The sequence below is a fragment of the Mauremys reevesii genome, unplaced genomic scaffold (assembly GCF_016161935.1).
Source record: "Mauremys reevesii isolate NIE-2019 unplaced genomic scaffold, ASM1616193v1 Contig1, whole genome shotgun sequence".
Classification (NCBI taxonomy): Eukaryota; Metazoa; Chordata; order Testudines; family Geoemydidae; genus Mauremys; species Mauremys reevesii.
In genome coordinates this window covers 834,199-900,416 of record NW_024100715.1, presented here as the reverse complement: position 1 = coordinate 900,416, position 66,218 = coordinate 834,199, and the positions used below count along the sequence as shown (strand labels likewise).

General features: G+C 52.4%; 2 protein-coding genes across 2 annotated transcripts; both read left to right on the top strand.

Annotated features, from left to right (window-relative positions):
- Positions 1 to 5,537: 5,537 nt before the first annotated feature.
- On the top strand, positions 5,538 to 35,792 carry LOC120392501 (zinc finger protein RFP-like). Its single transcript, XM_039517301.1, has 8 exons — positions 5,538 to 5,576; positions 12,313 to 12,737; positions 18,179 to 18,274; positions 20,061 to 20,291; positions 21,934 to 21,956; positions 25,520 to 25,635; positions 27,277 to 27,309; positions 35,143 to 35,792. The coding sequence occupies exons 1-8, from the start codon at positions 5,558 to 5,560 to the stop codon at positions 35,667 to 35,669; spliced, it is 1,470 nt and encodes a 489-aa protein (XP_039373235.1). The 5' UTR covers positions 5,538 to 5,557; the 3' UTR covers positions 35,670 to 35,792.
- A 10,964-nt stretch (positions 35,793 to 46,756) lies between these two features.
- LOC120392500 (zinc finger protein RFP-like) lies at positions 46,757 to 63,472 on the top strand. Its single transcript, XM_039517300.1, has 7 exons — positions 46,757 to 47,195; positions 50,074 to 50,169; positions 51,934 to 52,164; positions 54,711 to 54,733; positions 57,599 to 57,714; positions 58,828 to 58,860; positions 62,656 to 63,472. The coding sequence occupies exons 1-7, from the start codon at positions 46,791 to 46,793 to the stop codon at positions 63,174 to 63,176; spliced, it is 1,425 nt and encodes a 474-aa protein (XP_039373234.1). The 5' UTR covers positions 46,757 to 46,790; the 3' UTR covers positions 63,177 to 63,472.
- Positions 63,473 to 66,218: the final 2,746 nt, after the last annotated feature.

Sequence of the window (66,218 nt, the reverse complement as noted above, 5' to 3'; positions counted from 1 at the left end):
CTCCACTCGGCCCACGGTGAATAACGGGTTGAACAAGCCCTCTCATGGAGCAACATGGGAGGGCAGGGGAGTAACTTCTGTCATCTCCATGGGGAACTCCAGGCTCCCTCTCTCTGGACAGACCCTCATCCTGCCGTTCCCCTGCACGCACGGCAGCTCCCAGCTGAACTGGGAAATGGCCTCCCCAAAGCAACCGCTTGGCTACTCAGCCGGCACCCCCCAGCACCCCAGTGCTCCCCTGCCCCAGTATAATTCCCTTTCCCCCTCATACAGAGAGAGGCAGAATCAGATCGAGAGGGAGGGAGAGAACATAAGAACATAAGAACGGCCGTACTGGGTCAGACCAAAGGTCCATCTAGCCCAGTATCCTGTCTACCGACAGTGGCCAATGCCAGGTGCCCCAGAGGGAGTGAACTTAACAGGCAATGATCAAGTGATCTCTCTCCTGCCATCCATCTCCACCCTCTGACGAACAGAGGCTAGGGACACCATTCCTTACCCAGCGTGGCTAATAGCTATGAATGGACTTAACCTCCATGAATTTATCCAGTTCTCTTTTAAACGCTGTTATAGTCCTAGCCTTCACAACCTCCTCAGGCAAGGAGTTCCACAGGTTGACTGTGCGCTGCATGAAGAAGAACTTCCTTTTATTTCTTTTAAACCTGCTACCCATTAATTTCATTTGGTGACCCCTAGTTCTTGTATTATGGGAATAAGTAAATAACTTTTCCTTATCCACTTTCTCAACATCACTCATGATTTTATAGACCTCTATCATATCCCCCCTTAGTCTCTTCTTTTCCAGGCTGAAGAGTCCTAGCCTCTTTAATCTCTCCTCATCTGGGACCCTCTCCAAAACCCTAATCATTTTAGTTGCCCTTTTCTGAACCTTTTCTAGTGCTAGAATATCTTTTTTGAGGTGAGGAGACCACATCTGTACCCAGTATTCGAGATGTGGGCGTACCATGGATTTAAATAAGGGCAATAATATATTCTCAGTCTTACTCTCTATCCCCTTTTTAATGATTCCTAACATCCTGTTTGCTTTTTTGACCGCCTCTGCACACTGCGTGGACATCTTTAGAGAACTATCCACGATGACTCCAAGATCTTTTTCCTGACTCGTTGTAGCTAAATTAGCCCCCATCATATTGTATGTACAGTTGGGGTTATTTTTTCCAATGTGCAGCCTCTTTAATCTCTCCTCATATGGGACCCATTCCAAACCCCTAATCATTTTAGTTGCCCTTTTCTGAACCTTTTCTAGTGCCAGTATAGAGGGGCAGCGAGCAGCTAAGCGAGCCCACAAGGGCATCAAATCCACATAGGGCTGCAGGGGTTGGCTCCCTCTGAGAGATGGAAAGAGCAAAATCTGTGGCTTGGCCAGAGCACACGTGGAGATGCTACAGAAACCAGCCCTTGGGGACATGGGGTGCGATGGACACCATCTGCTTAGGAACTGGGCCGCAGGGAACCAAGAGACCTCAGGGGACCCAGGTGATGAGGGTGGTCGGCATGAGAGACACGGGGCCTCAGAGTAGCCCGGCCTCAGGAAATCAGGTGCCAGGGAAAGCCGGTGTCTGGAAACCAAGGCCATGGAGAGTCCAGGCTTTAGGCAAATGGGGCCACAGGGAAACCAGACCTTACAGACCCTGGGCCACCAGGAAAGTCAGCACCTAGAGGATGCTGCTCAGGCAGTGGGTTGATGGGTCATGTTTCCTGCCCTTTCTCCCCGCCCAGCTCCGCAGCGATGCCCAGGGCGGGCGGACGGGCGGCTGCGTGCTGGGGATGGGGCAGACGCCAGCTGCAGGGGGCAGATACCAGGAGAGGGTTGCCAAAAATACAGGACAGAGCTCAGCTGTTCCCTGTCTTGACTTGAGCCTCTGGGTAGGGGGGCCACTCCCTCCATCTCCTCTGTCCTTCCTAGGGGGTCTCTCTCTCCAGCTCTGGGTGCTGCAGCCACCCCAGGGTCTCCGGCGCTGGCTGGGCAGCCGCTGCGGCTCCTTTTCAGGTTCTGTGTGGGCGCCGAGTCGGAGGCTGCGGTTGCTGGTCTCCGCCCGCTGCGGAGCTGGGCATGGCCGGGGGTCGGGGCTGAAAGGAGGGGTGTGGACCAGAGGAAGGCAGCAGCTGGAGAAAGCTTTGCTGCAACGGGGCCTCACTCCAGATTTCCATGGGAAGGGGGCGGCTTTTGGAGGGGCGGCCGCTGGGCCTTGCGACCCTGTGCGCCGGCCTGCATTGCCAGCCTGTGGCACTTTGCAAAATAAACCGCTGGAGGCGCAATTCTGGACTTCAGGTGCCGGAGGGAGATGCTGGGCCGCTCTGCCAGCACTTGGCTACCCCCTGCGCCCAGATTGAAATATGGGATAAAAGTCATCCTGTATTGATTAGTACGAGACAGTCCTTTATGAGGTGGGACTGACGGCCACCCTGCACCGGGGCACAGCTGCCCCTGCTGGTGGAGCTGCCAAGCGCCTCTCGGCTGGGTCGCTCACCCCACCACAGCGCCTCAGAGCCTGGCTGGGGAGGGTGACAGGGCAAGGCCCCAGCTCCCTGCCGTGGGGAGAGGGAGAGGCCCGCAGGGAGGCACTGACTGACGGGCTGGTGCTGCGTCCTGGGCCTCAGTGCTGGATTAACGCCCAGGCTCCAGGGCCCGTGCCCAGAGGCCTGGCCAATTTGGGGTCCCCAGAAGCACCAGAAGCTGTGTAGAAGTGTGGAGGGGGGTCAGAACTATGGTCCTGCCCCCTGCTCCTCCTCTGCCCCCAGAGGCCCTGTTGCCTTGCCAGAAGCTGGAGCCGGCCATGGTAAGAGCCACCCAGCGAGCCCTGGACTCTCACCCACCCTGGGCAGCAAAAGCCCCCACCCCACCCCCAGTTTCCAGCCCACAGTAGATCTATGTGAACCCCAATGTGCCTCTCTGTTTCCCTTTTACAGGTGCAGGGTCTTGGACTTGCTAACAGGGGCTGTCACCTGAGGAAGCAGCTCCTGGGTCCCACCCCCCTCACACGTGTGGTGTAAGAAAGAAGAGTAGAGACAAAAGTAACATTTGAAACAGGGACGTTTTGTATGAAGGGTGGATGACAAGACAGGGGCAAGGAGAAAACCGTAGCAAATGCAAACACTCAGCGACCGGGAGACTGCAACAAAGGAGCTTAAAGCTCAGGCCCAATATACCCCTCCCTTGGCAGCAAGAACAAAACAGATCCAATCCCCTCTATGGCCTCCTGCTAATCCCAGGTCATCTCTGGGCAGGGCACATGGTAGCGAGCGGTGGGTCCAGGGCATTCTCCCCTCGGCCGAACGCTGCCCTTTGGGGAGAAACGCTGGATCTCGGCTGTGGGATGGTGACAAGCGGCTGGGACCGGAACTGCGGATGGACCAAAGGACCCTGGGTGGCAGATAAATTGTTGGGGTCACAGGATCCTTCCCAGCTCTCGATCCGGAGACTGAGGCAAAAGCCCAACCGCACACGACTGCCCCCGGACGGGCAGCGCCGTGACGACAGGGCACAGGTCCTTATAAGGCGCGAGTGGCGGGAAAGCGCTGAGGGGACGGCAGTTACAAGCCAGTTCCAACCGGTTTGAACCAGCCGTTTGCGCCACAGCTCAGGCGCCTTCATTTTCCCACCTCTGGGGAAAAAATGGACATTTGTCTCCATTTCAAAAAGTCCCAAAGTCCATATTGATGAGGGGGGAGCCACATGAAAAAACCTGATCCTAAACATTTTAAATAATTTATTATATAAAATCACATAAAATCACCAACATGCTGGGCTCGCCAGGCTGGCCTCCTTTTACTGAGCTAGGTGGACTCCCTTCCCCTGAGTGAGCCCTTGTTTACAAGGGAGGGTGTGTGTCGGGTTGGATCACAGAAACCCCCTTGGGAGCTGCCACCCAATGTGCCAACACTACCTCTACCCCTGCTTTCCCTGCCAGCTCGGGGCCCCAGCACCCCGTCTTGCTGAGCCAGACACACTCGTCTGCTCCAACGCAGACCCAGGGTCTGAATTACCTGCTCCAAAGCTGCAGATTTACCTGAAAGCAGCTCACAGAAGTGTTCCTGTCTTTAACACCCAGATGCCCAACTCCCAGTGGGGTCTAAACCCAAATAAATCTCTTTTACCCTGTATAAAGCTCATGCAGGGTAAACTCATAAATTGTTCACCCTCTATAACACTGATAGAGAGATATGCATAGTTGTTTGCTCCTCCAGGTATTAATACAGACTCTGGGTTAATTAATAAAGTAAAAAGTGATTTGATTAAATACAGAAAGGAGGATTTAAGTGGTTCCAAGTAGTAACAGACAGAACAAAGTGAATCACCAAGCAAAATAAAACAAAACACTCAAATCTATGTCTAATCAAACTGAATAGAGAGAAGATCCTCACCAGTTCCAGAATGTTCCTTTTACAGACTAGTCTCCTTTTAGCCTGGGTCCAGCAATCACTCACACCCCCTGCACACTGTCCTTTGTTCCAGTTTCTTTCAAGTATCCTGGGGGCTGGAGAGGCTCCCTCTTTAGCCAGCTGAAGACAAAATGGAGGGGTCTCCCACAGGCTTAAATAGACTTTCTCTTGTGGGCGGAGACCCCCGCCTAACTCCTATGCAAAGTCCAGCTCCAAGATGGAGTTCTGGAGTCACCTGGGCAAGTCACATGTCCATGCAGGACTCACAGTTTTTACAGGTAGTAGCCATTGTTCACATGCTCCTTTGAACGGCCTCAGGCAGACTTCTCATGTGGATTGGAGCCTTCCAAGATCCATTGTCCTTTAAGTGTTTCTTGATCAGGTGCTTAATCTGCACATTCCTTTCTTCAGGAATTGACCAAATGCTCGACTAAGGGTATGGCTACACTGGCGATTTGCAGCGCTGGAAAGCCTCCACCAGCGCTGCAATTAGTAAGTGGCCACACCTGCAGGGCACTTCCAGCGCTGCAACTCCCTGGCTGCAGCGCTGGCCGTACACCTCACTCAGCATGGGGAATAAGGATTCCAGCGCTGGTGCTGCAGCGCTGTTCATCAAGTGTGGCCACACACCAGCGCTGTTATTGGCCTCCAGGGTATAAGGATGTATCCCAGAATGCTTTTATAAATTACTCCCTTTGTTTTGTTATGCAGCCTCTCTTTGTTTTGTTGTGAACGAGCTCCGTGCGGAGCTCCGTTGCCGTTGCAGTTGCCGCTTATCTAAAAAACAAACAGAGCTCCTGTTTGCTGTGATCATCTGTACCTGGCTGTAAACAATCAAATGAGATTGCAGGCAGGGAGGGAATGAAACAGCAGGGAGTCGTGTTGGCTGCAGGCTGTTTGCAATTAAGAGTTAAGACTAAGGGGTTGGAAACATGTTCTGATTTTTCAAGTCAGGAAGCTAAACACACAGTGTTAGCTCCAAAAATCCACTCTCTCTCTCCCCCCGCTCCCTGTCACACTAGACCCCACTCCACCCCCCTCTTTTGAAAAGCACGTTGTGGCCACTTGAATGCTGGGATAGCTGCCCATAACGCATCACTCCCAGCAGCGCTGCTAATATAGCCACACACCAGCACTGCTCCTACACAGCTGGATGACCAGCGCTGCAAACCGTAAGTGTAGCCATACCCTAAGGTTATTCAGAAACCAAGCCAGTACCCAGCCAACATTCGTAACATTCATAACTTCAAATATAAAAATGACACATGCATACAAATAGTATTAATACATTCAGTAGATCAGAACCTTTACAGAGATATGCTACATGGCATATTTACCATAAAACACATTCTAAGCATATTTCCATGAAGCCTTATGGGAGGTACCATCACAGGGTGGGTTTCACCTCAGGGACTCCCCATACTGCAGAGGGGAGGCTGGTGCAGGGAGGCTGAGCTCACCAGGCCATGTTCTCTATGGGGTACCCTGGAGCAAGCGGCCGGCTAGGGACAGTGGGGCACGAAACAGGGGAGTGCGGGGCCAGCTGAGAACAATAGGGCCGGGCTGGCTAGGGTGATGATACGCCCCATTTTGGCCAGGACAGGCCCCTTTTCCAGCTCTGTCTCGGCCATCCCTACTTCTTCGCCAAACCTGGGTGTTTGTCCTGGCTGCAAAGCAGAGCAGAGCGAGGCGGCTGCTGCCTGGCGTCAACTGAAGGCAGCAATGCCCCTGCCCAACAGCATGAAAGTGAGGAAATTTGCTGCTAGTGGGAGGTGCCAGCTTCAGAGCTCGGGGGGCGGATCAGCCTCAGCCACAGTGATTTCCCTACACCCCCCCTGAATTTTCCCAACACCCCCCCCCCCAGTTTTGTGAGCTAGTTACATACCAATTTAGTGACTGTTTGGAAATCTGAATTTAAACTAAAACATTAATACACACTTTAAAAGCTTATACAGTGTATGATAAAATGTGTATCTGAAAAAGTATAATAGATTTGAAAAGTATGAACATAGACTAGCTTCCTTGCTTCCTTATACAGCTGTTTTTTATGATGTCAGTGCATTCATTTCGGTGATGTTGGCCAACCTAATAATTTCAAATGATGATTTGTAAGCAAAGTCTCAATGAGCTCTCCCTGACAGCTAGTGATGAGCTGGGGGCTAAGGCTTCAGGGCCAGATTATATTTACATTCACACCTAATCTACCTAGGTATCCAGCAAACAGAGTTGTGTTGTCCAAGTGATAGATTTTGGCTGGGGTTGGGTTACAAACCACTTGAATGTGGGGGGAAGAGGGGATGAAATGTTGTTCTTATTGTATGAGTAAAGGGCAGTAGAACTGTACTTAGCCTGTGATGATTTGAAGGCATCAAGAGAGAGGGTGGGGACCTGTCCCTCTCCACTGTTTAAAGACAGAGCTGATTAGGCTCCATAGAGAGTCTTTTGTTCTGTTAAGTGACCGCTGCAGCTGAAATCACTGACAATCAGGTCTAAGTGCTTAGTCCTGTTGTGGGGACAGTGTTCCTGTGGGTACAGTGTTTTTGTGTAAGAGACAGCCCAGACTGCACTAGCAGCAAGGTTCCCACACTGAGAGCTCAGCTGAAATCACTGAGAGCTGGTGGAACCTCAAGAGACCAACTCGGAGAGGTCACAGTGGTAGGTGACAGCAGAAGGTGACTGTGCAGGGCCATTGGCAAGAGTGGTGGAGTGAACGGTGGCACAACAAACAGCCGTGGCCAGAGCAATCTGTGCCTTTTTGTCCCCCACCTGGAAGGTGTACTCACGTGAAAGCACCTCTGAACTCTGTCTCCACTGACCAAGGACAACACCGGTGAGTGGAGTGCGGTGGAGGGAAAAGTGAGGGGCATGTTAAATAAACATTTGTTTGTTGGACTATATTTTAGTCACTTTGCTCCAGAATGCTAGATTTGTGACTGGGAATGGAAACTTATATAAATATGTTTCCCAGTAGGCCAACATTTTTAAAATGTAGTATTTGCCAAGGTTGTTATCTCACATTGTTGCTATCTTGGGAGGTCATTATGTTGGGGAGTTTCTGTGCTAAACATTTTTATTATAATTAATTTTTACATAAGAATGTTCATACTGGGTCAGACCCATGGTCCATATAGCCCAGTACCCTGTCTTACAACAGTGGTCAAGGCCAGGTGCTTCAGAGGGAATGAACAGAACAGGGAATCATCAAGTGATCCATCCCCTGTCGCCCACTCCCAGCTTCTGGCAAACAGGCTAGGGACACTCAGAGCATGGCGTTGCATCCCTCTCATCCTAGCTAATAGCCACAGATGGACCTGTTCTCCAGGAATTTATCTAGTTCTTTTTAAAATCCTGTTATAGTTTAGGTCTTCACAGCATCCCCTGGCAAAGAGTTCCCTGGGTTGACTTTATATTGTGTGAAGAAATACTTCCTTTTGTTTTTTTAAAATCTGCTGCCTATTAATTTCATTGGGTGACTGCTAGTTCTTGTGTTATGTGAAGGATTAAATAAAATTTCCTTATTCACTTTCTTCGCACCAGTCAAGATTTTGTAGACCTCTCTCATATCCCCATTAGTCATCTCTTTTCTAAGCTGCAAATTCCCAGTCACTTTAATCTCTCCTCCTGTTTCATAACCCTCATCATTTTAGTTGCCCATCTCTGTACCTTTTCCAATTCCAATATATATTTTTTAGGATGGGTGACCAGATCTACACACACTATTCAAGGTGTGCACATACCATGGATTTATATAGAGGCAATATGATATTTTCTGTCTTATTATCTATCCCTTTCTTAATGATTCCCAACATTGTTTGCTTTTGTGACTGTTGCTGCACATGGAGTGGATGTTTTCAGAGAACTATCCACAATGACTCCAAGATCTCTTCCTTGAGTGTTAACAGCTAATTCAGATGCCATCATTTTGTATGTATAGTTGAGATTGCTTTCCAATGTGCATTACTTTGCATTTATCAACATTGAATTTAATTTGCCATATTGTTGCTCAGTCACGCAGTTTTGTGAGATCCCTTTGTAGCTCTTCGCAGTCTGCCTGGGACTTAACTATCTTGAATAGTTTTGTATCATCTGCAAATTTTGCCACCTCACTGTTTACCCATTTTTCCAGATGAATATGTTGAATAGGACTGGTCCCAGTACTGACCCCTCAAGGATACCACTTTTATCTCTCTCCATTGTGAAAACTGATAATTTATTCCTACCCTTTGTTTCCCATCTTTTAACCAGTTACTGATCCATGAGAGGCTCTTCCCTCTTACACGATGATGGCTTACTTTTCAAAAGTCAATTTAAATTAATTACATTTTTTTTAAATTATATATTTTTTTAGAAATCTAGATCTGTTATGTGTTTTGATGTAACTTGCATTTTCCTTATGTTAAGCTTGTATTATCCTAACAAAACATTTACTTTACTCACTTTCTTCACATCAGTCAAGATTTTAGAATATCCCCCCTTAGTTGACTCTTTTCTAAGCTGAAAATTCCCAGTCATTTTAATTTCTTCTCCTGTTTCATATCCCTAATAATTTTAGTTGCCCATCTTTGTTATTTCCAGTATGTCTTTTTTGGGATGGGGTAACCAGATTTGCACACAGTATTCAAGGTGTACATGTGCCATGGATTTATATAGAGGCAATATGATATTTTAATGTGTTAGTCTCTAAGGTGTGTTAGGCCTGAATAAAGATGTAGCACAAAACCAGTTATGCCAACCTGACCGAAGTCAGGCTAACAAGGGCTTCTGGGTAATCCTGGAGTGAAAAATACTTAGAAGTAGCATGTCTCACAAAGCCCTGGGAAAAAGTGAGATAAGTGAGGGGTTGCATTCCTGGCATAGTACCAGCTGTGCTGGGTTAGGAACAGTGTTTGAAGAACTGATAAGAAACCCCAGCCTCCCAGCGTCCTTATTCACTCCCTGGTTTTAGTCTTCGGTTTGTTTTTAACTCCCCTACATTCCTAACTTTTGGTGCTTGTTAAGATATTATTAACAATTTAATGCTGTAGACATAGAAGATTAGGCATGTGTGTATATTAAAGGTGTCTAATTTCTAGTTGTTAGAAAAAGGGGGTGGGTTGTTCAAGTGAATGATCTATGACGTAATAAAACTGTCTATATAGGCTGATACTAAGAAGTAAAGTGCAGTTGGTTCTCTCTGGAGACGAGCTGCTCTCTATTGATGCGTGCACTTGTCAATAAAGAGCTTTTGATCGGACCTTGCTGGTGTTGCCTGTCTCTCTGCGGTCAGACAACGAACTTCGCTGTCGGGGTTCGAGTCCCTGACAGGTGCCACAAGTGCTCCTGTTCTTTTTAAAAAAGCAAACAGAATGCTGGGAATCACTGACTGCCCCTGCACACTGAGTGGATGTTTTCAGAGAACTATCCACAATGACTGCAAGATCTTTCTTGAGTGTTAACAGCTAATTCAGACTCCTTCATTTTGTATGTATAGTTGAGATTGTTTTCCAATGTACATTACTTTGCATTTATCAACATTAAATTTCATCTGCCATTTTTGTTGCCCAGTCACCCAGTTTTATGAGATCCCTTTGTAATTCTTCGCAGTCTGCCTGGGACTTAACTATCTTGAATAGTTTTGTATCATCTGCAAATTTTGCCACCTCACTGTTTACCCATTTTTCCAGATCATTTATGAATACGTTGAACAGCGCTGGTCCCAGTACCGACCCCTCAGGGATACCACTATTTATCTCTCTCCATTCTGAAAACTGATCATTTATTCCTACCCTTTGTTTCCCATCTTTTAACCAGTTACTGATCCATGAGAGGACTTTCCTCTTACCCCATGATGGCTTACGTTTCAAAAATCAATTTAAATACTTTTTTTTTAAATGTATATTTTTTTAGAAATCTAGACCTGTTATGTGTTTTGGTGTAACTTGCATTATTCTTATGTTAAATTTGCATAATCCTAACAAAACATTTACTTTATTCGTCTCTCTTTTATATATCTCATTGGTCCTGACACCCCACCCCTGTAAATTCAAACACCCCCCCTAATTTCAATTCCTGGAGAAACCACTGGGGCCATGCCTCTGGCTCTCTGGCTGCAGCTCTGCTCCCAGCACAGGATCTGCTGTGCCTCTGGCTCTGTGGGTGCAGCTCTGGCCCCTCTGGATCTGGCCCGGCTCTGCTCCCCAGCTCAGCTTAGGCCCCTGCTTTCTCCTTATCTCGGCCCCACTCTGTCTGACTCAGGCACATTCCTGCTCACACGGAGGACGGGACCCACACTGGCCTTCTGTCTCCCTGATTAGCCGGCCTGCCCTGTCAATCAGGCTGACCTGGAGCATTGGCCTCTTGCCATTGTTCCTGGGGACTGTCAGTCTCAGGGTCCTGATTTGCCATCGACCCCTCCCCTTTTAGTGCTGGGAGCTAGCAACCAAACACCCCCACTGAATGTTAGTAAGGGGGCAACAGTCCCCTTACATATGGCAATGGATTTTGTCGCGTACGGGCATCGGATGACTACCTCTTGGGAATAACGTGTATATCTTTTTGTAATATGCATTTGGAGCCTGTTGCAAATCCTGCTGAAATCTACAGACATCTTGGCGTTTGCTTCACTAGATCAGGTTTTCCAAACCTATCGCTTTCATGGCTCTCCTCTGGACTCTGCCCAATGTATCCACGTCTTTCTTAAAGTGCAGTGCCCAGAACTGGACACAATACTCCAGCTGAGACCTCACCAGGGCTGATCATAGTAGACAATGATGCCCCATATCTTACATACAAGTCTCCTGTTAATACACCCCATAATATTAGTCATTTTTTGCACCTACATCATGTTGGCTCATGTTCAATTTGTGATCCACTATAACCCCCGCATCCTTTTCTGAAATACTTCCACCTGGCCAGATCTGTGGGGGAAGATCTTTCGGTGAGGGGACGCCTGGCGTAGGGATCTGTGGGGGAGGTCTCTGGGCGAGGGTGCTGGGCGTAGGTATCTGTGGGGGTCTCTGGGTGAGGGGACGCGTGCGTAGGGATCTGTGGGGAGGTCTCTGGGTGAGGGGCACCGGGCATAGGGATCTGTGGGGGTCTCTGGGTGAGGATGCCGGGCGTAGGGATCGGTGGGGGAGGTCTCTGGGTGAGGGGGCACCGGGCGTAGGTATTTGTGGGGGTCTCTGGGTGAGGGGATGCCGGGCATAGGGATCTGTGGGGCAGGTCTCTGGGTGGGTGGGAGGGGTGCGGGCGTAGGGAACTGTGGGGGAGGTCTCTGGGTGAGGGGGCACCGGGCATAGGGATCAGTGAGGGAGGTCTCTGGGCGAGGGGGCGCCGGGCGTAGGGATCTATGGGGGAGGTCTCTGGGCGAGGGGGTGCCAGGCGTAGGGATCTGTGGGTGAGATCTCTGGGTGAGGGCGCTGGGATCTGTGGGGGAAGTCTCTGGGCGAAGGGGCACCGGGCGTAGGGATCTGTGGGGGAGGTCTCTGGCTGAGGGGGCGCTGGGATCTGTGGGGGAGGTCTGTGGGCGAGAGGTGCTTGGCAGGGGGGCCGGGCACTGGGCAGGGGGGCAGTGTGGAAGGGACACGCTGGCAGCACAGGTCTGGGCGGCCAGTGTGCGTCTAGCAGTTGTGGGTTTGTAAACAGTGCCCTTGTGCTGGGCTGAGTGGGGCCGTTCCCGCTGCGCCTCATTGTCCCCAACCAGCCCCTCGCTCTGCCGACCGCCCCCATCACGTGCCCTATTTCCCCAGTGGGGGCCCACAAATTTGTTTGGTGCCGCACCCACAAAAAGTTAATCCGGCCCTGTTCCAGCCTCCCAAGAGTAACATGAGACAACGAATGCACAGGGAACGCCTGCTTCATGTGCAAAGTTCAGAATCAGCCCATTTCTGAGAACAATAAAAGGAAACTAAATTCCTCTCTTCTCTGCAGAAGCAGCCATGGCTGCTGCGACTCCAACACAACTGCTCCTCGCTGAACTGACTTGTTCAGTGTGTCTAGATTATTTCAAAGACCCAGTGTCTCTAGCTTGTGGGCACCATTTCTGCCAGGCCTGCATCACTCAGTGCTGGGAAGGATTGAGTACAGACTTCCACTGTCCTGAGTGCAGAGAAACCTTCTCCCGGCGAAACCTCAAACCAAACAGACAGCTAAAGAATATTGTAGAAGCTTCCAGAAAACTTACACTGGAGTTAACAAAAGAACCAGACGTTGAGACTGTGTGTGAAAAACACAAGGAGAATTTAAAAGTCTTCTGCCAAAAGGATCAAACACTCATTTGTGTGGTTTGCCATCTGTCCCAAGATCACAAAGGACACCCTGCGGTTCTCATAGAGGAGGCTGCTGAGAATTACAAGGTAAGAAATCACGGGACGGTGTAAAAGCTGGAACAGCCAGGAACTGCATTTTAATAAAATAAATTTTGGCAAAAACCAGCGGATACGGTTAGACACCCTTACAATCAATTCTTTAGCAATGAGAACAGACATAACACATTGTTTAAAAAAAAACAAGGCGTCCTTATGGCACCTCAGAGACTAACAAATTTATTTGGGCATAAGCTTTCGTGGGCTAAAACCCACTTCATCTGATGCATGCAGTGGAAAAGCTAAAACCCACTTCATCTGATGCATGGAGTGGAAAATACAGTAGGACGATATATATACACAGAGAACATGAACAACTGGGTGTTGCCATACCAGCTCTAACAGACTAATCAGTTAGGGTGGGCTATTATCAGCAGGAGGGGAAAAAAAACTTTTGTAGTGATAATCAGGATGGCCCGTTTCCAACAGTTGACAAGATGGTGTGAGCCACTTCAGAACTGACTGTTCAGGCTCCTCCTTGGTTTGAAAATGGTTCTGGGCTGGAATGGGTTAATGACACTCAGCTGTTAATCAGCTCTCATGACTACAGTAACGTTCCCATTATTGTCTGACTGTTTCCACTGAGTTGTTTTTATTAAAATGCCATTCCAGCCATTTCCATTTATTTGGGTCCCGTGAGCCACTTCGGAGCGGAGTCTGTGGGTGGTTTTGTTAATAAAGCTGTTTGTTGAACAGGTGATTTGTCGGGGTGTTCTGTAGCCCAGCATTAGTCTCGGTTGTATCGTGAGTATCATTTTTGTCCCCTGTGCTGCCTCGGAACGGAGTGTTCTGGGCGGATTTACTGATACAGCCGTTTACTGCCTGAAACCATCACTTGCAGCTGGATTTGGAAGAGGTTTTCTGCGTTAGTGCATTAGTCTCAGTGAGTTGTATTACGTGAATCACTTTGGTCCCCGAGCGCTTTTGGAACCGTGTGTTCCAGGTCCTTTTCTGTGTTCAAATAAAAGGTTCTGAGTTGGAAAGGGTTAATAACCGCGTGTAACTAGTCAGTTCTCATTAATAAAAGATTGTTCTGAAGTGTCTGCCACAGTAGCCACTGTTTTTTCAACAATTTCATTTATTAAGATGTTTCTGGCATATTTCTGTTCCTTGTGTCTCTTCGGCACCGAGTGTTCTGGGCAGTTTTCTTTATAAAGCCGGATGGAGCTTGGAACGGGCCCCTAAAGGTGGCTTCAGCGAAGGTTTCCTGTAGTGTTGTTCTCAGTTAGTTGTATGGCGTGTACAGTCGCAGGCCGTGACAGGTTTAGCAAGCCAGGCAACAACTCACATGCCTTAGGCAGTCCAAAATGGCGTCCTCCATGCGGTGTAAACATTATCTCGCATGCACTGTGTGTGAGGTCCTGCTGTGAGAAGAACAAAATAGTGTTGTACATCGGGGCTGGAGGAATCATCCCGCGTGTCAGACCCAGCCTGCAGGGGCCAGTCAGACAATACACAGGCGGTCGGGCATGCAGTGCAGGCTTGCATTTACAGCTGGCACACCACTGTGTGTGCATCATTTTGGTCCCTTGTGCCACCTCAGAAAAAATAAAGCTATTTTTTGCCATTAACTGGCACTTGAAGGTGGGTTCAGAAAAGGATTTCCGTGGGATGGCGTTCAGGGCCGTCCCTAGGCATACGCGGCACACGCGGCTGCGTAGGGCACTGGAAAATTTGGGGCACCATTGCCCCTTGCTGGCCGTAGCTGGCTCCTCTCTTCTCCGCCCCCTCCCTTGTGCTGGGCCGTTGGGCTTCTCCCCAACCCCAACCCTGCCCCCTTCCTCACTCGTTCCTCAGCCGGCTCAGTTCTGCCGCCCCAGCCCCGGGGAGCCCACCGCTGCCTGCAGCAGAGTCCCTCCCTGCACCCTGCCTGCCTGCACCACTCCGTCTCTGGCGGGGGCCGGACCAGGGCCAAGACAGGAGAAGTGAAACTTCCTCGTGAGTGGGGGGGGGGGGGACTTAAAGTACCAGTGCGCTCACTGTCTCTCACACTTCCCTAACACACACACACACACACACACACACACACACAGAGTCTCTCACACACACACTGACTCTCACACCCACATACACTCGGCCTCTCACGAGTCACAGTCCCCCAACACAGATTGTCACACAGACACAGTCTCACACTCCCCAACACACACACACTGTCACACAGAGGTTCTTTCTCTCACACACATACTCACACACACACTGTCACGCGCACACACACATATTATTGTTGTTGTTGTTACTGCTTGGTACTTCCTGTCACAATGCCCGTGAGGAGCCAGGAGTGGCGAGGGGCTGCAGGAGGGCCGTAGGCTCTGGCAAGATGCAGCCCCCATGTGACAGCGTGAAGCCTGTCTTGAGCTACTGCCGGTGTGTGTCAGCAATGGGGGGGAGGTTCTGGGGGTCCGGGCGCGGGGGTGGTGGCTGTGCCCCCTCGACACACTGGGGTCAGCAGCGCCGGCTGGGGACCACCGTCAGTGGAGCAGAGGGGCACCCGTTTAATAATGCTGTGCAGGGCCCCGCAAATCCTAAGGACGGTCCTGATAGCATTGTTCTCAGTGAGTTGTGTTATGCATATCATTCTGTTGCCGGCACAGAATGCTCGAGGCAGTAACAGCGGTTCGTTGCCCGGTGTGCTTCGCTCCAATAAACACACCAAGGTGGAGAAGCAGACAAAGTTTATTTGAGCCCAAATAACGTGCAAGGGAGACATAGCAATCTCAAATCCTGCACACCGATACAAGCCGTTTTTCCCTTCTTATACATGATTTCAGCTAAGCATTCCCATTACCCCCCACACTCCTCCCCTTTACCCCCCTTCTTCCCCCTCCCGTCTATTTTTCTATAGCAAATACATCATGCAAGTACCAATTACATTAAGCAGTTAAGTCATACTTGGCAACAAACAAATCATCTCGTTAGTGACTTTTTCTTGACCGGTTATTTTGTTTTACTCCCTCTGATTTGTTATTCTGCCCTCCCCCCCCTCCTCTTAGCCAGGTGCAAGCAGGCCTTATTATTGCCTCCTGGTATCAGTGTTGCACTGATAACTAGCTGCTACACATTCCATTCTCGGTTACTGGCTTGTTAGGTTGATTAAAGTTCAAACATAAACATGGAAGCACTTTGGTCAGACATGGAGTGACTTTAGTTCATTTAGGCCTACTACAGGAAGGCTTTATTGACACTTATGGTTTTCCACCCTCCTGAGTTACCTAGAGTCATGCCTAGTGACACCAACAATTCTGGTCCCATGAGCCACTTCAGAACTGTGTGTTCTGGACCCGTTTGGGGGTTAAAAAAGAGGTTCTGGGCCAGATCAGCTTAATAGTGATGTTTGATTAGTCTGTTCTCGTTACTAAAATGTTGTTCTTAAGTGTCTGCCACAGTATCTGCTCTTTTTGGAACCAATTTTATTTATCAAAATGCCATTCCTGTGTCTCTTCGGAACCATGTGTCCTGTGCGGCTTTAGTAATAAAGCTAATTGTTACCCAGAATGCCCCATCAAAGATAAATTACCTGGGTCTCTCATTAGCATTATGTATTCTCATCTCTATGTACAATATGTAATAATTTCCTACACCTGTGCAACTTCAGAACCGATTGTTCCAGGTCCCTATTGGTGTACAAAAACTGGCTCTGGGCTGGAAGGGGTTAACAAAAGTGTGCTGCTAATCAGTTCTTATTCCTAAACTATTGTCCTCAAGGTAATGAGCTACATGTATAAATGTTGTCCCTTTGCCACTTCAGAACTTATTCCTGACTCCTATTAGCATTCAAAAACTGGCTCTGGGCTGGAAGAGGTTAAGGACAGTCAGCTGTTAATCCGTTCTCAGTGGTACAATATTGTCCACAAGGCAATGTGCTCTGGTTACAGATCTCATCCTCTGGGCCACTTTGGAACCATGTGTCCCAGGTCCTTCTTGGTGTTTATAAACTGGTTCTGGGCTGGAATGGGTTAATAACTGTGCTAGTAATCAGTTCTCAGTGATAAAATATTGTCCTCAAGGTCTTTTGGGGTTTAAAATATGGTTTTGAGCCAAAATGAGTTAATGAGAATGTTACTTCTGGGGGAATTCTGCACCAAAACATTTAAAATTCTGTGCACAATATTTTAAGATTCTGCAAATTTTATTTGTCAAAATAACACTAAACAATCACACCAGTTTCAATTATTTTCGTAATTTATTTCAAAATACCTGTCAGCAAGTCTGTCTGTAACAATACAGACACACACACAATTTTTTCCCCGGGGTAGAGAGTTAAAGAAACCCCAACAACAACCCAGTTCCTGCTTCTCTGCCTCCTCCGACCCCAGAGCCGAGCTGTGGAGCCCTCCCCGGCCCACACACTCACAGCCCGTCTCCCCCAGAGCCCAGCTGCGAGGTTCCCCCCGGCGCAGCACAGACACTCACAGACCCGACCTCTCCAGAGCCCAGGGACCCAGAAGGAGAAACAGCCTCATGCTGGGTCCCGGAGTTTCCTGCTCGCTGCTGCCCCCTTCCTGCCTTCGGGGCGGGCTGGCAACCGCAGCAGCTGCTGGGAACACTCCCGTTCCCTCCCCCTGGGATTGTCTCTGTTTGAGATCTGGGCTCTGCCAAGTCCAGCAGCCCCTAGTGGTGGCCAACGTCTCGGCAGCCCATTTCTGGGGGGAAAAAGGAAATTTTCGGTGCCCAACATTAATTTCTGCAAAATCCTGCATTGCGCAGCGGCACTGAATTCCCCCAGGAGCACAATGTGTTATGAGTCTGTTCTCATCACTAAAATATTGTTCTTAACTGTCTGTAAAAACACCTGCTGGTTTTTGCAACAATTTTAGTGACTAAAATGTTGTTTTGGCTCATTCCAGCTTTTACACCATCCCTATATTTCTAGGCACGCACACTGCAGTGCTGCCTCCCGCTAGGCATCCAGACGCCTAGTTCCCACCTAAGCCCTAGAGCGATTCACAGTCTGGAGGAAGACAGGCGTTCGGCTGCCTAGGTAGAGGGTGGGGCCCAACCTGGTAGGTGGCCTCTGAACACACCTGCCACTTCAGGCCCCACAAGCTGGTACACACAGAGGCAGCCTCCCTCCTGACTCTTAGCCCAGGGGTTAGGGTGCCCACCTGGGAAGTAGGAAACACTGATTCAAGTCCCTCCTCCACCTGATGAGGAGAAGAGATTCAAATGGATCTGCCATCTCTCAGGGGAGTGCCCTACCCATGGGTAGTGTGGTGTGGGGCTCCCTCCCTCCCCGCTGTAATAGCTATTGCACTGGGGATAAAGAGTCATTTGGGCCAGAGAGAGAGAGAGAGACCACAAGCGTGAGACTGACTGTACAGTCGTGGTTAGAGCACCCACCATTTTATTATGTATTTGATATTCTTGCAAATATAAACAAATGGGGGGAAATCCTCCAAAAACAACCAAAACTAAACCAGTTTTTCTTTAATTAGAAACAAATTCGGAGCCGTTTGGAGAGTTTGAAGAAAGAGAGCGAAGAGATTCTGACATTTAAATTGAGTGGGGAAGATAAAAGCCATGAACTACTGGTAGGTGCCGTTCTTACTCAGACGCAGATGTGCACAGGGACATTATCAATCCACGGCTTAGTCTGAGTGTCATCAGAGGAATAGTGAGTAACACGTTCTCACCCGTGAAAGATGATCACTTCTTTCTTCTCATTGTAAAGAAAAACTGTTCTGCTTTAATTGAGAGTCAGCAGGAAAATGCTGCATTAAAGAGAGTGACAATATTTGGATGATTAAAACTCTGATAATTCGAGTGTAATTTGTTTACTTAACAGTAGTTTCTCCTTTAGTCTTTCAACTAAAGCTGGTTGAAAAGTTTCAACCAAAAAACGCTTCCTGTTGATAAAAGGGGTTTAGTAGAAAACAACTTTTTTCATGGGAAAAAGTCACTTGCAACAAGTGTTTCAATTTTTTGACAGGAAGTTTCAAAATGAAACAAACATTTTTGTGTCATTTCAAACTGAAATTTTCATTTTGCTTTTAAAAAGCTGAAATTTTAAAAACTGTTCATATTTTTTTTTATCTCTTTCTTTCTCTTTTAGCCCTTTTTTCGACTGAGCGCACTAAAGTGAATAATTTCCCATTCTTTCCCCTTAGTTTTTCCTTTTCCTTTTTGCCACTTTTTCAAAACTGGGAGCTCTTTTGAAGAGGTAGAGAGAGGACGTACTAAAAAGAAAAATGGGGGGAAATGAACATTATTTTCTTCCATGTTGGGAAAAGGGAGAAAGAAAAATGTGACATGTTTCAAAAGTTATTTCAACATATTTTTCAAACAAATCAAAAGAAGTTCCATTTTGAAAACTGAGAAATGGAAACAACGTTGAAATTTCAATTATTTTTGCAAATTCCCCCAATCCCCAGTTTTTTGGCCAGCTGCACTTTGAACAGAGAGAACCACAGCTGGCCAATCAGTGCAGCTGCTCTAGCAATCTGCTGCCCCAGAGGAGGAGGTTCACTTAGTGCCTAAGACAAAGCACAAGGACGTTATTGGAGAGACTCCGGGTCAGTTCAGTGAGCTTTGGAACAGGTCCGGAATGGTATCGCTGCTAGACATTGCCATGGAGAAGATCTGGGTCCAGATCTGGTCTGATTTCCTGGCTCCTAGAGTATCCGGGGCCAGAGAGTGCTCCAGAAACAGCATGAATTGGTGGGCTTCTGTCCAGTTCACATGCACTCAGTCCTAAGCAACCTGCAAACTCAGATTTGCATGTGTAAAAAGGGGTCTTCCCGGCAGCCCAATTTGTGCTCAAGGTCCTTTGTGGCTTAAAATCCAAGATTTATGGTGGGCCAAATTTTATGTATCGAAAACTGTTTTCAGAACTCATGAGACCAAATGATGGAGCTGAAATTTTAGTACTTTTTTTTTAAATGCCCTTTTATGTCTCTCTCTATTTTGTAGACAGCTTGTGTTCCCCAGTTCAAGTCTAGCGCTTCTTAGTTTGGGTTCTACTGTTTCCTCTACTAAAATAATCCTTGCCAGTCAGTTCTGAATCCCAGACCTGCTGTGCTTCCTGTTATTGGAAGGATCTGGTTTTCTAGAAGCCACAGATCATAGATTATCAAATCATGCAAGAAAAATTCATATTCTAAACACCAGTTAGGACTCTTGAAAATCTATTGGAAAATCTTCTGTCTACTGAGCATAGACTATGTTTTCCATAAAATATCAGAAGTTAAATTCCGTGGCGTTGCAATGACATGCTGCCTCATGCATAAAATATCCCATAGGTTTATAAAATGTCCCATGACTCACTCCGTAGTCTTGTCCTTGACCTGTGATTTTCCTGTTCGTATCTCGTCATTTCAGAAACAGCTAGAAACTGAGAAGCAGAAGATTGTGGCTGAATTTCAGCAACTGCGCCAGTTTTTGGAGGAACAAGAGCGACACCTGCTGGCCCAGCTGGAAGAGCTGAATAAGGAAATTGAAAAGGGGAGGGCTGAGTATGTTGCCAAATTATCTGAGGAAATATCTTCTTTCAGTTCCCTGATCGGTGAGATGGAGCAGAAGTGCCAGCAGCCAGCGAGGGAATTCCTGCAGGTGAGACGGTGTTAAAAACACCCCAGAACCTTTCACAGGGCAAGAAAGTCTCCTAAGCCTTCACTTTTGGGGTGTAGGAGTGAATGGTCAGAACATACAGTATTGCTAAAATGTACATTATTTTTCCTTAAGGGCTTGATAAAATGCCCAGTAAAGTCAATGGAAATATACTTCTTGAGTACAACGAGCATTGGATCGAGCCCTAAATGAAAAGAAATTCTTCTTTTGAATTCTACTGGGAGAAGACTCCTCCAAAAATCACAGACTCCAAACTCTGTTCTCCCTGTCTCATAATGCAGGAACAAAGGGAAATTCAATAAAATTAGAAGGTGACAAATTCAAAACTGATCCAATAAATGCTTTTTCACACATCTCGTAATTAGACTGTGGAACTCATTGCCACCAGATGTTGCTGAGACCAAGCATTTAGCAAAACTCAAAAGTGATCAGATATTTATACAGATAACAAGAATACGCAGAGTGACATTAAACCTCATGCTTCATTGCTTCAGCCAATCGCTAACTGTTAGAGAGAAGGATGAGAATGTGGGAGGCAGATTATCTGACACCTTCCTCTGAAGTATCTGGCACTGTCCACCTTTGGAGACTGAATACTGATTAGATGGACGTCCGGTGTGAGCCAGTCTGGCATTTCCTGTGTTCCAAACTCTAACACCAAAAGATTAAAGGAGGAACCAGTCTTTAATTATGGAAATAACTACAATTGAAGCTAAGATTCAATTTAAAGCCAGATTTTGCCACTTTTCCTAGATATCAGAAAAAGGGAAAATATTGGCTTTAAAATTGATACATGGGGTCTGAGGCTGTGATGATTTTCCCTGCCAGAACTGAAGTTAGTTAGGGAAGCTGTTCGTTACTTATGGTAACCTGAAAGTGTAAGTAGTCGTTAGAATTCCAAAAACCTTCTGATGATTTTATTTTTCAAAAAATGCCTCTAACTAGCAGAAAAAGAAAAAAAGACGAGAAATAAAACGTAGCATCCTGGACTTCTCTAGCTGATATCTAGATTCAGATTATTTGTTGTGACCAGTATCTGCTGTGGGCAGCATTCTTCACTCCTCAGGTTTCCTGCATTGAACCTGGGGTGTAGGATAGTGATTGGCCCTGTGTTACTCTGTACCCCACACCCACTGTTCTCACCCAGCCCCACCTTCCTGTGCATGTCAAGAAGCCCACAGGACAGGCACTCAGAGTGTTTGTGGGTGAGTGGGGAGAGTTTACAGCATGGGGGCAGCACAGCATGGGGACATCCCTCCCTCTGGCCCCACTGGAGTCTGCAGGAGGGGATCTTCCCCACACCTGTGAGCGTTAGGAAGATCCTTGTTCAGCACATCGCAAGACTGAGCCCTCGGGTTCCATGTGCCAGCTGGTTATGCAAATGTCACTACACAAAGAGCCTGTGTACCTCCTTATACAAACTTCCTGGGCCCACATCCTGCAGTCAGAGCACTTCTCCGAAAGAACAAATGCTGCACATTGAATGTTTTTGTTTGCGTTAATAAATAACCAATAATTTATCTTTGAACCTTGAACTGTGAAGACCAAGTGAGTCCCCTCCAGAGCAGGAGGGATCCTTAGTGTGAGAGCTGGGACTGAATTTCCTTTTCTCTCTCCCCTCTAGGACATCAAAGGCACCTTGAGCAGGTAGGTGGCTCCTTCTCACTCTCCCTTTCACTTCCCAGGGCAGGGAAGGGATTTTGGACATGAGACCTGGCTCCCCACGGCCCAGCAGTGCAGAGTGTGGGGCTGGTTCCCAATCTCCCTCCGTTACATCTAATCTCGGGGCTGTTGTCATTGTGACCAGACTCACTCTTTTCTCAGGCTGCTCTATTCTGGATTGACCCACAGACAGGGGTGTTATTGGTAGTGTGGCTGGTGGAACGGAGACCTCAGGAGATCGGGGATGGAGAATGAGTTTTTCATTATGGGATGCTGTCCCAGGTTGCTGTATTCACCGCAGGTGCTGCCCCCTCCTGGCTGCTCTGGGGATTAGCTCTTCCAGGGCCAACCCCTCCCCTGGCGTCTCTCCCCCGTTGTCTCTCTCACGCTGCAGCCTCATCTCTCCCCCCAGGAGCTGCAGCTTCCTCTGCGTGACTCAGCCCCCAGCCAGGTCACTGAATGGTTCCCCTGCTGGGGGCAGAGTCTCGCTGGCCCCACTGCCCAGGCAATGCCGCTCCAGCCGGGGCTGGGTGGGGAGCTCAAGCCGCCCACTGCTCCAGGCTCCAGCCCAGGGACCCTGCCACATGCAGGCATCGTCTGCTCCCTCCCTGGGCTGCTCCCCACTCCCCTCCCACAGGCCTTCGTCTCCCCCCTGCTCTCTGACGGGGGTTAGACCAGGTGACCCTGGCAGCCCCCTCTGGCCCTGTGAGTCTAACACTCCCTCCCCCAGGCCCGGCTCCCAGCAGCCTGTTCTCTGCCTGGGTCCCTCCTGCCCTGTCGAGTGCACAGGGGGGCTGCAGACTCCTCACTGCAGCCATTTCTGCTGCCACCTGCCTGGCTTTGCACTAGCCCAGCCCCCACCTGCTCAGCTGAGCTTCATCGTCCAACCAGGGGTCACTGCTCTGGCCTGAACCCCCCGTGTGTGGCCTGTCTCCCCAATCTCCTCGTTCTCTGCTTCCGTCACCCTTTCCGGGGGCTGATGTGGGGTGAGCACCCAGCACAGGTGTGTTAACAGGAGTGTCAGGGTCAGACACAGGAGGACGTTGTTCCCCCCTTCCTGCCACGGGGAGGCCTCAGCTGGGATCCTGTGTCCAGTTCTGGGCACCGCCCTGTGAGAAGGACGTGGAGAAATTGGGGAGAGTTGAGAGCAGAGCAACAGAAGTGACCCGAGGTTTAGACTGGACAAGCTGTGAGGAAGGTTGCAATAAATGGGTGTGTTCAGTCTAGAGAAGAGGAGACTGAGGCAGGGCCTGATAACAGTCTCCAGATCTGCCTGAGGCTGTTCTGCAGAGAGCGGTGACCAGTTGTTCTTCACGTCCCCTGAGGGCAGAACAAGGAGGAATCGGTTTAATTGGCCACAAGGGAGATTTACATCAGTGCGACGGGGTCCCGGGGTGCAGCCTGGACTGTGGCACTGCTGAGCCCTCCAGATCCCCAGCCTGGGCTGCCTCTCGCCCCGTGATGCTGATGTTGAGCTACAAGCCTGACAGGCCCTGCGCTGACACAGACACCTGTGGGCAGGGACCCGCCCGGCCTTGTTACATGGCTCATCCCCCAGCCATTGACGAATCAGCAATAGAAGGCGCCAGCCAGTTCCCCACAGCTCCAGCCCTGCCCCCCAGAACTGCACCGACTCCCACTGCTCCCGGCTCCCTGGGCAGTGCCGGTTCATTCAGTCGTTTGCCGTCCCCCAGTGCGGGGTGGACACACACTGGCCTTTGTAAGCTGAGAACCCCGGAGCTAGTGGACTGACCATCGTATGTATCCAAAGAGCTAAATAAGAACATAAATTATCTTTGAAATGGGATAGTGGGTCTCACTCCAGGTCCTGGTACGATGGGCATCTACATCACCACAAGGATTGTCCCTAATTATCTCCCTTCAGTGGGGTACGGGATATAAGTCAGGGGATCCTGCTTCCCACACTCACACTACAAGACCGAGGGGATGTTCAGTGCAGCTGAAAGGCAACTAGTGTAAAGCTGAGAAAAGGAAATACATTTTTTTAACACAATTATTAACCCGTGGAACTCATTGCCACAAGGTGTTACTGAGTTTCATAAATGCATAAAGTTGAAGGCCAGAAAGGACCATGAGATCATTACATTTGACCTCCTGTCTATCACCGCACAGGCACTGACCTTCTCATTCCCCCGGGGGTGTTCGATCCCCGCTCTGCCCCGGGCCCTGCCCCCACTCCATCCCTTCCCCCAAGACCCCACCCTGCCTCTTCCTGCCCTGCCCAGCCTCTTCCCACCCTTGCTCCACTGAGTCCACCCCCCTCCCCCCAGCCCCTTGCTGAACAGCTGATCCCCGGTGGGCGGGAGGCAGTGGGAGGAGCTGATCGGCAGGGCCAGCTAGCGGACAGGAGGCACTGAAGGGGGGTGGGGGGAAGCTGATCTGTGGAGCTGCCAGTGGGTGCTGAGCCCTGGAGCACCCACAGAGTTGGTGCTGACGTGTGTCAGGTCCTTAAATGTCACCCAGTTATTCCTGTGTTCAGCCCAATGACTTGTATTGGACTAAATCCCACGTGTGTTGACTAAAGCACCTTCCAGAAAGCCAGTCAGTCCTGATTTACTGACATCAACAGACAGTAACACCTGAGGCTGTGGGGGGGAGGGATAGCTCAGTGGTTTGAGCATTGGCCTGCTAAACCCACGCTTGTGAGTTCAATCCTTGAGGAGGCCACTTAGGGATCTGGGGCAAAAATTGGTCCTGCTAGTGAAGACAGGGGGCTGGACTCAATGACCTTTCAAGGTCCCTTCCAGCTCTAGGAGATTGGAAGATCTCCAATTATTACCTATTACCTTTAGGCTGCCTAGAAGTGGGGGGGCCATTGGTGCCCAAACCCTGGCCCCACCCCTGCTCCACCTCTTCCCCCAAGACCCCACCCCCCGCTCACTCCTCTCTGCCCCTCCCCCATCACACACCTTTAAGGCAGGTACCAAGGCAGAGAGCAGAGCTCGCCCACTTTTAAATGTGATGGGGCCACAGCCCCCCTGTTCTGGTGCCCTGTCAGGAGATGGAGAATCCACCACTTCCCTGGGCAGTTTCTGCCAATGGTTAATGCACCCGCACTGCTAACAATGTCTGTCTGATTCCCATGGGCATTTCTCTGCCTTCAGCATCCAGCAATTGGTCCTTGTTCTGCCTTTGTTTGCTAAACTGAGGAGCCCTTTAGTGCCAAGTCTGTTCTCCCCATGACGGTGTTTATACCCCACACTCAAGTGCCAGGGAGCTCTCAGGACAAGGCACTTTCACCAGCCCTCAAATCAGATTTGTGGGTCTTCTCTGCACCGGCTCCACTTTTTCAACGTCCATTTTAAAATGGGGACACCAGAACTGGATGCAGTTTTCCAGTATCGGTCTCACCAGAATGAAGGGGAAGCTTGTAGTGTCCAAGCTGGTACTGGACCTATTGCTGGGGCAACAGAGAATTTAACCTCCAGGGTCTGCTGAGCTACAGCCATTCACTAGAGTAAAATACATGTTAGTAAAACACAAACATGACCGAACTCCACACCGAGTAACACTGGGTTGTTCTTCAGATGCGAGAGGGAGAAGTTTCAGAACTCAGGGGCCTTTTCTTCTGACCTGAAATGGAGACTCTGGGAATCTTCTCAAAGAAATGCATCTCTGGAGACTATAGTGAAGAAATTCAAAGGTAATAACCAGTCACCTGGGGAATTTTCTCACCTATGTTACACTGATAACTGACAGAGCTGGGGAAATCTCTTAGGGACAATGATTGTGGATGGAGATAGTCAGCTAATCATTTGGAAGCTATGAATTCCCTACCCAGCTCTCAGTACGGCCCACACACACTGGGTTAGCGGCCTGCATTCAGACTCCCTGGGGGTTTTCCTTTCCTAGCAGCTGTGAACATTACAGGGCCGCCCAGAGGATTCTGGGGGCCCGGGGTCTTCGGCGGCGGGGGGCCCCGCTTCGGCGGTAAGTCGGCGGCGGGGGGGTCCTTCCGTTCTGGGAAACCCCGCCGCCGAATTACCGCTGAAGCGGGACCCGCCGCCGAAGTGCAGCCCCCACTGGGGGTCTTCGGGGAACCTCGGCGGCGGGTCTCGGAACGGAAGGACCCCCCTCCCACCGCCGAATTACCGCCGAAGACCCAGCTGCACTCCGGCGGCGGGTCCCGCTTCGGCGGTAATTCGGCGGCGGGGGGTCCTTCTGTCCCGGAGAGGAAGGACCCCCCGGCCAGCGAAGACCAGGAGCGAAGAAGCTCCGGGGGCCTGGGCCCCGCGAGAGTTTTCCAGGGCCCCCGGAGCAAGTGAAGGACCCTGCTCTAGGGGCCCTGAAAAACTCTCGTGGGGGCCCCTGCAGGGCCCGGGGCCTGGGGCAAATTGCCCCACTTGCCCCTCCCACCCCCTGGGCGGCCCTGGAACGTTAACCTGAGCTGGAGCTTCCTGCTGAATTCACTGTTTCTGGAGTATGTTTGTTTGGATTGTTTGTCTGCAAGGCCTCCGGTGTCACCACAGTCCCTCTCTTGCTTCAGAGCAGGGCTGGGGAACCGTTTTTCTATCACGGGCCATTGACCCACATTAAAAATCAGTTGCTGACCACTCACCCGCAGGGGGACAGAGAGGGGGTGTGGAGGCTTGGGGCTTCCCCCCGCAGCAGGCCGAGCTGGCGTGCGCGGCTCCAGCCGCGCAGGGATTGCAGAGGCAGTGGCGCTGGAAGAATTTTTACAAGTGGGGGAGCTGAAAGCCAGTGGTCCCCAAACATTTTACCTGGTACCCCCCTTACCCCTGTCTGTGCCCCCTCTCCCCAGAGCGGGGACCAAGACGGGGCCGTGGTTCTGGGAGTGGGCGCGGGTTTGTCTACACAGCAATTAAACACCTGTGGCTGGCCCGTGTCCGCTGACTCCGGCTCAGGAGGTTCGGGGTCGGGCTGGAGCCTGGGCTCTGCGACCCTCTCCCGTCACAGGGTCCCACAGCCCAGGCCTCTGCCCAAGCCCCAGCAGCTACCCTTCAACTAAACAGCCCCAGTGCCCCAGCCCTGCGACCCCACGTCAGCTGCCATGGGCCAGCCACAGGTGTGTAATTGCTGGTAAAACATCTCTGGGTCTGTCATGTCACCTTAGGTCGTGTCCTTAGTTTTTAATGTTTGGGGTTATTTAGTGAGGTGTGGAATGGTTTGTACTGGTCTGAATTGCACTTAACCTCCTTCACTAGAACTTCATAAAGTTTGTTTTCTTTTCATTTTGCTTTTGTGTTAGAACATTAACAATGTGAATATATCCCTAAACACGACCACCTGACATTTCGTCTTTTTCCCCCATTTCTTCCTCTAGACTCACTCTCATCCAGACAACGGTTGGACAAAGGTAAATTTCTCATCTCAAAGGGGAGTGTAACGATGCAATGCTCACCTCCACAGCGCCTCCTGCTGGCTGTCCAGGGAATTAGCTCACCAGCTTCCAGAGAGCCCTCTGCCGGCCAGTGTCTCACCTGTCGCTGGCCCCCATGTCCCTCCCAGACCCTGGTGCCCCTTTCTCTTGGGGGCTGCCCCTGGCAGTACCCCCACAGTTTCTGGGTCTCCCCACATCAGGTACCCTGGTACGCTCCCAAGCAGCCAGGCCCGTCTCCCTCCACAGCTAGAGGAGACTCCCTGACTGACTGCCTGGCTCACAGCCCTTTTATAAGGGCCAACTGTGCCCACTTCCTCAATCAGCCTGGGAGCTGCTCGCCCCCAGCCACAGCCCTCTCCTGGGCTGGTTTAAGCCCCTCAGGGCAGGAGCGGGTGACCACCCCACTACAGGGAGTGAAAAGTTTCCTGTGAATTATGGAGGCTCATTGGCAGCGCCATAGTTCAGGTTTTGTTTCAATTTTGCATTTGACAGGAGCTGAGCAACATATTACTGGTGGCTGCCCAGATCTTTCCTAAAAACAGAAAAGTCGATTCTTTTCTCTCTTAGAATTTAGAATTTGTAACTAGCGGTTGGGTTACCCAGATGGGCTGGGGTGCGGGAGAGGGGACGAGCAGTGTATCTCCGCAGAGATCTAAGAGTTTAAAAATGAGCCTTTTGGCAAGTCAGAGAGGAACATCTCACCTCGTTCTCAGAACTCTTTATGCGCATACATCACATCCCCTGGCCATATTATTATTATTAGCAAATGCACAAGTGGTACAATGAAGAATGGGAAAATCCAACATACAAAAATAGACATTTCTGTTTTCTCTCTACTTTATAAGTCAAAAGAAAAAATGTTAAAAATGTCAGAAGGGGTTAGGTTGACATCACCTGTTCGCAGACATGCCAACTCGCACAAATTAACTGAGAGAGATGTGATTTCTGAGTAAAATTAAGCCTCACTCATGATCTCACCATAGAGCCACGGCTGAAAAAAATCCCAACATCTGAGAGCTCTAAAAACAAGGTTTAACTTTACTTAGAAATCCTGTCAGGTGCCCTGGGCGCGGCTGGGGCTCCCGCTGTCACCACCCCAGTGCGGCTGCTCCCCTGCCAGCCTGGGAAGTCAGAGAGGGGCCCCCACTGTAGCCCCCAGGCCTAGGGCGGGTGAAGAGCCCCAGGAGGAGCAGAGATGGGGCCGTGAGGCTTTATTATGGCCTGGGGGCTGCAGGGGGCCTGACGTGAGCAGGGGGGTTGATGGGCTGGGGGGGGGCTGTATTGCTGGTGGGTTCTGAGCAGAGGGTGAGTGCTGGGAGGGTGAACTGAGGGCGGTGGGGTCGGGGTGCTGAACTGATGGGGGGTGATGATGGGGCTGGGGGACTGCATGGGGGGGTCGGATGGGGACAGAGCTGATGGCAGCTGGGGACAGGATTAATTGCTGGGCAGGAGATGGGCAGATGTGGGGTGAGAGCTCCTGCAGCAGGAGCCAAAATCCCCTTCTCCAGGACAGGCGGGAGAGTAGGCAGCACTGACTGTCACATGCGCAGCCCTGGGGAGGGGCCAGGGGGGTTCAAACATCAGGAGACTGAGCTAAAACCCACAACAGAATCCTTTAAAATGTCCTGATTGTTGGGCCAGTCTGATGAAATTTGATCCCTTGACGTCGGCAATACTGTACTAGCCATTGCGTAGCCATGGGGCCAGCAGTGCGGGGTTTGGAAAGTCCCCGATAGGCCAGCACAAGCCGAGCAGCCATTCAGTGAGTGTGCGGTGTCCTCACCCACCCGCAGCTACACACAGTCATGGCGGGCCGGTGGGGTCTCTAGAAAAGCAGGTTTCTAGTGCTCAGCTGGCTGCTCGCTAGGCGGGAGGGGGCTCTGCAAGGAGACGGGCTGTGACGAGTTGCATCATTGGACAGGGGGACGCTGGATTCCCTGTGATCTGCTGGGAGCCTCCTGTGCTGCCAGGGTCTCTGATCACGTCTGTGGGGAGAGGTGGGGGCAGGCATAGGTGGCAGGTTATATGGGCTCCAGGTGCTGGAGCACCAGGAATATTGAGGGCTGGGGGCTGTGCTCCACCAATATCTGGAGCTGGATTTCTCCCCTGGCCCTGCCTGGAGTGGGCACTGGCCCATGACATCCCCCCACGCTCTGGAGCATGCCCCCCACCCAGTAGCGTAGTGGGGGGGAAGGGGGAAGCGGACGCTCCCCTCTGAGCACATTTTCCAAAATCGGCACCTTTCCAGGCAGCCAGCACTGGGCTCTGGGTTTTGCGTGTGGCCGGCAGATTCTACTGCGTTTACGGTGCTTTGTGCTATGGACTGGAGCAAAGTGGCTGGTGGATAACCAGGAATCTGGTCAATAATTGTTCTCTAAATTCAGCTTCCTTCTTTCTCTCTCTGTGAATTATCACTAATTCAAAATAGCAGTGTGCAAGCTGCAGGGGTGGCTCTAGGAATCCCGCCGCCCCAAGCAGGGCGGCGCGCCGCGGGGGGCGCTCTGGCGGTCGCCGGTCCCGCGGCTCCGGGGGACCTCTTGCAGGCATGACTGCGGAAGGTCCGCCGGAGCCGGCTGCCGCCCTGGCGACAAAATGCCGCCCCAAGCACGTGCTTGGCGCGCTGGGGTCTGGAGCCGGCCCCGGCAAGCTGACTGGATAATGGTCATAGCATAATCTCTTGTTATAGCACTGTAAACCCTGCTACCTGATTAGTAATTGGAGATGTCGGGTGGCACCTTTTTTTACGTGTTCGCTCCCCCTGATGTTAGAACCTGGCTACACCACTGGGGAGGGGGGCTTCCTAGACCTGAGCTGCTGGGGCTGGGGTGAATTTTGTGACACCCTGCCCCCTCCCCCCCCAGACACCACCCTGCAGTCCCCACTCCTGCCCCACGCTGGGCAAGGGGCAGCCCCATCCCCAGTGAGGCTATGGTGAGGGGCAGCAGCAGGGGAGGCCACACGTGATGGCAACCTCCCCCCTCGGTACCCACCATAGGGGAGGCAAGTGGGCTTTCTGGACTTGAGAGGGACCTAGGAGCATGTGCAGTGACCACGGGGCGGGGGGGAAGAGGAGGGGTCTCGCCCCTGGAGCTTGCTGCTGCCAGTGGACGGGGAGTCCTCTCTGGCCCTAGCCCTGGGGCAGCCTGTCTGCACCCCAAGTTCTTTCTCCCCAGCCCTGCCCTACCCCAGAGCCTGTGCCCCCAGCACCCCAACCCTGAGCCCCAGCCCTGAGCACCCTCCTGCACTGTGAACCCCTCATCCCCAGCCCCACCCCAGAGTCCTCACCTGAGGAGAAAAACACGCAACTTAAATTTGGTGGTCAGTTTAGAGTATCATAGAATCTCAGGGTTGGAAGGGACCTCAGGAGGTATCTAGTCCAACCCCCTGCTCAAAACAGGACCAATCCTCAACTAAATCATCCCAGCCAGGGCTTTGTCAAGCCTGACCTTAAAAACCTCTAAGGAAGGAGATTCCACCCCCTCCCTAGGGAACCCATTCCAGTGCTTCACCACCCTCCTAGTGAAAAAGTTTTTCCTAATATCCAACCTAAATCTCCCCCACTGCAACTTGAGACCATTGCTCCTTGTTCTGTCATCTGCTACCACTGAGAACAGTCTAGATCCATCCTCTTTGAAACCTCCTTTCAGGTAGTTGAAAGCAGCTATCAAATCCCCCCTCACTCTTCTCTTCTGCAGACTAAACAATCCCAGTTCCCTCAGCCTCTCCTCATAAGTCATGTGCTCCAGCCCCCTAATCATTTTTGTTGCCCTCCACTGGACTCTTTCCAATTTTTCCACATCCTTCTTGTAGTGTGGGGCCCAAAACTGGACACAGTACTCCAGATGAGGCCTCACCAGTGCTGAATAGAGGGGGATGATCACATCCCTCGATCTGCTGGCAATGCCCCTACTTATACAGCCCAAAATGCCATTAGCCTTCTTGGCAACAAGGGCACACTGCTGACTCATATCCAGCTTCTCGTCCACTGTAACCCCTAGGTCCTTTTCTGCAGAACTGCTGCCCAGCCATTCGGTCCCTAGTCTGTAGCAGTGCATGGGATTCTTCCGTCCTAAGGGCAGGACTCTGCACTTGTCCTTGTTGAACCTCATCAGATTTCTTTTGGCCCCATCCTCTAATTTGTCTAGGTCCCTCTGTATCCTATCCCTACCCTCCAGCGTATCTACCACTCCTCCCAGTATAGTGTCATCTGCAAACTTGCTGAGGGTGCAGTCCACACCATCCTCCAGATCATTAATGAAGATATTGAACAAAACCAGCCCCAGGACCTACCCTTGGGGCACTCCACTTGATACCGGCTGCTAACTAGACATGGAGCCGTTGATCACTACCCGTTGAGCCCGACCATCTAGCCAGCTTTCTATCTACCTTATACTCCATTCATCCAGCCCAGACTTCTTTAACTTGTGGTCAAGAATACTGTGGGAGATCGTATCAAAAGCTTTGCTAAAGTCAAGGAATAACACATCCACTGCTTTCCCCTCATCCACAGAGCCAGTGGATGGGAGGGATAGATCAGTGGTTTGAGCATTGGCCTGCTAAACCCAGGGTTGGGAGTTCAATTCTTGGGGGGGGCATTTGGGGATTGGTCCTGCTTTGAGCAAGGGGTTAGACTAGATGATCTTCTGAGGTCCCTTCCAACCCTGAGATTCTATGATTATCTCCTCATAGAAGGCAGTTAGGTTAGTCAGGCATGACTTGCCCTTGGTGAATCCATGCTGACTGTTCCTGATCACTTTCCTCTCCTCTAAGTGCTTCAGAATTGATTCCTTGAGGACCTGCTCCATGATTTTTCGAGGGACTAAGGTAAGATTGACTGGCCTGTAGTAACCCGGATCCTCCTCCTTCCCTTTTTTAAAGATGGGCACTACAGTAGCCTTTTTCCAGTCATCCGGGACCTCCCCCGATCACCATGAGTTTTCAAAGATAATGGCCAATGGCTCTGCAATCACATCCGCCAACTCCTTTAGCACCCTCGGATGCAGCGCATCCGGCCCCATGGACTTGTGCTCGTCCAGCTTTTCTAAATAGTCCCGAACTACTTCTTTCTCCACAGAGAGCTGGTCACCTCCTCCCCATACTGTGCTGCCCAGTGCAGCAGTCTGGGAGCTGACTTTGTTTGTGAAGACAGAGGCAAAAAATTCATTGAGTATATTAGGTTTTTCCACATCCTCTGTCACTAGGTGGCCTCCCTTATTCAGTAAGTGGTCCACACTTTCCTTGACTTTCTTCTTGTTGCTAACATACCTGAAGAAACCCTTCTTGTTACTCTTAACATCTCTTGCTAGCTGCAACTCCAAGTGTGATTTGGCCTTCCTGATTTCACTCCTGCATGCCTGAGCAATATTTTTATACTCCTCCCTGGTCATTTGTCCAATCTTCCACTTCTTGTAAGCTTCTTTTTTGTGTTTAAGATCAGCAAGGATTTCACAGTTAAGCCAAGCTGGTCGCCTGCCATATTTACAATTCTTTCTACACATCAGGATGTTTTTTTCCTGCAACCTCAATAAGGATTCTTTAAAATACAGCCAGCTCTCCTGGACTCCTTTCCCCGTCATGTTATTCTCCCAGGAGATCCTGCCCATCAGTTCCCTGAGGGAGTCAGTCTGCTTTTCTGAAGTTCAGGGTCTGTATTCTGCTGCTCTCCTTTCTTCTTTGTATCAGGATCCTGAACTCGACCATCTCACGGTCACTGCCTCCCAGGTTCCATCCACTTTTGCTTCCCCTACTAACTGGTATAATTGTGTTTAGCACAATACTTGATTATTTTACACCCTTTAAAGTATATAACTAGTTGTATACAGGTGTTACAAGTGGGAATGTTCTTAATGTTTTCTCTGAATACTGTGTGGTGCCTCAGTTTCCCCTATGCATTTCTTAACGATCTAGATGGTGGGAAAAGGGGGTGTGATTGTTGTAGAGCCCTAGAGGGCCAGTGTGATGCTGTCTGCACAGAGAATGGCCGAAACCCTGTCTCCGGGCACCTGATGGCCTGGGCCACTCTCCTGTAAGGTGCCAACTGAAGGTGTTGGAGAACAAAGAGATCAGGTGGCCTCCTAATGCCTGGAAAAGAGACAAAGGCCAGAGGAGGGAGTGTCAGTGCCTGTGCGGACTTCCGGGAAGCGCACGGTGTGGAAGGGGATGCTGGGATGCTCTGGAACCACCCCTTCAAAGCCAGTCAGGACTCTGGGGGAGCCTCCTCTCTCGGAGCAGACTGTCTGCAGGGCAAGAAGCTCACACCTTCCTGGGTCTGACCTCAGAGCATTCAGCCCTTCCTCACCGTGCGCTTTCTGCAGCGAGTCTGCCCAGGCAGGTCCTGGGGCAACCAGAGGTCCCTGCACCCCAACTCCGCAGTAAACCTGACTCTCAGCCAGCTGGTAAAACAGAAGGTTTATTAGACGACAGGATCACAGTCTAAAACAGAGCTTGTAGGTACAGAAAACAGGACCCCTCAGTCAGGTCCATCTTGGGGGGTGGGGAGCCCAGACCCAAGTTCTGGGCCTCTCCCCATTTCCCCAGCCAGCTCCAAACTGACACTCCCTCGTCTGGCCTTTGTGTCTCTTCTGGACAAGGAGGCCACCTGATCTCTTTGTCCCCAACACCTTCAGTTGGCACCTTGCAGGGGAAGCTGAGGCACCCACACAGTATTCAGAAAAAACATTAAGAACATTCCCACAAAATATAATACCGTATATTGAAGCTGCTTCTGACTTTCCACTTTTAATTGACGCTTGTAATCTTGTGGCGCCGACGCGTTGTAGCTTCATTTTATCCCAGCAACAAATTCTTGATTTGTAGGACCACTAATAATCAACAATGGATTTTTCTGATAGTGATATTGTGCAATAAGGAGAAACTTAAATGCTTACGGCTTCCAGTCCATGTTTACACTATTTAATAAAATATATATATCGGCTTACTGGGTGGGTGGGGGGGGGAGGCACCACCATTTTGGGCACCACCAAAAATTATACAAACCTGCCGCCGATGGGTGCAGGTGGGGAAAGGTTCCAGGGCCTGACTGTCAGGCCCGTTCATGCTGCTCTGTCAGAGCAAAGGGGCCTTGATGTGCCTGGAAACAGTCCCCAGAAAATAGCTCCGGTGCAAGGGAGCCCCCCCCCCCCCCACATCTGTGTGAAGTTGGCACAGGGGCTGCACAGCAACTCTGCCCCCAGCCGTTATTGTAGCCGTGGGCTGGGGCCATGCTGGGGGCCAGGGCCGGCCCTAGGGGGGTGCGGGGCAGAAGTGACGGATTCGTCTCTTCTGGGAACGACCGCGCCAGCCAATCGCACCAGCCCGCGGGGCCCCCCAAAGCGCAGGGCCCGGTGCGGTCGCCCCGATTCGCTCTCCCCAGGGGCGGCTCTGCTGGGGGCACAGACAGGAGGCATCACACTATGGCTGCTCTCTGCTTCGCAGCCCTGAGGCCCCTGGAGCGAGGGGCCAGGCAGACTGAAGGAAGGACAAAGGTGGCTTAAAACCAGCTCCCTCTGACCCCCCTCGTCTCCCCCCCAGCACAAGGATGGAATCACTGAGACTCAGACTCGGGGTCTGGGGCCTGGCTCGGCCGAGCTTATCCTTTCGCTCTGTCCCTGAACTGGCTCTGTCAGGGTGTGAATCCCCCCGGCCCAGGGCTGAGATCTCAGCGCTGCTCCCCGTGCAGAGCTGGGTAAATCCGGGAGAGGGGAGGTTGCCTGGTTCACTCCCCATCTGGGGCAGGTTCTGTCACTGACACGATCAGACCCTGCCCCAGGGCTGAGCTCTGCCCCTCACGCTCTGATTCTCTCTCTGCAGCGAACGTGACTCTGGATCCACACACGGCCCATCCCCAACTCATCGTGTCTGCGGATCGGAAAAGTGTGAGATTGGGATGCACAAAGCAGGCTCTGCCCGACAACCCTGAGAGATTTGACCCTGCGCCCTGTGTGCTGGGCTGTGAGGGATTCACCTCCGGCCGACAGTACTGGGAGGTGGAGGTGGAGGTGGGGAGGGGAGTCTGTGATGTGGGGGTGGCCAGGGAGTCTGTGAGCAGGAAAGGACGGATCAGCTTTTACCCTGAGCGGGGGATCTGGGCTGTGGAGAGCAGGGAGGATCAGTACTGGGCTCACATGTCCCCTGCACAGAGCATCCCCTTCCCCCCGAGCTCAGCACCCCGCAGGATCCGGGTGTATCTGGACTATGAACAGGGGCAGGTGTCGATTTTCGATGCTGGTACCTGGGACCCGATCGTCACTTTCCCGCCGGCCTCTTTCGCCGGGGAGAGAATCCGCCCGTTCTTCGGTGCTGTTGGTTCTAGTGCACGGCTCACGCTGTGTCCCTGAGGTGCCCTGTCTGTGCCCATGAAACCGGCTCCTCTAGCCCCCACCCCCCTGATCTGTATGGCCCGGAGGACTCAGCTGCCTGCCTCCCCCCTACACAGATTGGGCTGAAGGGGGGTGACGCTCTACCCGTAGCTCTATGGCTGTGCAGGTCTGTGGGAGGCTCTAGGCTGGGTCTCTGCTCCTAGGAGGCCGACTCTGTGTGGAGTGGGGGGGGGGTCCCACCAAGGAAGGAGGGAGCCCCCCTGTGGGAGGGACCCAGCCAAGGGCCAGGGAGAGACCCCTCAACTGGGGGGGGAGGCCTGGCTGAAGGGGCTGCGGGGAGAGGAGCGGGGGACAGACCAGAGGGCAAACCAGGCGCCAGGCGGGGGAGGTTCCCAGGAGACCAGGGGCAGGTGTCGCAGGGGAAGCAGAGCTGGGCAGGGAAGACCCAGCTGGCCAGACAACGTCCTGCCCCTTGGCTTGGGGTGCACAGAGGCTGGGGACCCGTCGGGCCCCCCAGGGTTCCCCCAATCAGAGCCCAGGACTGGAGTCCTCTGCTCCCCTCCAGCGGCTCTTCTAGCTTACTCTATGTTCCACTCCCTGCAGCCGATGAAGGGGGTTTTAGCCCATTAAAGCTTCTGCCCAATAAACGTGTTGGTCTCTAAGGTGCCACAAGGACTCCGCGCTGTTTTTGCTGATACAGACTAACACGGCGACCGCTCTGAAACCTGACCCAGTCGATTACGTGGCCTCTTCTCTTTCATCCCACAACTCTTCCTCGCGCCGCCATGTTCTGGGGCAGTCAATAGGGGCACCACAAGCCAAATCCAGACCGCCAGAAACTACTGAACCGAGCATGAAATCTTTTTATTTACGTATGAACAGCATCGTGTGGGAAACGTTTCTGTGGAGTCTGGACCTGGGCTATAACGTAACCAAGAAATTTGGACCTTGACAACAATACCCCGGCCTGGTTCTTCTGCACCCCTCTCCCAGCACCCCGGGCCCATCTGAGTCTGTTTCTCCCCCATTGCTCAGAGAATCCCGGCCATGGGTCCCTGCTTCCCCTCCTCCCCAGCTCTGCAGGGACGCTCAGGGCAGGGTGGGCAGGCCGCTGTGCATTGCAAGAAGCAGGAGATGGGGCCAGCTGCAGGAGCACAGCCCCCGGATGGCCACAAGCTGGAGGAGCAGCACTGCTATAAAACCTGCTCTGCGCCGGGATCTCCGGCTGGAGGGTGAGCTGGGCAGTGACCGGCCCCTGGGGGCTCACCACAGCCGCCGAGATGTCTCATCTTCGGGAGGGGTGGGAGGGTTCAGCATAGCTGTGAATGGCATTTATCAACCTTCATTCTAAGCTAACGAGCTGTGCGGGCAGAGTGATGGTGGGTGCAAGGGGTACATGACGGGTACATGATAATTAACAACAGCTAATCCCAGCTGGGCGGCAGGGGCTGGAGCCAGCGTCTGAACTGGGACACATCAGCAAGGGAAATCCAGGGCTGCTGGGCCGGGTTCCCATGGGGTGTATCTCTTCTCCCAGTTATTTCTTTATCTCTTTCCCCTCCACCTGGAATCAAAGTCCGCAGGGGGGTGTATCGGGGCAGACGAAAGGCCCTTAGTCCTCCACCGTGTGTCTCTCCCCGCCCAGCCCAGCTGCGGGCGAAGGGCAGCTCTAACCTGAGCTCAGAGTCTGTGCCGAGCAGGAAAAGGCTCCAGCGCCATTTAGAAACCGACACGTCTCATGAGGATAATGGCGGATGTGGGGCCAGAGTGGAGCCTGTTGGCCGATCCCTAAAAGAGGGGAAAGGAATCGGGGAGATTTTGGGTCCCCCTTGGAATCCCTCCAAGCCCGGTAAGTAGGTGACCTTGTCTCAGGGTCTCTCTCTCTCTGTTCTTGTCTCTCGTTCCCTCTCCTACGTGGGAAAGGATAAAGTCTGGGCCCCACTAACGTCAGTGGAAAAAATTCCCAGGATTTCACCAACGTTCTTCAGAAAGTGGGGAGAAGAGCTGGTTTTAGGAGATGGGAATTGTGGGGGGATCATTCAGGGAAATGTTGCTTATTTTCCATATGAAATGGGCCCCCTCGGGATTTGGGGTGAGTCTCAGCCTGTGGTGACCCTTTATGAGCCACCCCTGGTCCCCCAGCCCCACCGACTGCCTCCACCGCTGAGGAGTTTCTTGTTCCCCGTGGGAGGCCCCTCTTCTGCGCCCAGCACCGGGTATGGAATGAGCTGTCCCCACGCCCCAAATCGTGAGCCTCTTCCCGCCTATCGGCATTTTCGGGGGCTTCTTCTCTTCTCCCTCCCCAGCCTGTGATAAAGGGGTTCTCCAGTTTCTCTGTCTCCTGAGGAGACACAGGGCTTACCCCACACACTCCCTCTTCCTACAGTGCTCCCATCTCTCGCTGCCTTCGAGGTCTCCCTCATTTCTCTGCTTTAACTTTCTTGGTCCGTCTTGCCCTTTTATGTTGGTCCTCATATGTCCCCCATGTTTGTGTTCCCCCATTTCTGTCCTCCCAGCTATTCCTCCCCCCACCTTTGCTGATGTCCCTCAATTCCAGCCGGCTCCCCCAGCCCTGGGCTCCCCCACAATCCTCAATCCCAGCCCTGGGCTCCCCCACAATCCTCAATCCCAGCCGGCTCCCCCAGCCCTGGGCTCCCCCACAATCCTCAATCCCAGCCCTGGGCTCCCCCACAATCCTCAATCCCAGCTGGCTCCCCCAGCCTTGGGCTCCCCCACAATCCTCAATTCTGCTGGTACCCCTGAATCCCAACCCACAGCTCCCTGCTAGCCCAGCCCTGGGCTCCCCCCACAGTTCTGCTGGTGCCCCTCAAACCCAACCTGCAGGTGCTGCTAGCGCAGCCCTGGGCTCCCCCAACACACAGCTGTGTTGATGCATCTTCATGTTAGCTGTTTAGGTACCTTGTTGTCACTTGACGATCTTAACTGTTATTTTTAATGATTAACTTTGGCTTTGGGGGAAGAGGGAGGGATTGAAGTGTTTATGTCGGTTAGGAGGGACAGTTTTAGGGTGTCCGCGGGACCAGCGGACCCACCAAAGGCAGCTTGCCTGCCACCCTCGTGGCGACCGGCAGAGCGCCCCCCGCGGCTTGCCGCCCTAAGCACACGCTTGGCGTGCTGGTGCCTGGAGCTTGTGGCGGGGGTGTCAGACTCCTTCAGAGCACTGGGCCCGGTTCCCTCTAGGGCTGTGACCTATGGGCTGGGGTTTAAATTCTGGCCTACGCACTTCCCACAATGCACAGTGGGTCTCCCACTCAGGTCAATTGCAGGATGTGGCATTTATGTAACAATGAAAGGGCAGGTTTTGACAGGTAGTTAAGCACCTGACTCCCATTGAAATGAGTTTCCCACCTGTGGGGGTGAAACCCAGAGGTCAGAAATTGCGAATTGTGGCAGGGAAGGAAATGAAGAGATGGGAGTTCAGCACCGAAATACCTTTCAAAATCTGGCCTTAGGGCCACATTCACTCCACAGTGAGAAAATCTGCTTCCCTTACGGCCACCCTCCATGTTTGCCCTTCATTTCTCTTCCTTCCTCCTTGTCTTTTCTCTGCAAGTCTCTGTTCTCAGCTCTGCATTTCCTTCTCGGAGAGACTTCTCCATTTCCCAGGCTACGGGCTTCCACCCCCCTTTCCCAGCGCAACCTGCTGAAATAATCAGCAGTGAAATCGTTACGTTTGACACTGAACTGCTATCAGCCCTGGGCTTTAGAATTGAGACTCCGATCAAGTTAATCCAGGGCAGAGGCATTCACTTGGGAATGGTTTCAGGCTCTCTGCAGACTCTGGCGGACATCGCTGGGCCAGTTACACGCCGTTCCTTTTTGGAAGGCCATTTCTGCTGCCATTAGGGCTAGAAATGTAGGCCCTGAACTTAGGCAGCAAAACACCTTTGCGGAGCTGAGCCTCACTCTTTATTTGTAAATGAAAGCCAGGGCCTGGATGCACGAACGTTGTCAGGCGGCTAAATCCCAGTCTCCACTGAGATGCACAAAACTCCTGCTGAACCCGGTAGGCACCTAAACTCCCTCAGCACCTACATATTTTCTCTAAAGGTTCCCTCCACACCTATGTGTCTCCCTCTGGGCATGTGCACTGGTACCTCCCTCTAGTGCCGGGCTCCGTAGTTCCCATCCAACCCCAGAGCGACTCACAAGCCAGGGGACAACAGGCCTTCATCTGCCTCACTCACCTGCGGGACCCAATCCGGTAGCTGTGCTCAGCGGTGGGAGACCCAGGATCCAGTCCGCCAGCTCCAATGACTCTTCAGTTATTTATCCACCGTGCACCCCTCCCATTGGCTGACTTAGGTGGCCCCCTGCCCACCCTGCTGGCTTTTGTGAATCGCTGTCTCTGTGCCTGGCTCTCCCTGTTCATTGTGTAGGAGCCCAGGCACCGAACTCAGGTGCGGTGAATGGCAGGGATCTGCCAGACACCTGCAAGTCAGGCCTGGTGACATTCAGCGTCACAGCCCCTCGTCCCTTTGCTGCTCCCAACCCCTGCACAGTCTGAACATGTCCTGCAGGCACGTAAACGCAGAGCGAAGGCTGGATGCGGCCCCGGGCTGCATGTTGGACACCTCACCTGGTGCCATTAAAGACAAAAAAACTCTCCTGTGTCTGCTCCATGGGACCCATTGCCTGAGGCTGTGACCTGAGCCCTACAGCTCAGACTCCCTCCCCCACCATATTCTGCCCGTGGGTGCTCCAGCCCCAGAGCACCCACAGAGCTGGCGCCTTTGCCCCTGACCAACTCTAATATTCTCCAATTGAAATGGGCGTCTCTTGTTTGGTTCTCAGGACCTGCTGGAGCAGGGCAGGAGAGAAGCTGAGCGGAGCCCTTGGGAGGAGGATGCTCCAGAAGGACCGAACTGAATCCATGGGACCTGCATCTGCTCCACCCTGGAAACCTGGTGGAAGCTGCAATCCTAGGGGGAAGCGACGGATGAGCTGAGAGCCCGTTTCAGCCCCGCTCTGCAGGACTCCGACCTAGAGCCCCACTAAGGGCAACACAAAACCAGCCTGTGACCCGGATCTCGGCCCGTGGGGCGGGTGCGTCTCCATGGTCAGAGAGGGGAGAAGGCGGGGGGAACAGGCAAGTGCAGGGCTGGCTCCAGGCAACAGCTGAGCAAGCTGGTGCTTGGGGCGGCAGATGCTAGGGGGCGGCTTCCGCCCAATCCTAGGGCAGCACTGACGCTTTTTTTGTTTGCTGCTCTGGCCCCCCTGTAGGGCGCGGAGGAGGGGAGCTCCCTGCAGCAAACTCGGCAGGGCAGCCCGCGTCCTTCCCTCCCCGCCGACTGGAGCAGCGCGGAGCCCTCCCGGCAGGCGGCGCGGAGGTGATGAGCGCCCCCTGAAGCCCTGGCCGCCCCCCTTCTCTCTCTCTCTCTCTCCCCCCTGGCTCCCTCCCCTTCCCCCCACTAGACCGGGCGCGCGCTCTGCAGCACAGGGAGTCCCCTGGCGCCAGCTGCCCTGTAGGGTTTTTTGTTTTGTTCTCCCCTGCTTTGCCAGCCGTGCCGTTCCCCCACCCCCGCTTCGCCGCTCCAGCCGAGCCGCAGGTTGGGTTTTTTCACCAGCTTTGCCATTCCAGCTGCACCGTTTTCTTTTTTTTTTCTTCACCTGCTTTGCCGCTCCAGCGCCCTGTTCCCGCCCCCCACGGTACCGCTCCAGCCCCACCGTGGTTTTATGTTGTTGTTGTTTTGTTTTTTCCCTGCTTTGCTGCTCCGGCTGTGCTGCAGTTCCCCGCCTCTCCCCTTGCCGTTCCAGTCACGCCATTTTTTGTCCCCCCCCCCACTCCACTTTGCCACTCTGGCTCCGCTGTGGTTTTGTTTTTTCCCCCTGCTTTGCCACTCCGGTGGCCCCTGCCCCCCCCCCCTTTTTTCCCCTGGGGCAGCAAAAAAGCCAGAGCCAGCCCTGCCCTGTCTCTGCTGTGCGAAATGCAGTTACACAGAGGCACACCCCCAGGTGCTGTCGCTAATGAGGGCCAGCCCCAGTGTAAAGAGGGAGAGACAGGAAGAGAAGGGGCAGAGGAGCTTTGGGAGTCCAGGGAGGAGCAGTTCTCTGCCAGAGGAGCTAGCATCAGGCTGCCTCTGAGAGCCGTGAGAACCTCCTGGAGAACAAAGCCTTGTGGAGTAGCGTTTCCCGCTGAGTCTGCACAGGTGTTAATAACAGCACCCGTTGCCAGCTGGTCAGGGAGCCAGCCCAGGAACTGTCAGCCAAACCCTGCCCTGGTGTCGGGGCTCGCAAGGTTAGGGAAGGCTGGACTGGGGTAACTGGTCAGTGATGGAAGTTAAGTTCTGCTCCGACACGAAGACACAAGCTTCAAACCCCAGGAATCTGCAGGCCCCTTCACGTAGCAGCGATCAGACACAAACACAGGGCTGATTCACTACTGCCTTACTCCAGATTTACACCTGCCAGAGTCCTCTGAAATCAGAGGAGTTAGACCGGTGTGAAACCGGAGTCACACTGTGGGCAATCAGGTCTATATGATATGGATCCAAAGTGGTGTACTCTGTAGTTACTCTGGTTTACACTGGTGTAAACAACATCAGAATCGAGCCTGGGGTGTCTACAAATATTCAGCAAAGCCAGACTCAACATGGCAAAGAAACATAAACCCAAAGCAGGATATTCCACTCGCCTACATGGGAAGAAAATGCTCCCTGCTGGCCACCCCTTCACAGCCAGGGCTGCTGCACCAGCTCCCCGTACAGGGTTTGCTGTCTGCAGGCAGGGAAGGCACTTAACCCCTTCCTCACTGTGTTCTGTAGACCCTGTCACACCAGGTGATAGGGAAACCAGCTGACAGAAAAAACAGGTGCGATGATACCACGCCATGGAGATACCGGGAGCCATGTGTAAGCGGGGGAATGGTCCCGCTATTGTGGGGAACTTTCCTGGCTTCTGTGCTACCCTGGTGAAGTGGGCTAGCGAAAGGATCTGAGTCCTCGCTCCCACTTCCTTTACCCAGAGGCCTCCCTGCCCTTGAGGACTCTCCTGTTTGGCAGAGTTCTCGTAGCCCCAACAAGACTGGGCCCAGGATTCCTGGGGGGCTCAACCCCCAACCCTGCTGTGGCCACCTAGGACAGGGGCTAAGGTGTCCCCACTCCGGGGTACCCTCTCTGCACTGGGCACCTCCCTGACCCACTGATTATTCCAGACAATTTAAAGCAAATACAAGTTGTTTACTTAACAATCAATTTAAAGAAAAGAATAAGAATAAACGGGAACGGTTACAGGGAAACACATCACCCTGCTCTGTGGCAGGGAACATCACAAACAATGTCTCTGGACATCAAGGCACTTTGCAGTCTGTTCCTTGTAGGCCCCAGGCCTCCTTCTCAGGCTCTGGCTGTGCTGCAGGGATGCTGCGGGTGGGACACGTGCAATGGTGGTGACCACACACCTCCGGGCTTTGGGTGGTGGGATCCTTCTTCCCAGTGCCAGCCCCCCGGCAGGTTAAGGTCCCCCTCCCAGCCTGGCCTGCATGGACCCTTGGCTGGGGGTGTCTTTCTGTGCTGGGCCCTTTGCCAAGGTCCCCCCTTGGCTGGCCCCAGTTGCTCACCACACCTGGCTCTCTGGCTGCAGCTCCGCTCCCAGCACAGGATCTGCTCTCCCTGGGATGTGCCTCTGGCTCTCTGGCTGCAGCTCCGCTCCCAGCACAGGATCTGCTCTCCCTGGGATGTGCCTCTGGCTCTCTGGCTGCAGCTCTGCTCCCAGCACAGGATCTGCTCTCTCTGCGCTGTGCCTGTGGCTCTCTGGCTGCAGCTCCGCTCCCGGCACAGGATCTGCTCCCCCTGGGCTGTGCCTCTGGCTCCAGCTCCGCTCCCAGCATGGGGTCTGCTCTCTCTGCGCTGTGCCTCTGGCTCTCTGGCTGCAGCTCTGGCCCCTCTGGATCTGGCACAGCTCTGCTCCCCAGCTCAGCTTAGGCCCCTGCTTTCTCCTTAGCTCGGCCCCACTCTGTCTGACTCCAGCACATTCCTGCTCACATGGAGGATGGGACCCACCCTGGCCTTCTGTCTCCTTGATTAGCCGGCCCACCCTGTCAATCAGGCTGACCTGGAGCATTGGCCTCTTGCCATTGTTCCTGGGGACTGTCAGTCTCAGGGTCCTGATTTGCCATCGACCCCTCCCCTTTTAGTGCTGGGAGCTAGCAGCCAAAACACCCCCACTGAATGTTAGTAAGGGGGCAACAGTCCCCTTACATATGGCAATGGATTTTGTCACGTACGGGCATCGGATGACTAGCTCTTGGGAATAACGTGTATGTGTTTTTGTGATACGCGTTTGGAGCCTGTTGCAAATCCTGCTGAAATCAACAGACGTCTTGGCATTTGCTTCACTAGATCAGGTTTTCCAAACCTATCGCTTTCATGGCTCTCCTCTGGACTCTGCCCAATGTATCCACGTCTTTCTTAAAGTGCGGGCGTAGGGATCTGTGTGGGGGGGGTCTCTGGGCAAGGGGGCACCAGGCATAGGGATCTGTGGGGGAGGTCTCTGGGTGAGGGTGCTGGGATCTGTGGGGGAGGTCTCTGGGCGAAGGGGTGCCGGGCGTAGGGATCTATGGGGGAGGTCTCTGGGCGAGGGGGTGCCGGGCGTAGGGATCTGTGGGGGGAGGTCTCTGGGCGAGGGGGAGCTGGGATCTGTGGGGGAGGTCTCTGGGCGAAGGGGTGCTTGGCAGGGGGGCCGGGCACTGGGCAGGGGGGCTGTGTGGAAGGGACACGCTGGCAGCGCAGGTCTGGGCAGGCCAGTGTGCGTCTAGCAGTTGTGGGTTTGTAAACAGTGCCCTTGTGCTGGGCTGAGTGGGGCCGTTCCCGCTGCGCCTCATTGTCCCCAACCGGCCCCTCGCTCTGCTGACCGCCCCCATCACAGGCCCTATTTCCCCAGTGGATGCCCACAAATATGTTTGTGCCGCACCCACAAAAAGTTAATCCAGCCCTGTTCCAGCCCAGGGCCACCCAGAGAATTCGGGAGGCCTGGGGCAAAGAAATTTTGGGGGCCCCTTCAATAAAAAAATCGCAATAGTATATTCTCCTGGGGGCCCTTGCGGGGCCCAGGGCAAATTGCCCCCTTGCTCCCCCCCACGGGCGGCCCTGGGAAAAATAAACCTTCCACATCTCAGCACAAACCCAGTTTTGAGAAAACTTCTTTACAAGGTATCCCTGGTTCTCAGCATCAGCTCGTGCTAAAAGGCACTAAAGCTCATTAAACGGGTTGGACAAATATTTTCCATCAAAACTTTTTCTGGATCGAAAACTAGGGGTTTTTTAAAAGCAGAAAAAAATCACGGACAATGTTTGCTTTCCTTCAAAATTTGTTGTGGTTTTTTTAATTGAAAAGCTGAAATTAGTCTGCCAAAACCTGAACATGGTTTGAGGTTTCAGAAGTGTGTGGCCAAATATTTGCCTCTTACTGTGTTTGAAACAATAAAAAAAATTCTGCTTAAAAAAAAATCCAAAACTTTTGAACCACCTCAGCTTGTAACCAAACGCCTGAGCCCATCCAGTCAGAGATTTTTCCAGGTTTCTGATACTCTGCTGGCTTCCTTGACTCATATCTGTCTCCATAACTTTGACAAACAGAGGCTAGGGACACCATTCGTTACCCAGCCTGGCTAATAGCCATTAATGGACTTAACCTCCATAAATGCATCTGTTTCCTAGAGACTGGCTCCATGGGGTCCCTCACAAACTGGACACGGTTACTGTGGGTTTGTCTTTAACATAGCTTATGTACATACTCCACAAACTGAGCATTTGAGCTTGTTCCAGAATCTGGGATGGGCCTATGTTGTGAAAACTGACATGCTCAAAATAGCACATGCATGTGAATGGATACAGGGTGCTAAAATTAAATTAACCCAGGGGTTCTCAAACTGAGGGTCAGGACCCCCTCGGGGGGGTCACGAGGTTATTAGTGGGGGTCATGAGCTGTCAGCCTCCACCTCAAACCCCGCTTTGCCTCCAGCATAGTATAAATAGTGTTAAATATATAAAAAAGTGCTTTCAATTTATAAGGGGGGGGTCACACTCAGAGGTTTGTTATGTGAAAGGGGTCACCGGGACAAAAGTTTGAGAACCGCTGAATTAACCCCTCTGGAGTCTCAGGGAATGCGGGGGCGGGGAGGTTTCCCTTGGTAGGTTGGGAAGGAGGTAGGTGGTGTAGGATATTGCTCTTCTCATGTGATCCCCCCCCCTGTGGCTAATTTGAAATGAAGCTGCCCTCCCCTGACACGACTCTCCCTACGGCCCTGAATTCAATGTAGACGGTAACTTGGCATGTGAGCAGTGACAGGGACGGTGGCCCTAATGGAGAAGCTCAGAGCTCGGCTCTTCTGCCAGCCTCACACTGCTGAGTGAGCTGTAGGGTGGGGCAGGCTGGGCCCCCCGAAACAGCCTGGCCCTGCCCCCATCCGACCCCCACCCACTTCCGGCCCCCCGACTGCCCCCCCTCAGAATCCCCGACCCTCCTGCTCCCTGTCCCCTCACCGCCCCAGAGACCTCCCACCCCCACCCCAGGACCCCCCCCCCGCTCCCTGCGCCCTGCCCCCCATCCACCCACCCCCGCTGAGTCCTGACAGACCCCCCAGAACGCCCACGATCCAACCCCGTCCCCTGTCCCCCCACCACCACCACCACCACCTCTGCCCCCTCCCTGTCCCGGGACTCCTGCCCCGCGCTGCGCGGTCAGGGGCGGGGCTGGGAGCGCCAGGGGCCTGAGCCCCGCCCGCTCCGAGCCGCGCGGTCAGGGGCGGGGCTGGGAGCGCCAGGGGCCTGAGCCCCGCCCGCTCCGAGCCGCGCGGTCAGGGGCGGGGCCGGGAGCGCCAGGGGCCTGAGCCCGCCCCGAGCCGCCCGGTCAGGGGCGGGGCTGGGAGCGCCGGGGCCTGAGCCCCGCCCCGCCCCGAGCCGCGCCGGCCGGGGGCGGGGCCGGGAGCGCCAGGGGGGCCTGAGCGTAGTAAAGGGGGCGGGGCTGGGAGCTCGCGCCGAGGGAGGCAGTTGAGCGCAGCTCGCAGCCCCGCCCCCTCCCCACGCGGCTCGGAGGGGGCGGGGCTCAGGGGCCCCGCCGGAGACTCGCTGCGGCGCTGCTGGATGCGCTGAGGTGACGCTCCGCTCCGCAGCGGCGGCCATGGCGGCCCAGCAGCTCCTGGCCGAGCTGACTTGTCCCGTGTGTCTCGATTATTTCACAGACCCGGCGGCCCTGGGCTGCGGGCACCACTTCTGCCGGGGCTGCATCGCCCGGTGCTGGGCGGGGCTGGGCGCCGAGTTCCCCTGTCCCGAGTGCAGGGAAACCTCCCCCCGGGGGAGCCTCCAGCCCAGCCGGCAGCTGAGCAACATCGCCCGCGCGGCCAGGATGCTGGGCCTGGAGCCAGCCAAGGAACCGGAGCTTGGCTCCGTGTGTGACCGGCACCAGGAGGAGTTAAAAGTCTTCTGCCAAAAGGATCAAACCCCCGTTTGTGTGGTTTGCCTCCTGTCCCGAGAGCACCGGGACCACCCGGCGGTGCCCATCCAGGAGGCGGCTGAGGATTGCAAGGTGGGAAATCACGGGAGGGTGTAAAAGCCGGAACAGGCAGGAACGGCCTTTTAATAAAAGAAATTATGGCAAAACCATCAGCTACGGTTCGACCCCCTTACGAACAGGACCTGAGCAATGGGAACAGACATAACACACTGTTAAAAAGCAGCGAGGAGTCCTTGTGACACCTTAGGGCAGGTCTACACTACGGGGGAAAATCGATCTAAGATACACAACTTCAGCTACGGGAATAACTTAAGTCTGAAGTCGAAGTATCTTATATCGAATTACTTACCGTCCTCACAGTGCAGGATTGACGTCCGCGGCTCCCCATGTCGACTCCGCTACCGCCGTTCACGTTGGTGGAGTTACGGAGTCGACATGAGTGCGTTCAGGGATCGATTGCTACCCGCCGATACGGCGGATAGTGAAGACGTACCCTTAGAGACTAACAAATTTATTTGAGCATAAGCTTTCGTGGGCTAAAACCCACCTCATCGGATGCATGCAGTGGAAAATACAGTAGGAAGATATATATACGCAGAGAACATGAACAGCTGGGTGTTGCCATACCAGCTCTAACAGACTAATCAGTTAGGGTGGGCTATTATCAGCAGGAGGGAAAAAAAACTTTTGTAGTGATAATCAGGATGGCCCGTTTCCAACAGTTGACAAGATGGTTGTGAGCCACTTCAGAACCGACTGTTCAGGCTCCTTCTTGGTTTGAAAATGGTTCTCGGCTGGAAGGGGTTAATGTTAATCAGTGCTCATGACTACAGTAACGTTCCCAGTGTTGTCTGACTGTTTCCGCTGAGCTGTTTGAAATCACTTTTATTTATTAAAATGCCGTTCCAGCCATTGCCCTTTACTTGGGTCCCGTGAGCCATTTCGGAGCTGAGTCTGCGGGTGCTTTTGTTAATAAAGCTGTTTGTTGAACAGGTGGTTTGTCGGGGTGTTCTGTAGTCCAGCATTAGTCTCGGTTGTATCGTGAGTATCATTTTTGTCCCCTGTGCTGCCTCAGAACTGAGTGTTCTGGGTGGATTTACTGATACAGCCATTTACTGCCTGAAACCATCACTTGCAGGTGGGTTTGGAAGAGGTTTTCTGCATTAGTGCATTAGTCTCAGTGAGTTGTATTACGTGAATCGCTTTGGTCCCCGAGCGCTTTTGGAACCGTGTGGTCCAGGTCCTTTCCTGTGTTCAAATAAAAGGTTCTGAGTTAGAAAGGGTTAATAACAACGTGTAACTAGTCAGTTCTCATTAATAAAAGATTGTTCTGAAGTGTCTGTAACAGTCTCCACTGTTTCATCAGCAGTTTTATTTATAAAGCTAGTTGGAGCAAAGATTTTCTCTAGTGTTGTTAAGAACATAACTGTTCGCAGTTAGTTGTGTGACGTGTACAGTCGCGGGCTGTGACAGTCATTTGCACACCTGAGGCAGGCCAAAACGGCGTCCTGCCTACAGTGTGAACATCCTCTCGCATGCACTACGCACGAGGTCCTGCTCTGCGAAGGACACCCGTTTGTTCTACGTCGAGGCTGGAGAGAATCGTCCCGCCTGTCGGACCCAGCCTGCAGGCCGCCTGTCAGACAATGCACAGGCGGTCGGGCATGCAATGCAGGCTCACGTTTATAGATGGCACCGCAGTGTATGGGAATCGTGTTGGTCCCTTGTGCCACCTCAGACAAAATGAAGCTTTTTTTTTGCCATTAACTGGCACTTGAAGGTGGTTCAGAAAAGGGTTTCCGTGGGATGGCGTTCAGGGCCGTCCCTAGGCATATGCAGCACATGCAGCTGCATAGGGCACCGGAAAATTTGGGGCACCATTTCCCCTCGCTGGCCACAGCTGGCTTCTCTCCTCTCCGGCCCCTCCCTTGTGCTGGGCCCTTGGGCTTCTCCCCAACCCTGCTCCCTCCTCACTCGTTTCCTGCTTGCTGCTGCCCCCTTCCTGCCCTCGGGGCGGGCTGGCAACTGCAGCAGCTGCTGGGAACACTCCCGTTCCCTCCCCCTGGGATTGTCTCTGTTTGAGATCTGGGCTCTGCCAAGTCCAGCAGCCCCTAGTGGTGGCCAACATCTCTGCAGCCCATTTCTGGGGGCGGGCAGGGGAGGAGGAAATTTTTGGTGCCCAACATTAATTTCTGCAAAATCCTGCATTGCGCAGTGGCACTGAATTCCCCCAGGAGCACAATGTGTTATGAGTCTGTTCTCATCACTAAAATATTGTTCTTAACTGTCTGTAAAAACACCTGATGGGTTTTGCAACAATTTTATTGACTAAAATGTTGGTCTGGGCCTTTCTGGCTCGTTCCAGCTTTTACACCATCCCTATATTTCTAGACATGCACCCTGCAGTGCTGCCTCCCGCTAGGCATCCAGACGCCTATTTCCCACCTAAGCCCTAGAGCGATTCACAGTCTGGAGGAAGACAGGCGTTCGGCTGCCTAGGTAGAGTGTGAGGCCCAACCTGGTAGGTGGCCTCTGAACACACCTGCCAGACCAGACCCCACAAGCTGGTACACACAGAGGCAGCCTCCCTCCTGACTCTTAGCCCAGGGGTTAGGGTGCCCACCTGGGAAGTAGGAAACACTGAGTCAAGTCCCTCCTCCACCTGATGAGAAGAGATTGGTACAGGGATCTGCCATCTCTCCGGGAGTGCCCTACCCATGGGCTGTGGTGATGTGGGGCTCCCTCCATCTCCCCTGGAGAAGCTGTTCCAGTGGGGATAAAGAGTCATCTGGGCCAGAGAGAGAGACCACAAGTGTGAGACTGGCTGTATAGTCATGGGGTTAGAGCACTTACCCATTTTATTATGTATTTGATATTGTTGCAAATGTAAATAATTGGGGGGAAAATCCTCCAAAAACAACCAAAACTAAACCAGTTTTTCATTTCTTAGGACCAAATTCGGAGCCGTTTGGAGAGTTTGAAGAAAAACAGAGAAGCGATTCTGTCATTTAAACTGAGTGGGGAAAATAAAAGCCAGGAACTGCTGGTAGGTGCCATTATTACTCAGATGCAGATGTGCACAGGGACATTATCAATACACGGCTTAGTCTGAGTGTCATCAGAGGAATAGTGAGTAACACGTTCTCACCCGTGAAAGATGATCACTTCTTTCTTCTCATTGTAAAGAAAAACTGTTCTGCTTTAATTGAGAGTCAGCAGGAAAATGCAGCATTAAAGAAAGAGTTTTAATCATCCAAATACTTTGCTAATTCGAGTGTAATTTGTTTACTTAACAGTAGTTTCTCCTTTAGTCTTTCAACCAAAGCTCATTGAAAAGTTTCAACCAAAAAAGGTTCCTGCAGATAAGAGGATTAGTAGAAAACAATTTTTTTCATGGGAAAAAGTCACTTGCAACAAATGTTTCAATTTTTTTACAGGAAATTTCAAAATGAAACAAACATTTTTGTGTCATTTTAAACTGAAATTTTCATTTTGCTTTTAAAAAGCTGAAAAATTTTAAAACGTTCATGTTTGTTTTTTATCTCCTTCTTTCTCTTTTTAGTCCTTTTTTCTTCTGAGCGCACTAAAGTGAATAATTTCCAGGTTTTTTTCCCCTTAGTTTTTCCTTTTCCTTTTTGCCACTTTTTCAAAACTGGGAGCTCTTTTGAAGAGGTACAGAGAGGACGTACTAAAAAGAAAAATGGGGGGAAATGAACATTATTTTGTTCCATTTGGGGGAAAGGGAAAAAGAAAAATGAGACATTTTAAAAAAGTTATTTCAACATATTTTTCAAACAAATCAAAAGAAGTTCCATTTTGAAAACTAAGAAATGGAAACAACGTTGAAATTTCAATTATTTTTTCAAATTCCCCCACCCCCCAATTTTTTGGCCAGCTGCACTTTGAACAGAGAGAACCGCAGCTGGCCAATCAGTGCAGCTGCTCTGGGAATCTGCTGCCCCAGAGGAGGAGGTTCACTTAGTGCCTAAGACAAAGCACAAGGACGTCATTGGAGAGACTCCGGGTCAGTTCAGTGAGCTTTGGAACAGACCCGGAATGGTATCGCTGCTAGACATTGCCATGGAGAAGATCTGGGTCCAGATCTGGTCTGATTTCCTGGCTCCTCGGGTATCCGGGGCCAGAGAGTGCTCCAGAAACAGCATGATTTCATGGGCTTCTGTCCAGTTCACATGCACTCAGTCCTAAGCAACCTGCAAACTCAGATTTGCATGTGCAAAAAGGGGTCTTCCCGGCAGCCCAATTTGTGCTCAAGGTCCCTGTGTGGCTTAAAATCCAAGATTTATGGTGGGCCAAATTGTATGTATCCAAAACTGTTTTCAGAATTCATGAGAGCAAATGATGGAGCTCAAGTTTTAGTACTTTTTTTTTTAAATGCCCTTTATGGCTCTATGTATTTTGTGGACAGCTTGTGTTCCCCAGTTCAAGTCTAGTGCTTCTTAGTTTGGGTTCTGCTGTTTCCTCTACTAAAATAATCCTTGCCAGTCAGTTCTGAATCCCACACCTGCTGTGCTTCTGGTTACTAGAAGGATCTGGTTTTCTAGAAGCCACTGATCACAGATTATCAAATCATGCAAGAAAAATTCATATTCTAAACACCAGTTAGGACTCTTGAAAATCTATTGGAAAATCTTCTGTCTACTGAGCATAGAGTATGTTCTCCATAAAATATCAGAAGTTAAATTCTGTGGCGTTGCAATGACATGCTGCTACGTGCATAAAATGTCCCATGACTCACTCCGTAGTCTTGTCCTTGAGCAGTGATTTTCCTGTTCGTATCTTGTCATTTCAGAAACAGCTAGAAACTGAGAGGCAGAAGATTGTGTCTGAATTTCAGCAACTGCGCCAGTTTCTGGAGGAACAAGAGCAACTCCGCCTGGCCCAGTTGGAAGAGCTGAATAAGGAAATTGAAAAGGGGAGGGCTGAGTATGTTGCCAAACTATCTGAGGAACTAGCCTCTTTCAGTTCCCTGATCAGTGAGATGGAGCAGAAGTGCCAGCAGCCAGCGAGGGAATTCCTGCAGGTGAGACGGTGTTAGAAACACCCCAGAACCTTTCTCAGGGCAAGAAAGTCTCCTAACCCTTCACTTTTGGAGTGTAGGAGTGAATGGTCAGAACATACAGTATTGTTAAAATATACATTATTGTTCCTTAAGGGCTTGATAAAATGCCCATTAAAGTCAATGGAAATATACTTTTTGAATACAATGAGCATTGGATCGAGGCCGAAATGAAAAGTAATTCTTCTTTTGAATTCTAGTAGGAGAAGACTCCTCCAAAAATCACAGACTCCAAACTCTGTTCTCCCTGTCTCATAGTGCAGGAACAAAGGGACATTCAATAAAATTAGAAGGTGACAAATTCAAAACCGATGCAATGAACAATTATTCACACATCACATAATTAGACTATGGAGCTGATTGCCACCGGATGTTGCTGAGACCAAGCATTTAGCAAAACTCAAAAGTGATCGGATATTTATATGGATAACAAGAATATGCAGAGTGATATTAAACCTCATACTTCATTGCTTCTGCCAGGCACTAACTGTTAGGGCTTGGCTACACTTACGGTTTGCAGCACTGGTAGTTTGCAGCGCTGGTCATCCAGCTGTGTAGGAGCAGCGCTGGTGTGTGGCCACACTCACAGCTACCAGCGCTGGTGTGTGGCCACATTTGCAGCGCTGCTGGGAGTGCTGCATTATGGGCAGCTATCCCAGCATTCAAGGGGCAGCAACGTGCTTTTCAAAAGAGGGGGGTGGAGGGTGGTGTACTGTGACAGGGAGCGGGGAAGAGAGAGAGAGTGGGTTTTTGGAGCCAACACTGTGTGTTAAGTTTCCTGGATTGAAAAATCACAAAATGTTCGCGAGCCCTTTGTCTTAACTCTTAATTGCAAACAGCCTGCCTCCAACACGGACTCCCCGCTGTTTCACTCACTCCCTGTGGTGTACTGTGACAGGGAGCGGGGAAGAGAGAGAGAGTGGATTTTTGGAGCCAACACTTTAGCTTCCTGGATTGAAAAATCACAAAATGTTTGGGAACCCTTGGTCTTAATTGCAAACAGCCTGCCTCCAAGGCTGTTTCTCTGTCAAGCAAACATTCTCTCCCTGCCTCTCATTTGATCGTTCACAGCCAGGTACAGATAGCTCCTGTTTGCTGTGATCAGTGTTTGTTTTTTAGATAAGCAGTTCAACGGAGCTCCAATCGGAGTTCACAACAAAACAAAGAGAGGCTGCATAACAAAACAAAGAGAGTAATTTAGTTAAAAGCTTTCTGGGATATCTCCTTATTCCCTGGAGGCCAATAAAAGCGCTGGTGTGTGTCCACACTTGATGAGCAGCGCTGGATCACCAGCGCTGCAATTGCTACACCCCAACCTGGCCAGGTGTACAGCCAGCGCTGCAGCCAGGGAGTTGCAGCGCTGGATGTGCCTTGCAGGTGTGGACGGTTACTAATTGCAGCGCTGGAAAGCCTCTACCAGCGCTGCAACTTGCAAGTGTAGCCAAGCCCTTAGAGAGAAGGATGAGAATGTAGGAGGCAGATAATCTTATACCTTCCTCTGAAGCATCTGGCACTGTCCACCTTTGGAGACAGAATAGTGATTAGATGGACGTCCGCTCTGAGCCAGTCTGGCATTTCCTGTCTTCCAAACGCTAATGCCAAAAGATTAAAGATGGAACCAGTCTTTAATTATAGAAATAGCTACGACTGAAGCCAAGAGTCCATTTAAAACCAGATTTTGCCACTTTTCCTACATATCACAAAAAGGGAAAATATTGGCCTTAAAATTGATACATGGGGTCTGAGGCTGTGGTGATTTTCTCTGCCAGAACTGAAGTTAGACAGGGAAGCTGTTCGTTACTTATGGCAGCTTGAACGTGTAAGTAGTCGTTAGAATTCCAAAAGCCTTCTAATGATTTTATTTTTTTTTAAATGCCTCTAACTAGCAAAAAAAGAAAAAAAGGTGAGAAATAAAACGTAGCATCCTGGATGTCTCTAGCTGGTATTTAGGGTCAAATTCTCTGTTGCGACCAGTATCTGCTGTGGGCAGCATTCCTCACTCCTCAGGTCTCCTGAACTGAACCTGGGGTGTAGGATGGTGATTGGCCCTGTGTTACTCTGTACCCCACACCCACTGCTCTCACCCAGCCCCACCTTCCTGTGCATGTCAAGAAGCCCACAGGACAGGCCCTCAGAGTGTTTGTGGGCGAGTGGGGAGAGAGTTTACAGCTCGGGGGCAGCACAGCCTGGGGGCATCCCTCCCTCTGGCCCCACTGGAGTCTGCAGGAGGGGATCTTCCCCACACCATGTGCTGGGTGGTTATCCAAATGTCACTACACAAAGAGCCCGTGTGCCTCCGTATACAAACTTCCTGGGCCCAGCTCCTGCAGTCAGAGCACTTCTCTGAAAGAGCAAAGGCAACACATTGAATGTTTTTCTTTGCATTAAGAAATAACAAATAATTTCTCTTTGAACCTCAAACTGTGAAGACCAAGTGAGTCCCCTCCAGAGCAGGAGGGATCCTTAGTGTGAGAGCTGGGACTGAATTTCCTTTTCTCTCTCCCCTCTAGGACATCAAAGGCACCTTGAGCAGGTAGGTGGCTCCTTCTCACTCTCCCTTTCACCTCCCAGGGCAGGGAAGGGATTTTGGACATGAGACCTGGCTCCCCACGGCCCAGCAGTGCAGAGTGTGGGGCTGGTTCCCAATCTCCCCCTGTTACATCTAATCTCGGGGCTGTTGTCATTGTGACCAGACTCCAGAATAGAGCAGCCTGAGAAAAGAGTGAGTGACCTACAGACGGGGGTGTTATTTGTAGTGTGGCTGGTGGAATGGAGACCGCAGGGGATGGGGGATGGAGAATGGGTCTCTCATTTCTAGGTCATAGACTCCAAACTCCACCCAGGTCGGTAGGGATGGAAAGTCAGGGCCATCTGATGACTGTTCAATGAGCTGTTTGTTAATTGTTTCAAATTGTGCAGTGAGCTCTAGCCGTGTGCTGGGCATGGCAGGAGATACGATGGCAGAGACGTTCCCTGCTCTGAGGAGTTTATAACGTGCTGTTATCAGTAGTGCTATGGCAGCGCCTGGAGTCTCAAGGCAAACCCAGGGCCCAACGTGCCGGGTGCTGCACAGACAGAGACAGTCCCTGCCCCAGGGAGTTTACAGTCTAAATAGACACAAGAGACACAGGGCGGAGGGAGGAAGGATTAAAATCAATTGAAGGGAACATTCAATGGAGACAAAGTGCTGCACGTTGGGAGGAAAAATCAAACCTACAACTAGGAAATGGGGAATCGCTGGGGCGGCAGCAGGACTGCGGGAAAAGCTCTGGGGGTGGCAGTGGGTCACACAGTGAAGGAGGCGGCAGGGTGATGCTCTTGTGAAAAAGGCAGATGTCACTGTGGGATGCTGTCCCAGGTTGCTGTATTCACCGCACGTGCTGCCCCCTCCTGGCTGCTCTGGGGATTAGCTCTTCCAGGGCCAACCCCTCCCCTGGCGTCTCTCCCCCGTTGTCTCTCTCTCACTCTGCAGCCTCATCTCTCCCCCCAGGAGCTGCAGCTTCCTCTGCGTGACTCAGCCCCCAGCCAGGTCACTGAATGGTTCCCCTGCTGGGGGGCAGAGTCTCGCTGGCCCCACTGCCCAGGCAATGCCGCTCCAGCCGGGGCTGGGTGGGGAGCTCGAGCCGCCCACTGCTCCAGGGTCCAGCCCAGGGACCCTGCCACATGCAGGCAACGTCTGCTCCCTCCCTGGGCTGCTCCCCACTCCCCTCCCACAGGCCTTCGTCTCCCCCCTGCTCTCTGACGGGGGGTTAGACCAGGTGACCCTGGCAGCCCCCTCTGGCCCTGTGAGTCTAACACTCCCTCCCCCAGGCCCGGCTCCCAGCAGCCTGTTCTCTGCCTGGGTCCCTCCTGCCCTGTCGAGTGCACAGGGGGGCTGCAGACTCCTCACTGCAGCCATTTCTGCTGCCACCTGCCTGGCTTTGCACGAGCCCAGCCCCCACCTGCTCAGCTGAGCTTCATCGTCCAGCCAGGGGTCACTGCTCTGGCCTGAACCCCCCGTGTGTGGCCTGTCTCCCCAATCTCCTCGTTCTCTGCTTCCCTCACCCTTTCCGGGGGCTGATGTGGGGTGAGCACCCAGCACAGGTGTGTTAACAGGAGTGTCAGGGTCAGACACAGGAGGACGTTGTTCCCCCCTTCTTGCCACGGGGAGGCCTCAGCTGGAAAACTGTGTCCAGTTCTGGGCACCGCACTGTGAGAAGGACGTGGAGAAATTGGGGAGAGTTCAGAGCAGAGCGACAGAAGTGACCCGAGGTTTAGACTGGACGAGCTGTGAGGAAGGTTGCAATAAATGGGTGTGTTCAGGCTAGAGAAGAGAAGACTGAGGCAGGGCCTGATAACAGTCTCCAGATCTGCCTGAGGCTGTTCTGCAGCGAGCGGTGACCAGTTGTTCTTCACGTCCCCTGAGGGCAGAACAAGGAGGAATCGGTTTAATTTGCCACAAGGGAGAATTACATCAGTGTGACGGGGTCCCGGGGTGCAACCCAGAGCACCCATGGAGTCGGTGCCTCTGTATCACAGATCCTTAAATTTCACCCAGTTATTCCTGTGCTCAGCCCAGTAACTTGTACTTCACTAAATCCTGACGTGTGTTGACTAAAGCACCTTCCAGAAAGCCAGTCAGTCCTGATTTACCGACATCAACAAACAGTAACACCTGAGGCTCCCTAGAAGTGGGGGGGGGGGTCCAGCGGTGCCCAAACCCTGGCCCCACCCCTGCTCCGCCTCTTCCCTGAGACCCCACCCCCTCCTCACTCCTCTCCGCCCCCTCCCCCATCGCTCACCTTTCAGGCAGGTACCCAGGCAGAGAGCAGAGCTCACCCACTTTTAAAAGTGATGGGGCCACGGCCCCCCTGTTCTGGTGCCCGTCCAGAGATGGAGAATCCACCACTTCCCTGGGCAGTTTCTGCCAATGGTTAATGCACCCGCACTGCTAACAATGTCTGTCTGATTCCCATGGGAATGTCTCTGGCTTCAACTTCCAGCCATTGGTCCTTGTTCTGCCTTTGTTTGCTAAACTGAGGAGCCCTTTAGTGCCAAGTCTGTTCTCCCCAGGATGGTGTTTGTACCCCACACTCAAGTGCCAGGGAGCTCTCAGGACAAGGCATTTTCACCAGCCCTCAAATCAGTTTTGTGGGTCTTCTCTGCACCGGCTCCACTTTTTCAACGTCCATTTTAAAATGGGGACACCAGAACTGGATCCAGTTTTCCAGTATCGCTCTCACCAGAATGAAGGGGAAACTTGTAGGGTCAAAGCTGGGATTGGACCTGTTCCTGGGGCAACAGAGAATTTAACCTCCAGGGTCTGCTGAGCTACAGCCATTCACTAGAGTAAAATACATGTTAGTAAAACACAAACATGAACGAACTCCACAGTGAGTAACACTGGGTTGTTCTTCAGATGCGGGAGGGAGAAGTTTCAGAACCCAGTGGCCTTTTCTTCTGACCTGAAATGGAGAATCTGGGAATCTTCTCAAAGAAACGCATCTCTGGAGACCAGAATGAGGACATTCAAAGGTAATAAACAGTCACCTGGGGAATTTTCTCACCTATGTTACACTGATAACTGACAGAGCTGGGGAAATCTCTTCGGGACAATGATTGTGGATGGAGATAGTCAACTAATCATTTGGAAGCTATGAATTCCCTACCCAGCTCTCAGTACAGCCCACACACACTGGGTTAGGGGCCTGCATTCGGACTCCATAGCTGCTAAGAAAGGAAACCTCCAGGGACATTAACCTGAGCTTGTGCTTCCTGCTGAATTCACTGTTTCTGGAGTATGTTTGTTTGGATTGTTTGCCTGCAAGGCCTCCGGTGTCACCACAGTCCCTCTCTTGCTTCAGAGCAGGGCTGGGGAACCTTTTTCTATCACGGGCCATTGACCCACAGAAAAAAATCAATCGCTGACCACACACCCACGGAAGGACACAGAGGGGGCCTGGAGGCTCGGGGCTTCCCCCGCAGCAGGCTGAGCCAGCGCTCGCAGCTCCAGCCCCACAGAGGGTGCGGAGGCAGTGGTGCTGGAAGAATTTTTACAGTGGGGGGTGCTGAAAGCTAGTGGTCCCCAAACTTTTTATCTGGCACCCCCCTTACACCTGTCTCTGCTCCCTCTCCCCAGAGCTGGAGCCAAGAGGGGGCCGTGGTTCTGGGAGTGGGGGCGGGTTTGTCTACACAGCAATTAAACACCTGTGTCTGACCCGTGTCCGCTGACTCCGGCTCAGGAGATTCGGGCTCGGGCTGGAGTCTGTGCTCTGCCACCCTCTCCCATCACAGGGTCCCAGAGCCCAGACCTCTGCCCAAGCCCCGGCATCTACCCCACAATGAAACAGCCCCAGTGTCCCAGCCCTGCAAGCCCAAGTCAGCTGTCATGGGCCAGCCACAGGTGTGTAATTGCTGGTAAAACATCTCTGGTCTGTCATGTCCTTAGTTTTTAATGTTTGGGGTTATTTTATAGTGAGGTGTGGAATGGTTTGTACTGGTCTGAATTGCACTTAACCTCCTTCACTAGAACGTCATAAAGTTCGTTTTCTTTTCATTTTGCTTTTGTGTTAGAACATTAACAATGTGAATATATCCCTAAACACGACAACCTGACATTTCGTCTTTTTCACCCATTTCTTCCTCTAGACTCACTCTCGTCCAGACAGCGGTTGGACAAAGGTAAATTTCTCGGATCAAAGGGTGAGTGAAAACTTTCCTATGAAATTATGGTGGCTCATTGGCAGCACCATAGTTCAGCATTTGTTTCAATTTTGCATTTGACAGGAGCTGAGCAACATATTCCTGGTGGCTGCCCAGATCTTTCCTAAAAACAGAAAAGTCGATTCTTTTCTCTCTTAGAATTTAGAATTTGTAACTAGCGGTTGGGTTACCCAGGTGGGCTGGGGTGCGGGAGAGGGGGCGAGCAGTGGATCTCCGCAGAGATCTAAGAGTTTAAAAATGAGCCTTTTGGCAAATCAGAGAGGAACATCTCACCTCGTTCTCAGAACTCTTTATGCGCATACATCACATCCCCTGGCCATATTATTAGTATTAGCAAATGCACAAGTGGTACAATGAAGAATGGGAAAATCCAACATACAAAAATAGACATTTCTGTTTTCTCTCTACTTTATAGGTCAAAAGAAAAAATGTTAAAAATGTCAGAAGGGGTTAGGTAGACGTCACCTGTTCACAGACAGGCCAACTCTCATGAATGAAGCGTGAGAGATGCGATTTCTGAGTAAAATTAAGCCTCACTCATGATCTCACCATAGAGCCGTGGCTGAAAAAAAAAATCCCGACATTTCAGAGTTTTAAAAACGAGGCTGAATTTTACTTAGAAATCCTGTCAGCTGCCCTGGGTGCGGCTGGGGCTCCTGCTGTCACCACCTCAGTGCGGCTGCTCCCCTGCCAGCCTGGGAAGTGGGAGGGGGAACCCCACTGTAGCCCCCAGGCCTAGGCAGGGTGAAGGGCCCTAGGAGGAGCAGAGGTGGGGCTGGGAGGCTTTATTATGGCCTGGGGGGCTGAAGTGATTGGGTGTCTGATGGGCTGGGGGAGGCTGCATTGCTGGTGGGTTCTGAGCAGAGGGTGAGTGCTGGGAGGGTGAACTGAGGGCAGTGGGGTCGGGGTGCTGAACTGATGGGGGGTGATGATGGGGCTGGGGGACTGAATTGAGGGGGTTGGATGGGGACAGAGCTGATGGGGGCTGGGGACAGGATTAATTGCTGGGCAGGAGATGGGCAGATGGGGGGGTGAGAGCTCCTGCAGCAGGAGCCAAACTCACCTTCTCCAGGACATGCAGGAGAGTGGGCAGCACTGACTGTCACATGCGCAACCCTGGGGAGGGGCCAGGGGGGTTCAAACATCAAGAGACTGACAAAAAAGGACAATAGAATCCTCTTTAAAAATGTCCTGATTTTGAGGCCAATCTCATGACATTTGATCTCTTGAAATTAGCAATACTCTATTAGCCATTGCTGCTAATTGCCAATAATCTGCTGGGGGCACAGACAGGAGGCATCACACTCTGGCTGCTCTCTGCTTCGCAGCCCTGAGGCCCCTGGAGCGAGGGGCCAGGCAGACTAAAGGAAGGACAAAGGTGGCTTAAAACCAGCTCCCTCTGACCCCCCTCCTCTTCCCCCCAGGCACAAGGATGGAATCACTGAGGGTACGTCTACACTACGGGATTATTTCGATTTTACAGAAACCGGTATTTGGAAACAGATTGTATAAAGTTGAGTGCACGCGGCCACACTAAGCACATTAATTCAGCGGTGTGCGTCCATGTACCGAGGCTAGCGTCAATTTACGGAGTGTTGCACTGTGGGTAGCCATCCCATAGTTCCTGCAGTCTCCCCCGCCCATTGGAATTCTGGGTTGAGATCACAATGCATGCTGGGGCAAAAACAGTGTCGCGGGTGATTCTGAGTAAATGTCATCAGTCAATCCTCCGTCCGTGAAAGCAGCGTCAGACCATCGTTTTGCACCCTTTTCCCTGGATTGCCCGGGCAGACGCCATAGCATGGTAACCATGGAGCCCGTTTAGCCTTTTTTCACTCTCACTGTATGTGTACTGGATGCTGCTGACAGAGGCGATACTGCAGCACTACACAGCAGCATTCCCTTGCCTTTGCAAGGTAACAGAGACGGTTACCAGTCCTATTGTACCGTCTGCTGCTGTCATGGGTGCTCCTGGCTGGCCTCGCTGAGGTCGGCCTGGGGCATATGGACAAAAATGGGAATCACTCTCCAGGTCATTCCCTTCTTTATGTTTTGTCTAAAGGTAGAGTCAGTCCTGCCTAGAATATCAGGCAAGCCTACTACAGAACCAGAGAGGCAAACAGCCGCTCCGAGTCAGAGCCCCAGACATCCCGCAGAAATGATGAGCTGCATGCCGTTCTAGGGGGTGCCCCTGCAACAACCCCACCTGTTGCTTCCCTCCTCCCACACCCCTCCTGGGCTACCATGGCAGTTATCCCCCCGTTTGCGTGATGAAGTAATAAAGAATGCAGGAATAAGAAACAACACTGACTTTATTGAGATAAAACTGGGGGGAGGCAGCCTCCGGCTGCTATGATATTCCAGGCAGGACATCTCTATTGCTCATTAAAGGGTGTGGGGGGGGAGAGGAGCACAGCCTCCCACTGCTATGATAGTCCCGAATCTTCATTAGACATGAAAAGGGGGTGGGAGAGGAGCGCAGCCTCCAGCTGCTCTGATATTCCAGGCAGGACTGAATCTCCAGGAGACAAAGCCCAGGCGTCCCCGACCGACCTCACCAAGGCCAGCCAGGAGCACTCACGGGATGAGGACGGTTACCAAGCCTATTGCACCATCTGCTATCGGGGAGAGGAGAGGAGGAGATGCTGCTGTTTAGCGCTGCAGCACAGCGTCTACCAGCAGCATCCAGTAGACATACGGTGACATTGAAAAACGGCGAGAAATGATTTTTTTTCCTTTTCTTTCACGGGGAGGGGCTGATGACACATACCCTGAACCATCCGTGACAATGTTTTTGACCCTTCAGGCATTGGGAGCTCAGCCAAGAATGCAAATGCTTTTCAGAGACTGCGGGAACTGTGGGATAGCTGGAGTCCTCAGTCTCCTCTCCCCTCCCTCCCTCCATGAGCGTCCATTTGATTCTTTGGCTTTCCGTTACGCTTCTCACGCAGCACTGTGCTGAGTCCCTGTTATGGCCTCTGTCCATCATGGCCTTGAAGATTTTTTCAGATGCTTTGGCATTTCGTCTTTTGGAACGGAGCTCTGATAGAACAGATTTGTCTCCCCATACAGCGATCAGGTCCAGTATCTCCCGTACGGTCCATGCTGGAGCTTTTTTTGGATTTGGGACTGCATCGCCACCCGTGCTGATCAGCGCTCCACGCTGGGCAAACAGGAAATGAAATTCAAAAGTTCATGGGGCTTTTCCTGTCTACCTGGCCAGTGCATCCAAGTTCAGATTGCTTTCCAGAGCGGCCACAATGGAGCACTCTGGGATAGCTCCCAGAGGCCAATACCGTCGAATTGCGGCCACACTAACCCTAATCCAACATGGCAATACCGATTTCAGCGCTACTCCCCTTGTCGGGGAGGAGTACAGATACCAGTATTAAGAGCCCTTTATATCGATATAAAGGGCTTTGTTGTGTGGACGGGTACAGGGTTAATTCGGTTTAACACTGCTAAATTCGATATAAACTCGTAGTGTAGACAACGACTCAGACTCAGGGTCTGGGGCCTGGCTCAGCCGAGCTGATCCTTTCGCTCTGTCCCTGAACTGGCTCTGTCAGGGTGTGAATCCCCCCGGCCCATGGCTGAGATCTCAGCGCTGCTCCCCGTGCAGAGCTGGGTAAATCCGGGATGGGGGAGGTTGCCTGGTTCACTCCCCAGCTGGGGCAGGTTCTGTCACTGACACGATCAGACCCTGCCCCAGGGCTGAGCTCTGCCCCTCACGCTCTGATTCTCTCTCTGCAGCGAACGTGACTCTGGATCCAGACACGGCCCATCCCGACCTCATCCTGTCCGCGGATCGGAGAAGTGTGAGATACGGAGACACACGGCAGGATCTGGCCGACAACCCTGAGAGATTTGACACTGTGCGCTGTGTGCTGGGCTCTGAGGGATTCACCGTGGGCAGACATTACTGGGAGGTGGGGGTGGAGGTGGGGGGAGTCTGGGGCGTGGGGGTGGCCAGAGCGTCTGTGAGGAGGAAGGGACGGATCAGCCTTTACCCTGAGCAGGGGATCTGGGCTGTGCAGTGCTGGGAGGATCAGTACCGGGCTCCCACATCCCCTGCACAGAGCATCCGCTTCTCCCCGAGCTCAGCACCCCGCAGGATCCGGGTTTTTCTGGACTGTGAACGGGGGCAGGTGACATTTTTCGATGCTGGTACCTGGGACCCGATCTTCACTTTCTCGCCGGCCTCTTTCGCTGGGGAGAGAATCCACCCGTTCTTCTGGGCTGGTTCTAGTGCGCGGCTCACCCTGTCCCCCTGAGGTGCCCTGTCTGTGCCCACAAAACAAGCTCCTCTAGCCCCCACCCCCTGATCTCTACGGCCTGGAGGACTCAGCCGGTCTCTCCTCTCCCTCCCTCCCCTGGCACAGATCGGGCTGAAAGGGGGTGATGCTCTACCCGTAGCTCTATGGCTGTGGAGGTCTGTGTTAGGTCTAGGCTGGTTCTCTGTGCTCCTGGGAGGCCAACTCTGGGGGGGGGGTGTCCCACCAAGGAAGGAAGGAGCCCCTGTGTGGGAGGGACCCAGCCAAGGGCCAGGGAGAGACCCTCAACTGGGGGAGGGGAGAGCGGGGGGGGAGCCTGGCTGAAGGGGCTGGGGGGGGGGGGAGAGCGGGGGGGAGCCTGGCGGGAGAGGGGGCTGGAGGGAACAGCCCAGAGGGCAAACCAGGCGCCAGGCGGGAGAGGTTCCCAGGAGACCAGGGGCAGGTGTCGCAGGGGAAGCAGAGCTGGGCAGGGAGGACCCAGCTGCACAGACAACGTCCTGCCCCTTGGCTTGGGGCGCACAGAGGCTGGGGACCCGTCGGGCCCCCCAGGGTTCCCCCAATCAGAGCCCAGGACTGGAGTCCTCTGCTCCCCTTCAGCGGCTCTTCCAGCTGCGTTAGCAGGACACGGGGTGGCGGGTTCGGACTGACGAGCTCCTAAGCGCCCTGGGGGCAGCGTTTGAGTCTCGACAACTGTTGAGAACAGGCCACTTCCACCTTAATTGAATTGGCTCGTTAGCACTGACCCCCCACTTGGTCCGGCAGCTCCACTCTGTGCACGTGCTGTGTGTTTATACCTCCCCCCTGTATGTTCCACTCCCTGCAGCCGATGAAGGGGGTTTAGCCCACGAAAGCTTCTGCCCAATAAACGTGTTGGTCTCTAAGGTGCCACAAGGACTCCGCACTGTTTTTCCTGGTACACACTAACACGGCGACCGCTCTGAAACCTGACCCATTCGATTACGTGGCCTCTTCTCTTTCATCCCACAACTCTTCCTCACGCCGCCATGTTCTGGGGCAGTCAATAGGGGCACCGCAAGCCAAATCCAGACCGCCAGAAACTACTGAACGGAGCACGAAATCTTTTTATTTACTTATTAACAGCATCGTGTGGGAAACGTTTCTGTGGAGTCTGGACCTGGACTATAACGTGACCAAGAAATTTGGACCTTGACAACAATAATTGATTATCCAGGCCTAGTTCTTCTGCACCCCTCTCCCAGCACCCCGGGCCCATCTGAGTCTGTTTCTCCCCCATTGCTCAGAGAATCCCGGCCATGGGTCCCTGCTTCCCCTCCTCCCCAGCTCTGCAGGGACGCTCAGGGCGGGGTGGGCAGGCCGCTGTGCATTGCAAGAAGCAGGAGATGGGGGCAGCTGCAGGAGCACAGCCCCCGGATGGCCACAAGCTGGAGGAGCAGCACTGCTATAAAACCTGCTCTGCGCCGGGATCTCCGGCTGGAGGGTGAGCTGGGCAGGGACCAGCCCCTGGGGGCTCGCCACGGCCTCGGAGATGTCTCATGGGTGGGAGGGTTCAGCGTGGCTGTGAATGGCATTTATCAGCCTTCATTCTAAGCTAACGAGCTGTGCGGGCAGCGTGATGGTTGGTGCAAGGGGTACATGACAGGCCGATAATTAACAACAGCTAATCCCAGCTGGGTGGCAGGGGCTGGAGCCAGTGTCTGAACTGGGACACATCAGCAAGGGAAATCCAGGGCTGCTGGGCCAGGCTCCCATGGGGTGTCTCTTCTCCCAGTCATTTATTAATCTCTTTCCCCTCCACCTGGAATCAAAGTCCGCAGGGGCGTGTATCCAGGCAGGTGAAAGGCCCTTAGTCCTCCACTGTGTGTCTCTCCCCGCCCAGCCCAGCCCAGGTGCGGGCGAAGGGCAGCTCTAACCTGAGCTCAGAGTCTGTGCCAAGCAGGAAAAGGCTCCGGTGCCATTTGGAAACTGACACGTCTCATGAGGATAATGGCGGATTTGGGGCCAGAGCGGAGCCCGTCGGCCGATCCGTAGAAGAGAGGAAGGAATCAGAGACATTTCAGGATCCTTCTATGGATTCCCCCAAACCCGGTTAGTAGGTGACCTTGTCTCAGGGTCTCTCTCTCTGTTCCTGTCTCTCGTTCCCTCTCCTACGTGGAAAAGGATGAAGTCCGGGCCCCACTGAAGTCAGTGGTTAAACTCCCAGGATTTCACCCAAGGTTTTCAGAGAGTGGGGGGAGGCGCTGGCTTTAGGAGATGGGAAGTGTGGGGGAATCATTCAGGGAAAGGGTTATTTTCCATATGAAATGGGGCCCCCTCAGGATTTGGGGTGAGTCCCAGCCTGTGGTGACCCTTTCTGAGCCACCCCTGGTCCGCCAGCCCCACCGACTGCCCCCACTGCTGAGGAGTTTCTTGTTCCCCATGGTAGCTTGCGGGAGGCCCCTCTGCTGCGCCCAGCACCGGGTATGGAATGAGCTGTCCCCACGCCCCAAATCGTGAGTCTCTTCCCAGCCCCTCGGCATTTTCAGGGGCTTCTTGTCTTCTCCCTTCCCAGCTTGTGGTAAAGGGGTGTGACGGGTTGGGTCACAGAAACCCCCTTGGGAACTGCCATGTGATGTGCTGAGATACCCCTGAGCCCGTTTTCCCTGCCAGCCTGGGACTTCAGTGCCCTGCCTGGTTTGAGCCAGACATGCCAGCCTGCTGCAACCCAGACCCAGGTCTGAACCACGTCCCCCAGAAGCTGCAGGCTTAACCGAAAACAGCTTCAGAAGTGCTCCCGTCTCCAGCACCTGACACCCAGCTCCCAACGGGCTCCAAACCCCAAATAAATCCGTTTTACCCGGTATAAAGCTTGTACAGGGTAAACTCATAAATTGTCCACCCTCTATAACACTGATAGAGAGAGACGCACAGCTGTCCCCCCCACCCTCCCCCAAGGATTAATACAGACTCTGGGTTAGTTAATAAGTAAAAAGTGATTTTATTAAATACAGAAAGGAGGATTTAAGTGGTTCCAAGTAATAAGACAGAGCAATGTGAATTACCAAACAAAATAAAATCAAACAT

Coding starts and splice junctions, on each gene's coding strand:
- LOC120392501 (XM_039517301.1), top strand. Junction 18,275..20,060: donor ATAAAAGCCATGAACTACTG/GTAGGTGCCGTT, acceptor TCGTCATTTCAG/AAACAGCTAGAAACTGAGAA. Junction 25,636..27,276: donor TATAGTGAAGAAATTCAAAG/GTAATAACCAGT, acceptor TTCTTCCTCTAG/ACTCACTCTCATCCAGACAA.
- LOC120392500 (XM_039517300.1), top strand. CDS start 46,791: ATGGCGGCCCAGCAGCTCCTGGCCGAGCTGACTTGTCCCGTGTGTCTC. Junction 57,715..58,827: donor CAGAATGAGGACATTCAAAG/GTAATAAACAGT, acceptor TTCTTCCTCTAG/ACTCACTCTCGTCCAGACAG. Junction 58,861..62,655: donor CAGACAGCGGTTGGACAAAG/GTAAATTTCTCG, acceptor CTCTCTCTGCAG/CGAACGTGACTCTGGATCCA.